At 33.0% G+C, this 72089-nt stretch overlaps 4 protein-coding genes and 1 pseudogene across 5 annotated transcripts; 3 read left to right on the top strand and 2 right to left on the bottom strand.

Annotated features, from left to right (window-relative positions):
* The first annotated feature begins 26 nt into the window (after positions 1 to 26).
* On the top strand, positions 27 to 1191 carry LOC131637722 (probable transcription factor At1g61730). The gene is made up of 3 exons (XM_058908327.1): positions 27 to 485; positions 519 to 909; positions 982 to 1191. Exons 1-3 carry the CDS (start codon positions 27 to 29, stop codon positions 1083 to 1085), a joined length of 954 nt encoding a protein of 317 aa, XP_058764310.1. The 3' UTR covers positions 1086 to 1191.
* A 14128-nt stretch (positions 1192 to 15319) lies between these two features.
* On the bottom strand, positions 15320 to 17838 carry LOC131637721 (uncharacterized; annotated as a pseudogene).
* Positions 17839 to 29335: 11497 nt separating this feature from the next.
* LOC131637729 (glutelin type-D 1-like) lies at positions 29336 to 31150 on the top strand. Its single transcript, XM_058908332.1, has 3 exons — positions 29336 to 29620; positions 29965 to 30685; positions 30811 to 31150. Exons 1-3 carry the CDS (start codon positions 29425 to 29427, stop codon positions 30962 to 30964), a joined length of 1071 nt encoding a protein of 356 aa, XP_058764315.1. The 5' UTR covers positions 29336 to 29424; the 3' UTR covers positions 30965 to 31150.
* Positions 31151 to 47282: 16132 nt separating this feature from the next.
* On the top strand, positions 47283 to 55075 carry LOC131637720 (DNA repair protein RAD51 homolog 4-like). 2 transcript variants are annotated; one of them, XM_058908326.1, is made up of 10 exons: positions 47283 to 47427; positions 47516 to 47595; positions 47688 to 47803; positions 48008 to 48089; positions 49169 to 49303; positions 49392 to 49505; positions 49598 to 49688; positions 50882 to 50952; positions 54384 to 54533; positions 54681 to 55075. In XM_058908326.1, the coding sequence occupies exons 1-10, from the start codon at positions 47340 to 47342 to the stop codon at positions 54720 to 54722; spliced, it is 969 nt and encodes a 322-aa protein (XP_058764309.1). In that variant the 5' UTR covers positions 47283 to 47339; the 3' UTR covers positions 54723 to 55075. The 2 variants fall into 2 exon arrangements, 1 of the variants encoding a protein (XP_058764309.1); XR_009294391.1 differs by lacking the exon at positions 54681 to 55075 and having other exon boundaries at positions 49598 to 49720; positions 54384 to 54448.
* Positions 55076 to 63673: 8598 nt separating this feature from the next.
* On the bottom strand, positions 63674 to 65725 carry LOC131637718 (licodione synthase-like). The gene is made up of 2 exons (XM_058908324.1): positions 64679 to 65725; positions 63674 to 64482 (listed from the first exon to the last, which is right to left on the bottom strand). Exons 1-2 carry the CDS (start codon positions 65552 to 65554, stop codon positions 63832 to 63834), a joined length of 1527 nt encoding a protein of 508 aa, XP_058764307.1. The 5' UTR covers positions 65555 to 65725; the 3' UTR covers positions 63674 to 63831.
* Between the last annotated feature and the right edge of the window lie 6364 nt (positions 65726 to 72089).

The following is a 72089-nucleotide window of genomic DNA, read 5'->3' as shown; positions in this document are numbered from 1 at the left end:
TAACCTTACTCTTCTGAAACTTTTCCATGGCAAAAACAAAACACCTTCCGTCACCCCTCAAAGTACCACCCTCCGCCTCTTCCTCCGAGGAAGATTCTTCCAAAGAAGAAGCTGAGGTACCTCAATCCAAAAACCCTCCACCTCTTGCTTCCAAAAACCCTCCATCAGCTACTTCAAACTCAAACCCTAAACCACCATCATCTTCTGAATCCGAATCTGGCTCAGATTCTGAATCCGAAACCAAAACTGATTCTGATTCGGAACCGGAACCCACTCCACCTGTGAAACCACTTGCATCGAAGCCGCTGAAGATTCTAACCACTCCTTCACCGGCTAAAGCTGGAACCAAGCGTGCTATCGAGTTTCAAACCACTAGAACCAAGCGTGCGACTGATAACAACGGCACTGACTCTGACTCTTCTAAGCATTTGAAGAAGAAAGCAAACAAAACTAAACATCGTGGTTCCGGTGACGAGAAGGAAGCGGCAAGAGACTCTATCAAAAAGATATCGGCTTAGAGACTATTCAGCGAGGAAGACGAACTCGCCATTCTGAAAGGTCTAGCTGATTTCATTTCAACTAAAAATGATCCTTTGAAAAACACACAAGCATTTTACAATTTTGTGAAGAACTCTATTCGAGCTGACGCAAACAAGGGTCAACTTAGGCGTAAAGTTCTTGATCTGAAGAAAAAGTTTGAAAGAAATGATGAAAATTTCACCAAAGAACATGATCAGAAAACTTTTGAACTTTTCAAGAAGATTGGGTTTAAAAAACAGAGAACACCAAAAAAGGGCTTGGGTTCGGATTCTGTTTCTGCAAAAGAAGTATTAGTTGCAAAGAAGGAAGATGTTGTGAAAAATGTTAAAAACAGTTTGGCTTTTAAGGAAATGTCTAAGTTTGGTGATGGTTTAGGGTTGTCTTTGGATGTTATGGAAAAGGGAATGGAATTGATGGGAGAATAAAAAAATGCTATGTTAGAAGAAAAATGGAAGAAGGTTCAGATTGTTGAGATGAAGTTGTTTATGACTCGAGCGGGGCTGGTTAGAGAACAAGCTAGCATGATACTGGAGTCATTAGTTTGACTTTGGATCCATATAAGACATCAAACCTTTTTGTATAGTTTTTTTTGTAGGGTTTTAAAACCTTGGGTGTTTTAGTTAATCTAAGTAACTGGTTCATCTTTTTGATGCTGTCATTTGATCTTTCATGTTTTGAACATGTGTATTGAGAATGTTTTGAACCTCATTTTAGAATATTTTGTATCTGTCTTATTGACAGTATTTCTGATGTATCTGTCTTAGTGACGGTATTTCTAATATATATATCCATATATATATATATATATATATATATATATATATATATATATATATATATATATATATATATATATATATATATAATTGAAGTTTATATCTTGCCTATAGTATTATAAACTCAAAGCAGTTGCTCAATTCTAAATTTATCTCTACTAACAATGTCATTTTAGGCTACCAATTAAACCCATCATTTCTAATTTTAGTTATTTCTATGCCCACCAAAATTTTGATTCATTACAAGAAATACATCTTACAAAAAGAATGAATTTACTTAGAACTAAAGTATTGAAATTTAAGTTATTGATAACTTTATGGCTTATTCATACCAATGCAGCTAATGGCGCAATGCTGGCCCGGTTTCAGCCGAAAACTATTGGAGTTTTGTGTCTCTAGTTGATGAAACCTGGTTTAGTCGACATCCAGTTTTAGAAATTCAGTCTGATGCAGAACCCGTGTTCCAAGCGCATGGTTGATCCGATTCGTGTCGGTTCTATTTTCTGTCATTCTGACATTGTGTTGCGGGAGTGTTCTTTCCATGCAGGTGAGTTCGGAGCGACTGCTGTATCGACTGAGACCGACTTTGAAATTTGGTATTTATCAGTCAGTTTAGATTGTGTCTTGTGCTGCAGCCCAATAAATGTTTGAGGATTCATATTTTGACATATGGTTTCAATAAATGTTAAAATCAAACTATTGTCAGTTGGACCGTATGATAAGGGACCATAGTGTGTACTTGTATTCATTATGGAAGGTTGAATAACAAAAGTTACAGAACCAATGTGATAACGAAAAACAATATCACTGCATCATATAGGAGCAAAGGGCAACATATCTTTAGATGTATTTTACCATACCTGCTTCAGTGTGACAATAGGACAAAGGTCGTCAAACTTGTTGAACTTGTTTGAATAATTTGTGTCAAAATACTCGTATATAGCATTCTTGAGTATCCCAAGAGGGTGTTGATCCCTCCTGTGAAGCTGCATTCCAAGTTTCGAAAATATGTTGTTTGGAACATTATTTGTTGGATCATCCTTCACTACATCTAAAGGACCAAGAAGCAGAAATGATTAGATTTTCATGAACCAACAAATACTTTTCAATAAAAACCTTTGGCATAAAGGAACACTGCATACACAGAGGCACATATTGTACACAGATTTTAGCCAAAGTACCTTGTTTGGTAATCTTGAGTCCGCCAAGCTCCAATGAAGAGAAAATCGGTTGCCTCTATTTCTTGTTGGAAAGCTTGTCAGAAGAGAGAAAAGCAGGTGCAGATGAGAAAGGTAAACAAAATGCTAAGCTTCTGAAGCTATTATTACGTTACCTAAAGTTAAAGAGGGTTCGTCTCTTGTTCCTTCTAAAATGAAATCCAAAAGTCGTGGTAAGAAAACTCAACCTTTTCTTAAGGCCGAGAGATATAAGGAAGCTTACAAAAGAAAAAGTCCGGAAAACAATTGGCTGCCTCCATGTTCTCATTGGAATCTCATTCAAGAGGATCATTTTCATGATCCATGGAGAGTCTTAGTTATTTGTATGCTATTAAACCGAACTACTGGTGCGCATGTACGTTCCTTTATGTTTTATGCCCATGTTTTGCTATTGTATCTTTCTGTTTTCTGATTTGCTTTACAAGGCTTAACTGCTATTGTTTGTTGATTTTTCTTTCTAAACTGTTTGTTAGTATTCCCTTAGACAACATTTCTATAATGTCATCTTTGAAACTTAAGTTCTTGCTTAGGAAGTCATGATTACTAACTTTTTGTCTGAACTGTTGCTTCTATTAATGTTGAAAAAGTGTAAACCTTTCACATCGGTTATGCACTTCCCTTCTCTTAAATTTCTCCAATGTACTCAGAAAAATGTGTCACACGAAATAGCCTTTCCATCCCCGTGAGTCGGATAACGCAAGTTAACTTAGAAACTCTTTTGACAAGAAATATAGTGGTTGTCGCCTTTTTCTGTTTTAAAGATTTAAAATTTGATGCAAACTCAGTTCTGCAGTATTCTGTTTAGACAAGTTTTATTGCATCTGCACATATCGTTGCACTCGACCACAACACAACCTTCCTGTAGTTCTATAGAGAAATAGATAATGATTAATATTTTTTTTGGTGATCTGTTGCTTCTTTTAGAGCAGTGATGTTTTCCATCAAATTAGTCCAATGTTCGTGTGATGTGATGCTGCTAATGTTATTGGAGGGAGTGTCAACGTCTCAATGATCGATCCCATTTCAAGTGTGGAATTTTTTGTTTTTGTTAAAACATATTTTCTGCGGTGTGTGCTAATAACTTTTCTGCTTTTGTATTTTAAGACGAGATAAGCTTGTTTTGCGAAATGCAGACGAAAAAAGTTTTAGACGAGTTTTTCAAGTTATGTTTGAACGCAAAGTCTTGTATGCGAGTATCAAGAGAGGAGATACAAGAGGTAATAAACTTCAATATTTTATAACATCCCACTTCAATTTGAATTTGAATGTCTTAACAATCTATGAATTGAGCTAATTTCCATTTGCAATAATGTTTATTTATGTCAACATATTGCATATTTACTTTTATTTCAATGTCTTAACAACCTAATGAAACAATTCTAATGTTTGAATGAGACTTGTGTTATTCACTCTGATCTATTAAGGAATCAAACCTAACGATGAATGAGTCTGACATTGAAAAATCCTACTATTCAAACATGTTATGAACACCACATATTTACTCTTTCTACAGCCATCTCCTCTTTTACAAACACAACAAATTCCATATTTAATGGTTCAGCATGACAACTATATAAAAGCTAATGATACATGTTTACAATCTAAAGATACATTCCATCAATGTTCCATGTTTACTCTTTCTGCTATCTATCATTCCAACTAATGATACATTCCAACAATCTTCCATGTTTACACTTTATTTTGCATATTTTTGTAATTCCAATTTGAGTAAATACAATTTAGTTGGCTTGGAAGAATATATACTGTAATGAAAGAATATATATACTGAAATATTTATAATTCCACTTTACCATTTGTGTAATATCAAATGGATACATTACTATTTCGGAAAAGGATGCATTTATTTAAACATTACTATGTGTACTCCAAAGAGTTTTCACTTTCTCATTGTTAGAAGAAATCAACTACCTAACTAAGATTATAATATACCTATTAACTCCCTTAATTGCCCTTTTGCTTTTTTTAATTTGCACTAACATATGCCCATATTGGTAATTTGCTAAATCAAACTTCTATTAGACCAATCAAATGTACCCATTATTCCAAGTGGCACCCTTTTCTCAATTTTTCTATTGCTTATTTGTTAACAACAATTGATCCATTATGTAATATTAAAGTTTGATAAAGCCTTTTACACAGTAGACAACAGGTTCACCAATTTAAATATTTCCCTCTCACTCTCGCATTTACATTCATTCTGCATCCATCCTTACGCAACATTTCCATTCGCCGAACCTTTCATCACATCTCTGCGCATTCCACAGCTAAGGTATACCCGTTTAACCCTCCTCTCTTCTTCTTCTTCTTCTTGATGTTTATAGTTCTCTTTCTACTCTTTTGTTGAATGATGTTAAAGTTATGATTTTTATAGTGTTCTTCACAAACACTAAACTCCGTTTCTCCCTTTGCTCTGATTTTGTTGAATGATGTTAAAGTTATGATTGTTATGTAATAAGTTAATTTATTGACTCATTAAATAATGTGCTTTTATCAGTTGATGATATGTTTCTTTTTGTTTTTGATTGTAGCTTGAGTTTCAGCTTTTACAAACATCTGTGTTGGGGCAAGCCATTTCCCGAGAAGACTTAGAGTTTGAAGATTTTGATTTTTTGATTATTGATTCATAAGGGATGTTACTTTTCATGGTTGATTTATGACTGTGTTTTTGGTGTGTCCAAGTTGGTATTGGGTTTGTTATGTGGGTGTGGAACTGCTTTCAAGGAGAACATAAGACAACCATGCTTCACTCTTCGTCCTTTGCGTCTATGTTGTTAAATACTAGATCTGATTGTTCTGGTTTTTAGTGTTTCAGTTTTTTCATTTATAATGTTCGATGTTGGTTTATTGTGTTCTGGTTTTTTATGCTTCACAATATTTTTCTCTCTTGGTTCTTTAATAGTTCTTTGTTACAACAATATATCTTCTAAATTCTGTTTGTTCTTGGTTATAACTTAAACTAGTAAAGGACCCGTGCGAAAGCGTTCGCACGGGTCGCGTAAAATTGATATAAATATCATATAGTTATGGTTAAAAAATGTATATTAATTTATACGAATTAACAGGAAAAAAATTTCAATCTTGATTGTCATACAAATATTAATTTAATTTATCAAGTTGTAGTAGTTATCCGGATATACATAGATTTAGTAATTGCTATTAAACCAAATGTATGGTGGAAAAATATGTTTGGCCTGTCGGGCATGCCTATAATTTTTATAATTGTTTATAATTTTAACTTTACAATTTCTATTAACAAATATTATTAAATAAAATATATTATAGAAAAAAAACATATTGGTTTAGTAATTTGATTAGATTTAATGAATTGAATAATATTATGATTGTTAAATTTGTGTAATAATTTAGAAGTTATATGCTATAGTAATTCAGAAGTAATTAAACATATAATCTTTAATATCGGTTCAATTTAAGTAAATATTTTGTCGGCCCGTCAGAAAAATAGGTTCGGCCCGTCGGGTATGCCTATAATTTTAAAATTCTTTTGTATTGTAAATGTATGGATTCTATTGATATTATATGATTTTATCATCTAATAGAAAATAAATTTAGAAACAGTTAAGTTTTATAACGAATCTTTGACAAATCTTGGACAAATAACAATCGTTGAAAAACTTAAAAGAAAAAGTGTTTGAAAATGGAATGTGATAAGTAAATGGTAAAAAATATCATATGAATATAAGATTCATATATTATAAATTTACATATGCAAAAATATAGTATGAATTTATCCATCTTTCTTATAAATATTTAATACATAATAAAATAAATTAAATAAAAATAATGATAAATTTGGATATTTCATAAGAAAATTGTGTTTTCCATATATCATAATTGTCTCATGTTTTTTTGTTGAAACAATGATATATCTCAACTTTTAGTATAAATGTTATTCCCTCCGTTCCTTTTAAAGTGTCGTCTTCCCTCCGTTCATTTTTAAGTGTGTTTTAGAAGAAATTTTTCGTTACTATTTAAATATTTTTTATAGTTTAATGTTATAATTTGTCAATTATATCTTTATTTTGTCAATTAAAAATATAAATGCGTTATATTTTTAACAGAAATTCAAGTTTTGGTTTATCAAAAGAAAAAAAAGAAATTCAAGTTTTGGAAAATAAAAAGACGATAGTATATTAGGAAGACATGATTTTAATAATTAGAAATTCAAGTTTTGGTTTATCAAAAGAAAAAAAAATTCAAGTTTTGGAAACTAAAAAGATGATAGTACATTAGTAAGACATGATTTTAATAATTAGTACCGTAGGATTTTACACGTGTTAAATTAAGTATTTTATTCTCTTATAATATTTGATTGTTATAACTGAAATAAAATCTCATATAATTTTGAAAATTAAATGAAGATATTATATCAATATTAAATAAATGATATGTTTTAAAATTATTCATAATAAATGTAAGAATGAATTTAATTTAGTTTTTATTTTTTAAATAAAAAATACTTCAAAAGTAATAATCATCACCGTTGCGTAAGAACTATAAATTAAATTTAATAAATGATGATTTAACTAAAATATTTAGGATTTAGGATTTAAAATAAAATATATCATACATATTCAATTTTCAATTTTAAAAATTTTAAAAATTAAATATAATTAATAATAATAATAGTGATATATTATTATTATTATTATTATTATTATTATTATTAAATAATATGGATTAATAGTAATAACTGATTATTATATACCCGGAAAAAAGTTTTTTTTTAATTTTGAGTACAATAATTTAATTTTACATTGTTTGAATTTTCTAATAATTGTATTGGAAATGATTAATATTTAGTATTGAAGTTATAACCAATAATAAAATAAAATCAAGAATTAAGTATTTTAATTTGAATTAATTAAAATTGACTATATCATATTAAGAAGTCGAATAAATAGTATTAAATGATAATTGTAGTTTCTAAATAAATAATTTAAATCATTAATTGTAAATTGTTTATATGCATTTAATTTTTAATTTCATATGAAAAATTTGTATACATTGAAAACTCAAAAAAACTAAAGTAAATATTTAATTTAATTATTTTTAATACTTTAATAATACTTATTATTTTATTATATTTATTTATTGCATATATAAAGGTATTAATAATCCTTATTTAAATAATCTTGATTATAATAATCTCTACTTAAAATATAATACGTTTTATGTTTTTGTGTCGAAATGAAACAAATAATATTTATATAAACCAATTATTAATGTAGTAAGGAGCAATTAGACGTATAAGATAAATATATGGTATTTTTACGAAATTTAAAAATAAAATAAAAATTCTAAATTCGACCCAACCATTATATGGTATTTTTACGAAATTTAAAAATAAAATAAAAATTCTAAATTCGACCCAACCATTATATAATTGTTAGACGAGTAATTTTGATTAGCATGTGTAATAAATGACACACTGATTTCAAAAGTAGAAAACCAATAAATGTATTGCGTGTCTTAGACTTACTACCTTTGATTTTCTGTAAAAATTAAGAATATGGAAATGGATTAGAGTTATAAATCATATGCAAATGGTAAAAACTACGATTTTTTTTATTAATAAAACTTAAAGTATAATAGAAAGACTGATATCAATAACATTTAATATATTTTTTTCTTACACACTTATTTAAGGAAATAATTACATATTTCAATTACAGACAAATAATATGTAATGGAAAGACAATTCTAAATTTTTTTAGAAATTTAATGGACCTGTGACGTACTTTATTGATTTGTTATAACACAGTAGACCAAAATGCAATTCAACTCTTATCAGTATATGAGAAAAACTCAATTTATCTACGCTACAAAAACTAAACAGATCATGATATTTAGATCACAATGGTTGAGGAGGAACACAGGCACACGACTTTTTCAACATTTTTCACCCTGCAAAATTAATGAATTTTTTTTTTTAACAGTTCAATCATACTATATTATAATAAAGTTTTAATAATATAAATTAACTTGTGGATATAATTTACAATATATGTGCATAAAGCTATATATCAATGGAAACCAATGATATTGTGCATCTGTGATGTATTTTAACATAATCATTATAATATAAGTTGAATACCTTGGATAGGGTTTGTTTGCTGGACGACACAGTTTGTTTGCTTGACGGCAAGACTGAATACCTTTGATATGACTTGTATGTTTGACGACACGATACACAACAGAGTGCGACCATTCAATTCTTCTTGGCTGCAGTATAACAAAAACAACGTTTAATCAGAAAACAGAAAAACAAAACGATATCAAACAACAAAGAATAATAAAAAAACAGATACATCATGGTGAAGGAACGTGTAACTGATTTTGAAAAATATAAGTATATCAAAATGGAAGATTGAAAGATGAATATGAAAACAATATCAAATACGAAATCACTCATGCTGCAAACAAAGAACAATGATTAAAAAAATACAATAGATAACATTCACATGAAAAGTATTGTAAAACAAAAGTAATGATTAAAGACGGAAAAGTGGAAGATGAAGCTCAAACGGTACCACACATTGATTCAAGCATTTCAATATCATAAGGTTGCGGGTTTGTTTCAAACTTTAAATATTACTGATTACACGAGTGGGAAGAATAGGTTTAGAGTTGAAGGAGAGATTGAATTTGTAGATGAGAGATGCATTATGCAGTTATTATAAGGATTGAAGAGGCAAACGAAATTGAATGAGGGGAATGAGAAAGGGTTTGCAAATTTAAAATTATGCAAACTTCACTTGGCTCAATGTCTGCATGACCCAATGAAAATGCATCGATGCATTGTTTAAAGGAAAAAGGCAATTAATTTGGTATGTGAATGGTTGCAAAGTTATGATTTCAATGGAATTATTTATTTTAATATTGTGTAATGATTAATTAGCGGAAATGACGATTAAGGGCATAAAGTAAGGGATTTTAAAAGGGTTAATTAGTCTAATGAAGTAATTTTGGTGGTATATAACTTTCTTATATTATTATTAGATATCACAAGTTGAGTCTTTAAAATGCTATGACTTCAAACATGTTATTTTTTCAATTTACATCTATGATCCTGCTCATCATTTCTTGGTTTTTTCTTAAGAGTTTCCTACAAGGTACATAAAAATTGTTGTTTCCAGCAAATGTTAGTATCTGTCTTTTTTGTTTTTTTTTTGTGTTTCCTATATGCTACATTGGTATGCTATTTGCTCTTGATTCTTGAAGTTAAATATCACATGTTAAATCTCTAAAATGTTACAACTTCAAAACTTTATTCTGCATATTAATCTTTACTGGTTCGTGTCATTTTTAACATTGCAGTTGACTTTACCAACATATAAAGACCACTTACTCTCATAAGTGATTTAAAGATGTGTTCGTGTACTTTACCTGTGGATCGTTAAAGACCGCAATGGACAACAACATTTAAAATTGATTATACAAGATAACAATAAACTTTTCTCCTATTTCTAAATTCACGATTTTATTTTTGTGATTTAAATCCACTATCTCAGTCTCCCTATTTATAAAATGTCTTAACATTTTCTCAGCCTATCTAATTTGAGGCTGAATTTTGATGACATAACAAATGAGATGTTTATGTGGACCTCTGTTGATGATATCACAATGTGAAAGCAATTTTTTAATTAATATTCATTTGATCAAGATATACTTTAATTATCATGTCAATTTCTTTTATTTTTTCATTTTTGTGTGCTATTAATTGAACATATATATTTATACTTTCAGGTATTCTATTCACAGGTTGAGTTTTGTATAAGAAAAGTCAGTAACTTTGAGAAAATGGCTCATATTTGCAATAAATCCTCTCTTGCATAACACTTACTCCCATTGACTATATAGTTATAGTACTATAAAGTCTACTATATAGTATATAGTACTATAAAATTTAGTATATGTAAAGCATCTCTCTGTCTTGAATATGCATTTGGACAGGTATGATCTGGAAGGACAATTCTACCGCTTTACGGCGTCACTGTTGAGAATATGGTGTAGCTAAGTTTTGCCCATTTGCGTTCAAGAAGACGTCAAGTTCATCTTTTAGGTCCAATAAGTATTGATTGAACAATAAGTTCTAATTAAGCTGATTATTCAAAGAACTAACAATTTTTATTTCTTAAATAGTTGATCATCATCATAATATTCACCTTGTGTGAGAAAATATGCATGTCTTTTACATGTGTAGAATTAGCATTACTATGCCAATATTTATTTCTTAAATGTTTGATCTTAATGTTCATCTTGTATGGAACATACTAGAATAAATGATTATGAAAGATTGAAACTATCAGTACTATTGTGAGAAGTGGTAAGAACAATGGTGATGTTTTTCAAACTCCTGAGAGTTACCATGAGAAAGTGCGCGAGGGGTTAGGATCAAATGTTGACTGAGGCTTCAAGGAAAGAAAGATGTTTGTAGATCAAGTGAAATTAATGGGGTTGATGATCCTATTCTAAAAGGCATAGATGTTGATGAAAGCACCCTTGGTGAACCATGGGTACAAGGGCTTATGAGGTATTTTCTTTTTAATTTCATGCCTTAATTTCTCATTATTGACTTGTGTTTGTCTTTAGAAATGATTTTGTTTGTCTCTGTATGTGTTGTTTATGAGAAATGTTGCAGGAACGTCTAGAAGCCGCAAATGCTTTAAAGAAGCAGATGTGGACTGAGGCATAAGTTGATAAACGCTATATTAAAGAGGATTCTTTTGTTAAAATGAAACTTTCTCCAATTTGGGAAACAAGAGTGAACCAACTGTTACATTTCCATCAGTAAGGGGTAAAGAGTGCCCAGTGCATACTATTAAAGTTGAAAATGCAAAGGTTTTACTCACTTCCTATGACCAGCATGAACAGATAAATTCAATGCAGGAAAATGAAAAGCTTATTCTGAATTCATTAGAAGCGAATATACAGAAGCAAGATTGTTCCATTGGCTAGATAATCTATTGGTCAATTAGGGGAACAAACTTTCATGCATAGATCACTACCTCTTAGTTTGAATCGAAGACGAAGTCGATACTAGAAGTTCATTGCTTTTGCTTCTCTAAGCGATCTAGGTTGTGGCAGGATTTTTGTGGAATTGCATGATGGCTGTTGGAAGCTGATTGATTATGAAGAGGTATTGCTTCTAGGAGGCTGAACTAATCTTTAATGATCATTAATTTATAATATGATTTCCAAGTGTTATTATTGTCCATTTTCTTATTTGCACCTATTATTTAGCATTCGTTAGCATTAGATATCATGAATGCTAAATACTATTAACATCAGTTGACAATTAGCATGTCTCAATTGGAGGAGTTGATGTCTGTGCTGATGGCTATTGTTTGATTTGTGAGGTCTAATTGTGGGTCTTTGTGAGTCCTGCAATTTTTATTTTAGGATGTGGTCTGGTTGCATTTCAAGTTTCTTATTTTAAATCTAATTCAATGAGCATGAATGAGTGAAGCCTGATTTCTTCTAAATGTTCTGATGTATGCCCACAGGCTCTGTTTATTATGTCAGTATAGGGCTTTGGTTCTGTAATTTTAGTCATGTAATGTTGAGTCATATTAAACTTTTTTGCAAGTTTTTAGGCTAGAACGTGAACTCCAGCCTACTTATCATAACTGATATAACACAACAGATTGTATAATTTCTGAATTAATCCATATACTATTCATAAACTGGTTTTATGATTTCAAAATAAATTAATACGAGGTTTAAAAATTATGCTTTGAAATATATATTTTGGCACCGCAGACTATGCCTCAGCAACACAGTTGCATTTAAAAACTGTTACCTGTGTACGATTCAACATTACTATATGTACCTTCAAAAACCTTAAAAATAATAAATAATAATACGAAAAAAATGAATTACTACTGCTATATTTTATTTGCTCTGGAGTTGAAATTAGGGGTGACAAAACGGGCCGGGGCCCGCCGGGCCGCTCGCGCACCCGCCAAAAAATGGCGGGTTGGGTTGGGATTTTAGGCTCGCCGCTCGCCAAAGCCCGCCCCGCCAAAACCCGCCACCCGCCATACCCGCCCCGCCAAAGCCCGCTGCTCGCCATAGCCCGTTCCTCCTCCAAAACTCACTCTTTTTTTAGTTAATTCTAGTAATTGCAATCTTTGATGGTTTAGTTTATACATTTATTTATAAATATATGTAATATTTTTTAAGTAAATTTGTTAAAAAATTACTTTTATAAAAAATTGTTTTAAAAAATAAGTGAAAAGTTTAATTAAAATGTAAAAAAAGCCTATTAATCTATTTAAAAAAATATAAAGAAAAATAGGCGGGTAAGCCCGCCGCCCGCCAACCCACCATCTTGGCGGGGCGGGCATGAATTTTATGCCCATTTTACTTGGCAGGCATGTCCGCCCCGCTCGTTTTTTGGCGGGCATAAGGCGGGGCGGGCGGCCCGTTTTGCCACCCCTAGTTGAAATAGCACCTTTAGATAGGGGTGGCAAAACGGGCCGTGGCCCGCCGGGCCGGCCCGCCACCCGCCAAAAAATGACGGGTTGGGTTGGGATTTTAGGCCCGCCGCTCGCCAAAGCTCGCCCCACAAAAACCCGCCGCCCGCCATACCCGCCCCGCCAAAGCCCGCCGCCCGCCAAAACCCGCCTCTCCTCCAAAATTCACTCTTTTTTTAGTTAATTCTAGTAATTTTAATTCTTTATGGTTTATTTTATACATTTATTAATAAATATATGTAATATTTTTTTAAGTAAATTTGTTAAAAAGTTGCTTTTATAAAAAATTGTTTTAAAAAATAAGTGAAAAGTTTAATTAAAAGGTAAAAAAAGTCTATTAATCTATTAACAAAATATAAATAAAAATAGGCGGGTAAGCCCGCCGCCCGCCAACCCGCCATCTTGGCGGGGAGGACATGACTTTTATGCCCATTTTACTTCGCGGGCATGCCTGTCCCGCTCATTTTTTGGCGGGCATAAGGCGGGGCGGGCGGCCCGTTTTGCCACCCCTACCTTTAGATACAAATATCACAAGTTTGTACGCATTTGGAAATGACTTTTGCTACATGGACTGTTTGCAAGTCCTTTTTTTACTTTAATAATATTTTCTTCCTCCATCACCTACTTCTTTCTTAGCTTTGAATACATTGTTACCTTTTTTACTGCGAAAGATTCCAGCTATGCATTACACTTAGGGTGTGCTTGTTTTAGATGATTTTGTGAAGAGAGAGTTTAGTGAGAGAGAAGTAGAAGAGAAATGGTCTATTTCTCTTGCTTGGTTGAGAGATGAAATAGAGAAGAGAGATTAATTTTTGTGGGCCCATGCACTTTTTCATTTCTCTCCTGAGATGAGAAGAAAACAACAATTAGCTCATAATTTTTTGTCTTTCCCCAATTACCCTCATGTTATTAGTTAGACTAATATGTAATACAATATTGCCAACAAAAAAATATTCATTCACGTTATAATATCATTAAAATATTTATCAATTCTATCAAAATAATATTATTATTAACAATTTATTTTTTTAAATTAAATTAAAAACTGATATAATTAATTAATTATTTAAATTTAAATACAAGAATTAAATTAACTTTGATAGAAATATTATTTAGTGTATGGGCATTATTGTACTTTTAAAAAAATACTACACTTCTCTCTTCTCTATTTCTCTTTTCTTTCTCTTATACCAATCACTATATCAAATCTACTTTATTTCTTATCTTTTTCTCTCTTCTCACATTCTCTCTTATCTATTTCTCTCTTCACAACTTCTCTTCTAAACCAAACACATCCTTACACTTTTATAGAGTAAATCTATATACCTAGCTAATAGATTTCTAGCACTGCAAAACATCATTCATCTCATCCCAGTCACATGTCTTTTCATTATAGAAATTAAGATCCAACTCAATTGGATCTTAGATAGTTCGATTTCCTTACTATTCCGTTAATTCCGTTAAGACAAACGTTTATATAATATTTGCTTTTTAGGATGCAACAAATAATTTTTATTCAAGGTTCAATTTGATTTTTAAAACAAAACCAAAGAATCCGAATTTTTCATAATGAAAACAAATCTACAATAAGGAGGATGATTTACAATGAGAAAGATAATGTTAAGAGTGAGAAGAAATAGAAAAATCTCAATTTATTATTGTGTTGGATTGTGTGAATGGATTATTAAGAGAGAAAACATTAAGAGAGAAAACATAAAAATCCAACCTTATCTTGTGGTGGTGCGACACTTGGCAACGTGCATACTGTATTAGTGGAGTAAAAAATCATAAGTTTTCAACTTTCAAGCTTATCACTTAGACCATTTACAATGGTTGAAAAACTCAACACCAACTTTTTCAACTCTCAACACTCCACATCATTTTCTCTTTCTTCCACCTAATAACTCAACACCCATTCAACTTTTACCCTCTCCAATGGTTTTTCATTCAACACCCTACCCCACCACTTTTTATTTTCATATTCTTATTTAAATTTTATTTTTATGATTACATAAAATTACAATTATCGATTAAAATTAAATTAAAATAATAAATACTTAATAATTTATTTTTTAATTTTTTGTAATAAAAACAAAATTTATTTAAATAATTGGATACGATACAAATCATCTTAAATTAATTTAAAATACAACACACAATTAACGTAATTAGTACGTTACAAATAATTTAAAATGCAATACAACACACAAGTAACGTAATTAGTACGATACAAATAATTTAAAATGCAATACAACACACAAATAATTCAATCACGGAACATTCCAAACTTTGTCCATATGTGCTTCACTAGATCGGCTTGCAATTCTTTATGAACATTTGGATCACGGAACTCTGATCTAGCACGCACATGATTTGCAAAAGCGGGTAACACCTCGGTCGAGTATGGTTGTGGTGCACTAGATCCACTTTCCCCAGATTGCTCAAAATCGGTCCAACGTTGAGAATATGAATCTCGTTCATCCTCAACAATCATATTATGTAATATGATGCATGACCTCATGATGATACCCAAATCAGCTATGTCCCACAAGCGAGCTGGTTCACGGATGATTTTAAATCGAGCTTGGAGCACTCCAAATGCACGTTCGATGTCCTTCCGACATCCCTCCTGAAATTTTGCAAATAATTTATCGGGTTCACTTTGAGGAAGTCTAATCGATTTGACGAAAGTTAGATAAGAAGGGTAGATACCATCAGCTAGATAGTATGCCATATTATATGGACGTTGATTCACAAAGAAATTCACACTTGGAGCCTTTCCCTGTTCCACGTCATCAAACACTGGTGACCGGTCTAGAACGTTTATATCGTTCAACGTTCCCGGACATCCAAAAAAGGCATGCCAGATCCATAGGTCATGAGATGCAACTGCTTCAAGAATAACTGTGGTGGTTCCCTTATCCCCTCTAGTAAATTGTCCTTCCCATGCTTTAGGACAAATTTTCCACTCCCAATGCATGCAGTCAATACTCCCAATCATCCCTGGGAACCCCCGCATTTCACTAACATGCAGTATTCTTTGCAGGTCATCTTGGGTTGGTGCTCTCAGATACACTTGCTCGTAGAAGCGTATGATTCCTTTACAGAATCTACGTAAGCACTCCAATGCTGTAGTACCTCCTATTTTGATGTACTCATCGACCGCATCTGCTGCAACACCATATGCTAACATTCGCATTGCTGTGGTACATTTTGCTAAGGGTGATATACCTTCTTTATTGGCTGCATCAACTCGATGGGTGAAGTAGTTATCACTACTTGAAAGGTCCCCAACGATTCGAAGGAAAACATTTTTTTCATCCGGTACCGACGACGAAACATTGCATCGCCATATGTAGGCTCATTGGCAAAGTAGTCGTCAATTAGTCTTTGGTTTGCCGCTGCATGATCTCTATTGAGATATTTTCTACAATAATTAAAGCAAACACTACACTGGCATATTGAAACAACAATAATTAAAGCAAACACTACACTGACATATAGATTCGACAATAATTAAAGCAAACACTACACTGACATATTGAAACAACAATAATTAAAGCAAACACTACACTGACATATTGAAACAACAATAATTAAAGCAAACACTACACTGACAAATACTTCATTGAAATTAATTATCAAACAGTTCTGCCTCCAACTTTTTCAACAGCTGGTTCTTCCGGTCATCTAGATGCTCTTCGGAAGTTAGCTTTAGATACATCTTCATTTTCTTGGTTTTAGTCTTTTCCAAGGCTATATTGTTAGCCTGCTGTTGCATCAAGGCTATGTTGTCCAATCGTTCAAGCTCTTTCGTCTTGAATTCTTTGTATTCAGCCCATTCTTTGTCCACCACCTCCGAGGCATATTCCTTGCTTTTCTTTTTACCCTTTTTTTTAGCTGCCTCCCTTCCTATAGGACGAGCACTGGATTCTACAGTGTTTGAGCCACATGCATCACTCTCGCGAGATCTCTTAGATCCACTACTTCCTGAGCCAATATTTCCTCCTACTTGACTAACATAACGTGGTTGATCACGGAGAGCGTGCCATTCTTCCATTAAAGTGAATCTAACATTCTTCCCACATGCATATAATTCCTGCGCTTTTGCCAAAACATCATTCTCCGACCAACCACTTCCTTGCATACGCTTAGCGCCATCATAAGCGCCAATCCATTTACCCAACACTTTGTTCATATAATTAAAACGGTTTCGGCATGCAGGTCCATCACGCGGAGGATCGAATGAGCAATGCTCATTACAATACTCAGCAATTTTACCCCAATATGTTTCACCTTTCTGGTTTCTTCCGACAACACTGCTTGTTCCAAATTTAATCCACCCACTAATTAGCACCAAATTTTGTTCAGTGTTCCATGCTGGTTGCTGAGTTTTCCTGCTCTTAGGAGTTGAATCCTCTGAATTTGGAGCGACTTCATTAGAAACTATCATGCCACCAATAGTTAGTTGTGTTGAAAACTCGGGAAATTCAGGTACACCACCACTTGGAAAATTTGCATTCGCCATTGTCACATAACCATTAAACGGGGGTGTTTGAGATGGATTTCTCGGCATAGATCCATAATATGGTTGAAAGTTTGGAACAGAGGATGACTGGTTGAAATTTGGTGGAAAACCAAAACTAGGTATGTTTTGAGGATGTTGGTTGGAAAATTGATTTGGATTTTGATAATAGTTGGGATTTTGATAATTGTTGGGATTTTGAAAATTGTTGGGATTTTGGTTAAATGGAAAATTAGCAGAATTTTGAGTGTTAAAATGATTATTGGGATCCATTTCACTAAAAAAAGACACTTAACTTAAAAAAAAAACACTAATAGAAAGATAATAATAGAGAAATATAGTGAAAAACTTGGTTTTTTTTTCTGTGTCCAAATCAAATGAACCAAGTCTCTATTTATAGAGAAAAAAAATCATGAATTTTGGTATTAAAAAAAAAAAAAATTAATTTGCAGCGAAATAATTGAGTTCAAAGTATTAAATGGATAAAAATCTGGCCAGCCAATCAGAAACAGCCACGTGGCTGCACTTATCTCCTTTTCCATTCTCTCTCCGCGTGCAGAACTCTCCCACTCTCACTCCAGCGCGTGGCCCACACGCGCCTGCGTTGCTCCACTCACACGCTGCCACGTCAGCTTCTGGGACAGATTACTTGGTGTTGAGTTTTCTCAACATCTCTCTCCTCCAACACACACTCAACACCACATTCAACTCCCCATTGCACATCTTTTCCCCATGTTGACTTTAATTCTACTCCCCATTGCACTTGGTCTTATATATACGATAATCGATATATTAATATTTTTAATATATATTGAACTTTTTTCCAAATGCATTAGTTGTTTATAGAATAATATTGATGATTCCTATTGCTTCGCCGAAGTTTTTCGAAATTAAAATTTTAATAAAATCTTATGTAAAATCAAAATGTCTCAATAAAGATTAAATGGATTAGTTTTATTATCAATTGAAAAAAGAAAATGTTAACTGGAAATTAATTATAATAGTTTAATAAATAATTTTGCTTCTCAAAAAGTTTGAAAAATAAATTTTAGATAAATATTATAATAATTTAATTTTTTTTAATAGAATATAAAAGATCTCAATTTAAAATCTGGGCCGGCTATGTTACGAACTACACATCATATTGTCGACTTTTAACTAAATCACTTAGCTGGTCAAGATTCAACTTTTTAAATGACAAATTGGAATGACTCAATCACCTTCGGCGAGTTTGAGAATTATGATATGATTCTAATTATTATGATTAACACGTATCGATTGAGTATTGATGATCCAGTTATGACTAGCCAAAATGCAAAGAATGCATTTGTGTATATATAGTTTGCTCATAAAAGAATATTATTATTATTTTATTATTATTATTATTATTATTATTATTATTTCTTGCATTTCATGAGTCTATTACTTAGTGGCATTAAAAATGGTGATTGTTTTGTTGCAAATAAAAAGAAAATGCAAAAGAGCAAAATGGAAAGAGGCTTTCAATTTTGAAACGCGAGGAATTGCAAATTGGTTGTTACGAGAGTGATGTTTTCAGGCCATAGTGAAAGTTCTTGGAGTAAAGTATTAACACTCATTTATATGTTAATCAGTATCTGGAGTATTTTCTTAAACAATTTTTCAAAGTGATTACTATTGTATATGCTATAAAATATTTTATTTATACGTTGTTTAGAATTTATTTTTTATTTAATGCAAAACTTTTGACTCATTTTATTATTTCTCTATAAATTTTAATAAAATACGATTCAGTGGTAATGGAATGAGTGACACTGACAACGCCATATCCACGTTACGAATTTCCATTTTGCAGGATTCAGGCAAGCAGGTGTAAAACTGGCATGTGTATAGGTTTGTTTATTTTGGTAGTACTTCCCGTAATCATAACGCTGGATATTTTAAAACGCACTAACTTCATAAATAAATAATTAATTTTACTTGTGTAGAAAATTGTATGGAAATAAATTTAAGAAAGCTTTGAATAATGGTTATGCTTTTAGCTTAGTTTTTACAAAAAAGAAAAATTATATTTAGAATAGTCATCTACAATGGTTGAAAAATACCTAAATCCTTCTTAGAATGTAATGTAATACTTAGAATAGAGTTTTGTTTGTCCTTCTACACACCAACTATATAAAGTAAATAAAAGCATGGTAAAGACATGTGATTGCTTACTAAATTAATGGTCAATTAATTTAGTGGTTGACATTCACTTTTTTTAAGTGAACATACGTGATGATGAAGATTAAACCCCGCACCCGTGTATCAAATGCTCCTACTGTTTATAGTGATTTCTGGTAAATAACTGTTAATCTTTCAAAATTTTATGTATATTTTTGATAACTTACAGGATCGACTATATTGATCCTATGACATATGCCTAAGTGACTTTGTCTTAGTGATTAAATTCATCTTCTTGACTCTATTCTAAAAAAGTACTCGGATTTACAATTGGTGTAAAGGCAATGGAATATGTAACAACAAATTTTAAAGAAAGACTCAAAGAATTTCGACTGTAAATATAAAAGACATAACTTGACGAAAAGTATGTAAATGACTTGCACTAATAAAACGAAAATAATATTAGAATGACAATGGTGTTACACGTACATTCTCTGCAAACTCTTTCTCTCACACTTGATACTTGAGCAATTTTGAGTAACTTTGTACAAAATGAACACCACTTTCAACATAAAAAGACTCCTATTTATACTAATTCGACCATAATGGTCTTTTTCTAACGAAATGTCACGTTGCTTCCATGCGTCCTTTTGGCTAAACGAATTACTTCGAAATTCAAATATTCCCGCTCGAAGCCTTCGAAACGCGATCCACGTGACTTATTTAAAATACGTATACCCTTCGAAATATTTTGCAAATATCTTCAATCCTCGCTTTAAACATCTCGAAGACTTTCTAGTGGAAGCTTCAACTCAATGCAAAGAAAAAGCTCTTATTCGAATGGACTTTAAGAAATATCTTTGCATGACTCTCTCTTATTTTCTCTTCGAAACATACAGTCTAACAACTTTATTTGGTCGTCGAAATCTCCAGCTAACACCTACACAACTGTCAGCTGAGTTTATTGAAAGTGTAATTTTGTGTCAAAGTAGAAATTTGACATAGTCTATATTGACTGTATTCGACAGATGATCGAATAGAATAAGTAGTTGTTGAAATGCATGTAGTAGTCGAAATGTATAAGTTGTTGAAGGAGCTTGCCTTGATAGATTTAAACTTAACATTTTTGTATGTTTTAGCTGAGTTAGTTAGTTAGAGTTTGCTTGGTGAACATGCAAACTCAACTATAAATAAGGACGTATCCTATCATTGTAAAGAGTGAAGAAAAGTTTAATAAAATTTCAGTTTGAAGGCAGAGAGAAACTCATCAGAATCTTCTTCTTCTTCTTCCCCATTTCTCTAAAACCCTAGTTTCTCTTTTCTCCCCCAATTCATCTTTCTTTCTTCTTAAAATTTATGTGCAGCGTGAATCATCCCGCAACCAAGGTGTCGTTGATTCACTCAGGTGAAGAGTGGAGAACAAGCGGCGGAATAAATCAAAAATATTGATTCTTGTTCATTAAGATTGATTTGAATTAGCTACAACATCGGGGTTGAATTCCAACATTTGGTATCTAGAGCACTGGTTGTGTAATTCTTGGGAAGCATAACACAATGAATCATCCGAACAAACATTTTCCAGCAAGTCTTCCAATTCTGAAAGATACGAATTATGAGAATTGGTGTAAATAGATGAAGATTATTTTCTGCTATCAAGATCTTTGGGATCTTCTGAAGGAAGGAGTAACAACAATTGGAGAATATGCTACAAATGAACAAAAGGTTGTACATAAAGAATTGAAGAAGAAAGATCATAAAATCTCTTTATAAATCATCAATGTGTTGATCCATATAAGTTTCTCTTTAGATGTTTTTTTTTTTTTTTTGAAAATTTCACGCAAGAAATTAATTCCCCCATATGGTAAATCGATTCCCCTAACAGATTTTATGCTAGATTTGAAAATTTCGCGATGGAAATCGATTCCCCTATATGGTAAACCGATTTCCTGACTACATAATGCAATTTTTTGCCTTTCTTTGAGCTATTTTGTTTTTTCTCTCCGTCTATTTTCTTTTGATTTATGGTTGTAAGTCTTGATGAATTTATTGTGTAGAGGTTATGATTTTATCATTCTTCTGATGGACAATTGAAGTGAAATCCCATAAGTAATCAAAAGGATTTCATATGGATTTTGGTTTTTGGTTTTAATTTTAATCCATTCCCCTCCCTCTTCATCTCAATCCCCTTCTTGTTTTTTATTGTTATTTTACATGTGTTAAAAGTTTTTGAAGAATGATCTTCTATATCATTTCTCTAACTTGATCTTAAACACATAACTTGTTATTGATCGGCCTCGTGGTAGGGTGACTTCTATATAAGCTACTTGGCGATTGCTTAACATAGCGCTAAATTTGTCCCGTATCAAAAAATGATCATTCGTGGCCTAAACTTATATTTATAAACCCAGGGATGGTTGATTATTTGACAATTGACTCAATACCTTTGAAAACTTGTAGTTAGGAGGTTTTGGTCTTATCAGTCCTCCAGTGAGTTTTCATCAACTTTGACAATTAACTTCTAACCACTAATTATTAACTTCTAACTTTATTTTATGCTTCTTTTACTTGTTTATGCTTTATTATACTATTTCTCATTCATTATCATGTTTTATGTTTATGTTTATTTTTCCTTTGTCCATTTGGATCTATGTTTATGCTTATGCACTTTTTCTTTTGTCTATTTCGACCTATGTTTATGCTTATGCACTTTTTCCTTTGTCCATTTGGACTCTTATTTTGTTCTTAAAACATTAATAATCAACTTGAACCATAAAAAACTTAATGTAGACTTGAACTTTGGTTACTATACCCTAAGCTTGGAGGATGGACTATTGGACTAAGACTTTGATACATTGGCTTTATTATGTGGATATTATGGAGTTCTTGGAGTTTACTCCAAGGCATTGGGTTGTTTTTCTTTGTGTGCATGTTATTTTGAGTTCTATACTTTGTCTGAAGTCCTTGGGGTTTACTCCAGGCATTGAGATTGAGAATTCTTCTGTATGCAGCTGTTACTCTGGCCAATTTTTGTCTTAAGTTCTTATGGTGTATTTCCAAGGATTTGATTGCAAGCTACTCATATAAAGATTTTATATTCATTGAAGACTTTGCTTGATCTATGATTCATCTGAAGCTTATTTCATCTGGTTCTTGGTATTGTGCTTGCTTGGTTGTGTTAATCCTAGGATGTAAAATCTACATTGACTTCTTTATGTCAAGTGTTGGCTTCTTATTTGTTAGATTGTTCTTATCCTTAGCTTTTACTTTATGCTTTAGGGTAATCCCTTCATCTCCTCCCATCTTCTTAAATTTTCAAAACTTCTCCCTCTTTTTACAAAACCTTCTTATGTTTGAAAACTCTTTTAAAACTCTTTTTGATAAAATTTTCTTTCGAATCTTTAGCCCTTTGTGGCTTTCTTTTAAAACCTTTTTTTTTAAAGTTTAGACATGAATGATTATTTTAGTAGATATGTAATTCTCCAAAGTCTTGATATTTATTGATATGATTGATTCTTTTCCACTTGAAAGAGCTAGTGGCATACTTGTTGATTTATCCAAGTTGGAGTCCTTCTTTCATTTGTGATGCAAATGATCCATCTGTTCTCATGTTCAAGTATGGTTGGCTGAGTTTTCTTCCCTATGATAATCAAGTGTCTATCCTATTTTAAACAAAATCTTTTGTTTTATATTTAAGTGGAATTACATTTGCTCTTACTTCTCCATTTAATTGAGGAGGTATGTAGGCATGTCTTGCCGATCATAACTGTAAAATCAAACAAACTTTCTTTTGCACACAATTTTCTTTTAACACAGATTTTCAAAAAGGTTTTTGTGGAATACTACATATGTGAGGGGTGTTATCACCTTCCCCTTGCATAATCAACCCGCGTACCTATGATCACTACTTTTTATTAGTTTTTGATTGAAAAATTTCTTTGGGTTTTATTTCGCTCTTTTCCCTTTTCCTTGGCTTTCACTAAGATAATGAGTCAAGTCAACCAATGGCTTTGATCTCAATTTTTCCCGCTATAGAAAATTGGCGACTTCACTGGGGATACTATATTATATTTAAGTGAGTTAAGCCTATTTTTGTTTATCTGTGTATTTTATATTTGTATAATATTTGTGTGCCTTGTTTGTTTGTATGTTTGTTTTTTTCTTTTTGGCGTTTGGTGGTTCCTCTGTGATGAGATAAATCCTGACCCAGACTTGAGAGCACTATGAGATAAGAGGTGGTTGTTTACGGTGATTTCCGGTAAACAACCGCTAGTCCTCCAAACTATAAATATATACTTTGGTTACTCGCAGGATCGATTAGATTGATCCTAGGACATAGTCAAATAATTGTGTTTCGAGATAATTTGATTCATGTTTGTTGATCTTTTGCTTCGAAACTTGGTTATAGTGTGAACATGGAAGTAACTTGCGAAATAAACTAACAAAGAATGTACACAACAGAAACATAAACTGGTTATAAATGCAAGAAAAAAACTTTGACGAAAAGACAAAGGAATATAATCTTCAGAAATGTAAAGTACAGAAATGTAAAGTGCAATAATGTAAAGTGCAGAAATGTAAAGATCAATCGAAGAACATAAGGAAACTTAAACTACAAGAAAGACTAGGCGGAAAAGTAAAGGAAACTTAAAGATACTTTGATTCTGTAAGTAGAAATACAAACATATTAAATGTGTGGTGTCATACGTACATTTCTCAGCGAACTCTTTCTCTTAACACTTGATACTTGAGTGATTTGTGAGTGATTTGTACAAAATGAACACCCTGGATCCTGATACTAAGACCCTTATTTATACTAATTCGACCCTAACGGTCATACGCTAACGAAATGCCACGTTGCTCACATGCATACGCTTCGAATCCCTGGGGCGCCATCTGTCCTTGTTCGGTTACATAGAATATTTTGAAATTCAAATCCTCCCGCTTGAATCCTCTTTCGATACGTGGCAACGTGGTCTTTAACGAGAATGCAACGAAATACGCTAAGCTTTAGTACTATTGTATTTAGAAAAACGCTTAAGTCTCAAAGACAATCTATCTCGATTTAGCTTCGATTCCAGTCGTCTTCATCATAAATAACATCCTCGGACATAGCCATTTAAAAGCCACTTATTCTCGAGAATGGCCGTCAGAAGCCATTTTTCTTCGAACTCTAACTCTTCAAGAAACATTTTCTTCAATTGAAATCTCCAGCTAACAGTGGTATGACCAATAGTTGCATGTCTAGAGCAGTCCTAAACATGAGCAGCATATGATGGAGCCCCAATCAGTGGAGGCCTCATAGAAGGTAGTACTTGTTTTTACGAGCAATCATAACAACATTATTACTTTCAATTTTGAGTGTCCCGAGAAGCTGAATGGCCATTAGAACCCTTTAACCCATCTTAGCCTTTTAGGATGTAGTGCAAAAACAGTTCAAGTGCATACTTGAACTAGTTGTTATGCGATACTACACTCAGACGAGTTTCTCTTGAGAATATTATTGGTCTGTGAGCAATCACTAAACCGATAATATCCGAAAGATGGATCGTAGACTCAAGAAACTTTGTAGAACCCATTGTACAGGTACAATAAACCCTTAGTAAATACCTTTATGGCCGGTTCTTATTCATTGACTCCATGCTCGTGGTTCCCCATGTGCCTTTTGTTGTTCTTACTTGTGGTTCTTGTTGTGATGTGTTGCGTAACATTGCATTTGCATTGCCTCATGTGCATACTTCATGCATACATCCAGGTTGTCCAGAAAAATCATTTTCAGATTTGTCTGCATGCTGTCAAGCTGTTTCCTCAACACAAGTGTGGAACTAGAGACAACGTCAGAAGAATAATGGAAAACCATGAACAACATAACGCAAAGGTCAGAATGGAAATTGATGAGTTGAAGAATATTGTTTGAAGATTTTAATTAAGGATAAAATAATATAATAACATTGTAAACAAAATTAAAATTTGTAATAAAGAAACTAATTAATTAATTAGATCAAAATCTCCCCCTTTTAACAATCTCTCTTTTATATTATCACTCCCAACTTTTTAATTTATTTACTAATAATATCTATTGACATTTACTCCTAAAATTTAATGATTTCACTAAAACACTCTTAAATATTTTATAATATTACTATTTTTGATTGCGTCTCTTAATATTATTTCACATATAATATACAAAATAAAATAATTTAATACATAACTTTTCAGAATCACTTTCACTCTTTATAAACACGACTCAAACTGTTAGAACAAGATTTAGTTCTCCAATAACACCTCTGAGTTTTAATAATAACAATGAGTATATTTGTATGAACAATTTTGGTACTTTAATGTTTGTTATTTTGAGTATTTAACAAACATGTTCTAAATATGATGAAAGGCGTGGCCAAAACATAAAAAAAAAGAAGACCAAGTTCCGCTTCTACACTACACAAGTTCTCATGAACAGTAACAAATCACTTCATAAGGCTCTGAAGCTGTGACTCTGATACGCAATCAAAGAAACCAAGTTCTGAAGATCTGAAGACAGAAGTTCTGAGGAATAATCCAGATGCTGAAGACTTATGTTTCTGAAGATAAAGGTTACTGAAAACCAAGTGCTGAAGATTCTAAAGACGGAGTTCTGAAGACTCTGAAGACTTGAAGTTCTGATGACCCAAGGCTTATTTTCTTTCTTCTAACTCATGCTCGTCAGAAGCCTATGAAGTCCAGAAGATAAAAAGATAATGTTACATGGTACAAAACGAATGTTTTGCTCCACTACCATGAAAGGACGGACGCGTCGTACGATCTTGTCCCCCACGGGCCACGATGATCAAGCTGCCAGTTTTATGAAATTTCCACAAATACCCTCCAACAGATATATATTATTTTATTGGCTATAAATAGACTTGAAGACCAAAGGAAAATAGTATTCATATGCTTTCCTTAGTCTATTATTCTTGAAATACTGTTTACTATCAGCTTGTGTAGAAGCAAATTTATTGTAAACAAACATTTTTCAAACTATTGTTTGATTGAGCCTTAAGGGACCAGTTGGTAAGAATCCTTGACAAGTCTAAGATTAGTGTGTCTTAGAGTTTGTACGTGAGTCAATTGCAGTTAGCTTCTGCATTGTAATAATCTTGAGATTATTGGATTAAGACCTTGTTTGATAAGGAAAAATCACCTTGGCGGGTGGACTAAATTAGCTTGATAATTTTTAAGTGAACTAGTATAAACATACATTGTTCTTTCCTTCTTGCATCTTTAACTTTATTATCAATAGTGAAGAAGAATTGTTTTATATAGGGGATTTTCTAGAAAAGTTTTTATTTTTAAAATCCAATTCAAACTCCCATTTCTTGTGTTTTTCATACCTTCACACATCTCCATTGTTCACTTATTTTTTAATTGAATATCCCTTATTAATTTTATTTGCTCTCTTAAATTTTACATGTCAGCAATAAGTTAAGATTTAATTTTAAGGTTGCTATTATTATAACTTTAGTTTTATAATGAGTAGATAGGGCGATAAAAGAAGTTAATTTATTAGAATAAAATTAGAGTTGAGTGTAGATTAATATCAAATTGACAGGTTAGCATAAAGTTAGGATTTGATTTTAGAGTTGTTATCATGACAACTTCAAATTTATAATAAGAAGATAAAAGAAATTAATTATTGAGAATAGAATTAGGGTTGGGTCTAGATTAATATCAAATTGACACGTCAACATAAAATTAGAGTTTGATTTTAAGGTTGCTATCGTGACAATCTTAAATTTTTATAATAAGTAGCTTATAAAAAACCGAAAATTTCATGTTAAATAAAATAATTCTATGTCAAATTAAACAATACCTAAGTTGCAAATGAACCTTTATTAATTAAGGGACAAAAGCAGTGTTTTAAAAATCAAAATAGATCGGTTGGTCAAACTGGAAACGAAGATGTCATGAGTCTGATCTGATTGCTAGACTAGGTAAGTTATTAAACCAGTGGAAACCAATTAAAATTGATCAAAATCGGTAAAAATCAAAAAATCAACAGTTTTAAAAAACTGACATATTAAATGATTGCTTTTTTTACTTCATGCAAAACAACTTTATTTTAATAATTCTGTTTAAAAATTTAAAATTAAAATATAAGTAGATTTTGTTGAAAACTTTGAAAAAAGTTTTTCTTATTGAAATTAAATTTATTAAATAATACAATTATTTTGTTATTAAGTTTATGTTTCAATTAGACTTTGTTCAAAATTTATATGGAATTGTATTTTGTATTATTTTGTTATGTTCGATGATTATATTTAGAATATGAATTTAAAGAATGAATTTGTGAAATTATGATATTTTGAAATTTTGTATATGTCGTAATTTTTTTAGAAACAAAGTGATTAAGCTCGACCGGTTTAATAATTATATACTTCTGTTACAGGAATTTGTTTATTCAACCGAATTGTTCGATTTAATCCGGTTTATTCATGCGGATAGACTAGTGACACAATGATTCGACCAATGAATCAATGACTATATGCCTTCACATGACCGATTCAATTTTAAAAATATTTGACAAAAATAAAATTTTAAATTAAATTAAAGGATTAAAAAATGTCAATTTATCATCGTGCACTTTTTTAGGAAAATTAATATTAAACATTAAAATTTCTAAAAAGAAATCATTTTATTTTAAAATATAAAATAATTTTAAAATCCATAATCTTTTATTAAAAAATTTAAATATTAATCGAGTTGATAATGATGTAGGTAAATAAATGAAGTATCAGGATGATATATGACTATGCAATCTACTAGTATTATGAGAATGGTCCCTATCTACTACCTATCTACTAGTATTTCTAATATTTATTGATTCAAACAAAGTTTTTACACTAATTTAATAAATAGTTATTTTAGTCTGAATAATCACTATTTTACTATTTAATCTTTAAATTTTTTTATCAGAGGACTAAATACTTAAATAAAAAATAATTTGGAAGATTTCTTAATTAATTTTAATATCTAAATTAGCTGTTTATTCTTTAATAATTTGTAGACATTTATAAACATTTAATATTAAATAAAGAAACAATTTTTATCCTTTTCCATATTTATATTTATCCATAACTATAACATTTAATAGACATTACTGAATATATTTTATTAAGAACTTGTGAACAAATATATATCTTTAAATATTCATTATTCATTATTTTATAGAATTTTATACTTTGGAACAGATAATCAATTCTATAAATATATATATATATATATATATATATATATATATATATATATATATATATATATATATATATATATATATATATATATATATATATATATATTCATTATTTTGCTTAAAATAAATATATTGAAAATAACAGAAAAAAATTAAATATATTGAAAAAAACAGAAAAAAGATAAGACCAACACGAAGCCATTCTGATCCTAACCATAATTTATATTCTATAAATGCATTTAAATTTTGTTTCTTGTTATTTAATTTTTCCTAAAAAATAGTTTTTTTTGTTATTTAATTTCAATCTATTCTGTAATTACCGGTAACGAGTATTCGTAGCGATAAAAAATAACACTCCTAACTACATTCTGTTACGCATTCAATTGGCTATATAAACACACACATTCTCTCTCAATCATCAAAACTTTCTTTCCTTTTTCTCTCTGATTTTTCGATCTTAAAAATTTCTCTGATTGCTATGGATATTGATCTCACTCCCCAATTGTCCAAGAAAGTGTACGGTGACAATGGTGGATCGTATTACAGTTGGTCACCGTCTGAACTTCCTATGCTCCGTGAAGGTAACATTGGTGCTGCCAAGTTAGCTCTTGAGAAGAACGGTTTTGCCACTCCTCGCTACTCCGATTCTTCAAAAGTTGCATATGTTCTTCAAGGTAAGGGATTCATATATATATATTTAATTTGTTCTTTTTGTTGTTGATTTGATCATGAAATTGATATCATATCACCTTTTCTTTGTTATAAATGATCCTGCATTTTTTTTTTATATTTTTATTTTAATTTTCTTGATCATCGAGATCGTATCCGAAATCGATATGATGGATAGGGATACTTGTTATTATATTTAATTTATTTATTTTATAAAATTATTATAGATGTCGATGTGTCAGGGTCGTGTTTCGACGTGTCAGGGTCGTATTTTTAATGAGATTCACAATATTGATATTATAGTAGAATTGTTTTGAGATGCTTAATTGGTGAAAACATGTTGGAACAGGAAGTGGAGTTGCTGGAATTGTGCAACCTGAATCAGAAGAGAAGGTTCTTGCAATTAAGACTGGTGATGCTTTGGCACTTCCTTTTGGTGTTGTGACATGGTGGTTCAACAAAGAGGACACTGAGTTGGTTATTCTGTTTCTTGGGGATACTTCAAAAGCACACAAAGCTGGTGAGTTTACTGATTTTTTTCTAACTGGTCCTAACGGAATCTTTACTGGATTTTCGACTGAGTTTGTGGGAAGAGCTTGGGACTTGGACGAGACCAATGTGAAGACACTTGTTGGGAAACAAACTGGTAAGGGGATTGTGAAGCTTGACGGAAGCATCAGCCTTCCTGAGCCTAAAGATGGAGACAGGAAAGGCATGGTCTTGAATTGTTTAGAGGCACCATTGGATGTCGATATTAAGAATGGTGGAAGGGTTGTTGTTTTGAACACCAAGAACCTTCCTTTGGTTGGTGAGGTTGGTTTGGGAGCTGACCTTGTGAGGCTTGACGGAAATGCCATGTGCTCTCCTGGATTCTCTTGCGATTCTGCTTTCCAGGTTACTTATGTTGTCAGAGGGAGTGGACGTGTTCAAGTTGTTGGTGTCGATGGCAAGAGGGTTTTGGAGACTACTTTGAAGGCTGGAAATTTGTTCATTGTCCCAAGGTTTTTCGTTGTCTCCAAGATTTGTGACCCCGAGGGAATGGAATGGTTTTCTATCATCACTACTCCTAAGTGAGTTTTTCTTACCTTCTAACCTGATCGCAAATATTGTTATCCTTTTGTTATTTATTGTCATATCTGATGACTGATAAAGATATTTTTGTTATCCTTATGAATTCTTCTTGTTGTTTTTTCAGTCCTATCTTTACACACATGGCTGGAAGTTCTTCGGTGTGGAAGGCATTATCATCTACAGTTCTGCAGGCTGCTTTCAATGTAGATGCTGAAACTGAGAAACTCTTCCGTTCTAAGAGAACCGGCGATGCCATTTTCTTCCCTCCTCCAAATTAAACTAGAATGGATATAAGTGTCTATAACATAAGTCATTATTGACAATAATACCTTCTATGAGCTTAAAATGTATCAGCTGTTTGAATTTGTTTCATGTTTCGTATGAGTACTTTATAATGTTTCTGCGCTCTACTGTGAGTTTATATAAGAGTTGATTGCCTCAATTGTTTTTGGGGCTGAATTCCATTTTGATCTGTCACTTTTTATATTGCTGCCTTAGTTCCTTCCATATAGTTATTTATCTTCCTATACAATTTTTTGTTTTGTTTTATAATGAATGAATCTTTCTAAAGTGTAAAGGCATTAGACAGCTTAAACTTTCAAAAAGTAGAAGTTAGGACGAATGATCTGACATGGGATAGAATTTCAAGCTGGTTTTGGATTCAGATTCTTTGAATTTGCAGTAGCTAACTTATTCTTCATTTAGGCTAATCGTGATTCATTCATGGCAATGCTTTTTATTTTTTCTGATAATTGATTAGCCTAAATGTGGGAAAGTATAGGGAATTCAAATTTAAAGAATCTTATAAATTTCTAATAGTTTATTGTAGATGAGAAAGAATCTTATAAATTTCTAATAGTTTATTGTAGATGAGTTAATAGAAAATAAATAGATTTGTTCGTAATTAATTTTTCTCATAAAATGAATTTCTTATCGTCAACATTGGTTGACTTAGTTATAAGGAGTTAAATCATATTTAAAAAATCGTGGATTTAATTTTTGTTGTTTATGTGATGATCTTTTTAGTGGATAGAGCTTATAAAACTCAAAAATTGTTTTTTTTTTCCTTCAAAAAATTGGAAAGTTTTTTTTTAGTGTGAGTCACTAATTTATCGGTTGAATTATTAGTTATTGGTCCAATCACATGGTTAAATTGAATTAAATTTGATAATTCCGTTGAATAAATCAGTCTTATTAAATCGGTTGAACCAAATGATCTGATCTTTAATTGCACAATTTCAAAATAACCTAAATTTCTATGTTGATTTTTAAATTCAAATTTTAAATATAACCATCACCCACAATAAAATAATATAAAAATACAAATTTAAATAAATTTTGAATCAAATCTAATGGCAAACAAAGAACAGTTGTTCCAAAAAAAGTTTTGAATGAAATCTTATTGTATTTTTTTTATTAAAACGGTTCAGAGATAAAAAAGTATGCATTTGTCTTGTCGATTTTTCAAAACCGCTAATTTACGATTTTTGCCGGTTCCCACTAATTCAATGGCATATGCGATCCAACCATCAAATTAAATAGGTTACCCCTTCAATTTCTAATTCAACCGATCTGACAGGTCAATTCGGTCCGATTTTAAAACAATGAATGATCGTACATTTTCTCATTAGAGCATCTTGACACGAAAATGTCGATAAAAAAACTTATAAATGTTTTGATATTTGATATCGGTATTTTTGGTATAAATATTTAAAATTTAAAATTTATTTTTAAATAAAATATTATTAAAATATGATATTGATTACAAAAATAAACTGTTGATCAATAATTTTATTATAAAAAATAAAATAAAATAAAATACTGTAAAATAGATAAAACTTATATAACTCAAGAGGTTTCACAAATCATTAGTCAACAACTTTGTGTTCTTCTTTCCACTGATAATTTCTATCAAGACTAAACGAAAGCAAAACATCAAATTTTGTGAAGAAAAATTCAAGCAATGCACCCTTAGGCACTGTGTATTCACTATCACCAACAACAACAAAAAATAGACATATGTTAGATATAAAATGAAGAGAGTTAAATAAGTAGTAATAATTTAATAAAAACACTGGCGAGGCCACTAGTAATGTTGTTGTGCTGCTGCAACATATAATAAATTAATAATAATAATAATAATAATAATAATAATAATAATAATAATAATAATAATAATAATAATATATTATGCTAATATACATTTTTAATGCTAAAACTAGTCAGAGATCCGTGCTGTCGTCCGGGTGCATTATTTGTTGTGTAGTATTTTTTGAACAATACGAAAAATGTCTAGTAAAGAAGTTTGACCAAATTACATATGTAAAATGGAAATCAACCATTTAAAAAAATTACTAACAATATTACAATAATGATATTAAAATCAACCATTTAATAATAATATTTGTTATGTAGGTTATAAATTACAATAATGATCCACAAAAAAAGTTTTAAGATAGGTCAACACGTGTAAGTTCATTCATATCTTAGATCATTTGATAAAGTTTGCTTGTTGGTGATATATAATTGTTATTAGAAAATCACTCAAATTGAAAATATTTAAAAATATATAGCAAATTATCAACATGATAAAACCAATATGTCTAATAACTCCAAATATTTACAAATATTTTGTTCATTAAAATAAAAAAGATATTCTGGTGATAATGACCTGTAAAAAAAATGAGTTTCAGTGATAAAATTCTCGAGAGTTGGTAAAAAAACGGACTTGGATCCTCTCATTCAATTTCTTTTCTCCAATTATCTCCTTCACATTTTTCTCTCTATATCTCTCTAATATTTTCTCTCTCTTCTTCTTTTTATCATTTTTTCTTGATGCAATTAATTCTACTACACTTGTTTTTGTGAAGGAGAGAAAAAGAGGGAAGGAGAGGATCCATGATCGTAAAAACACAACTCTTTAATAAATAATTTATTTTATTTTAGGATTTAATTATTTTAAACATGTCTTTCTAAAGAAGTTATGTACATCTTAATAGTTGTAATAGTTGTGACATATATGATTATACAGTAAATTATTTTTAAAGCAATTTATGTGTTCATCATTTGCTTTTGCCTCTTGCTTTTTCATCTAAGTAGTTTATAAAGATTTTTTTTTGAATAATTGATCAATAATCAATTTCTTTTACATATAATTTATGTTTTCAACAGTCACGATAAATTACATAAATTGGAAATAGTTAGCATAATATTATTTCAATTGATTGGATCTTATGGGGAAGGGGGATATTGGACAATTTTATTTAATATATTTCTCAAATGTTAGCAAGCCCATTTAGACATAGGACATATATGGAGATCTATGTCTGCTATACATTTGCATGTTTATTGATCACATATGTATGAGCTTCCATTAAAATACTCATGGGTATTTATATACAAAGTAGGTTAACATCATTATATGGTGCCAGCATAATTGTAGCTAGATATAAAAGTCAGAAAGCATATAAATCTATGAAAACTATAGAAGTGTTAGGCCCAGCAGATTCAAAAAGAAGCCCGTTTGGTTTAAAGATTACAAAATGGAATAGATGCTGCAATATTTTAATTTCAAGTCTATGTTATGTAGGGAACTTATGTTATGTTCTTAAATGAAGTGGCCCACGGCCCAAATCATTAGGGTAGATAGAAACCCTAGTAGTATTTATACTCTATGTTTGTGATTGAATGAAGTAAGAGAAAAGTTGTTATTTTATGTTTTAGTCTTCTTTTGCATTCTAGATCTAATATTAGTTAGAGAGTAGTTTCTATCATTGGTGCTTCATACCTTGATCCAACCCTCCCATGGCTCCCCCAAAACCATCCAACCCAGCCAACAAAGATCTTATAGATGAAGCCATTGCTACGGCAGTTCAGACCTCCCGTATGCATCTCGATTCTGCCATGAATGAGACGCAGCAGCAGATTGATGAGCGCTTCTACAGCACACACGAAGAGCTGCGAGAACTCAAATCCAGAATGAACAGCGATTCCCAACTGGAAACTCAGCGCTATGATTCGCTGGTCTCCCTCCTCCAAACGCTGCAGCTGCAACGTGACCTTCCCCAACCTGCTGGAAGCGCTACCTTCCAAACTTCAGGTATTACCCAATCCATTCCTCCATCCCCAAATATCTCTACTATTCCTATGTCCATGATTTCTACACCTATCCACACTCCTGTTCAGCAAACTACTACCCACCCTTTTATTGCCACTCAAAACGCTACACACAACCCACACCAATATATCACCGTCGCACCACCACCGCCACCATTCCCACCCTATACTAATTTTTCACCTAACCAGTCCCATCAGACCAGCTTTAACCCCCACGCACAAATCCCTAACTTATCACAAATTCCACCTCTACCTACTTTTCGTTCCCCTAAACTTGAGCTGACACCTTTTGATGGATCTAATCCTCTTGAATGGTTATTTCAAGCCGACCAATATTTTAGTTTTTACAATCTTCCACCAGAAAATCGTTTGTCCATGATTTCATTTTTTATGAAGGGTGATGCTTTAGGCTGGTTTAAGTGGATGCACCAGAATCAATTGTTAACTGATTGGTTCTCCTTTACAAAAGCCCTTGAATCACGTTTTGGTCCGTCCACTTTTGAAAATCATCAAGCTGAGTTATTTAAATTAAAACAAGATGGTAGTGTGGTTGATTACCAAACTAAATTTGAGAAACTTGGAAACCAGGTTGTAGGATTACCCCCAGCAGCAATTTTAAATTGTTTTATTTCCGGTTTAACTTCGGAAATTCGTCATGAGCTTGCTATTTTGAAACCGGTAAACATCTCTCAAGCAATTGGACTAGCCAAATTAATAGAGTCCAAACTAAAGGAGTCACGATCCAAATTCTCAAAACCTTTTCCTTCATCCTATGCCAAACCTACCACATATCCCAACACTCAAAAACAAACGACCAGCACCCCATCATCCCTTAACCCCATCATCAAACAACCCCCTTATCCTTTACCCACAAGACTACCTATCAGAAAGTTATCCCAAGCCCAATTACAAGAAAGAAGGGCCCGAGGTTTATGCTTCAATTGTGATGAAAAATTTGTTGTGGGTCACAAGTGCTCTACTTCGAGATTTCTGTTACTGCTGGCTGATGATGATAACTTGGATATAAACATGGAAATAGAATCTGCTGAAGGTGAGAATGAGTCAGCCCTGGTTGACACATATTTTCAATTATCCACTCATGCCCTCACAGGGCAGTTCTCACCCCAAACACTGAAATTTAAAGGAAAAATTGGTGGACTTTCCGTTATGGTCCTAGTGGATACCGGCAGCACACTCAACATTTTACAACCAAGGATCGCTCAACACCTCAATCTTCCAACCACTCCTATATCCCAATTTTCAGTTATGGTTGGTAATGGCTCCCATTTACAATGTCAAGGTATTTGTGAAGATGTTCAAATTGTTCTACAAAACAAACCTTTCAACCTTCCCTTTTACTTACTCCCTATTGAAGGGGCAGATGTTGTCTTAGGCATGGCTTGGCCAAGGACCCTAGGAACTATTCAGGCTGACTTCTCCATCCCTTCCATCACTTTTACCCATTTAGAAAAGCCTATCACACTTAAAGGTGACCCAACACAAAGCCCCACCCAATCAACTTTACACCAATTCCGCCACTTCCTCCATACAGATTCAGTTGCATCGCTGCACTTAATGTTTTGTCAACCTATTCTACCCCAACACCAAACCCCTATACCAAATGACTCACCCTTAACTGCCCTTCCAAAGAATTTACATCCTGACATCATCAAACTCATCCAAACTTACGAACCAATTTTTAACATTCCCACATCCCTCCCACCTACCCGACCCCATGATCACCACATCACATTACTTCCTAACACAACTCCCATAAACGTCAAACCTTATCTCTACCCTCATTCCCAAAAAGACGCTATGACTTCCCTCATCGAAGAAATGTTACAAAGTGGAACCATTGTACCTAGCACTAGCCCTTTCTCTTCCCCAATGATCCTAGTCAAAAAAAAAGATGGAACATGGCGTTTTTGTGTTGACTACCGAGCTTTGAATGCAGTAACAGTTAAAGACAAATTCCCCATACCCACCATTGATGAATTACTTGATGAACTAGGGTCAGCTACTATTTTTTCCAAGATAGATCTACGCTCTGGCTATCACCAGACCCGGGTTGCAAAAGAGGGCACGCATAAAACAACTTTTCGCACTTTCGACGGGCATTATGAATTTCTTGTGATGCCCTTCGGACTTACTAACGCACCCTCAACTTTTCAATCTGCTATGAACGACTTACTACGTCCCTATTTACGACAGTTCGTTTTAGTTTTTTTTGATGATATACTTGTTTACAGCAATAATTTCACAGATCATTTACATCATTTGCAGGTTGTTTTCGAGTTACTTTACCAGAATTCTTTCTTTGCCAAAATTTCAAAATGTGTTTTTGCAGCTCAGAGCATTGATTATTTGGGTCATGTTATTTCAAAAGAAGGCGTAGCACCTGACCCAGAAAAAGTGAGAGCCATTTTGGAATGGCCGCCTCCACGTTCTCTCACGACTCTCAGAGGTTTTTTAGGGCTCACCGGTTTTTATAGAAGATTTGTACGAAATTACGCCACTCTCGCCGCTCCCCTCACCGACCTGTTACGTTCCACTAAATTTTCTTGGAGTACAGAGGCACAGAGGGCCTTTACAGAGCTTAAAAACAAGATGACCGACATGCCGGTCCTTGCTTTACCAGACTTTACAAAGGTTTTCGTAATTGAAACTGATGCTTCCGGAGTTGCCATTGGAGCAGTGTTGTCCCAGGACTCCCATCCGATCGCCTTCTTTAGCAAAAAAATGTGTAGCCGCATGCAATCCGCCTCAGTTTACGTTAGGGAGATGTTTGCCGTGACAGAAGCTGTAAAGAAATGGAGGTAATACATCATTGGTCAGAAGTTCCACATTTACACTGATCAAAAGAGTCTTAAAAATTTGCTGTTACAAAAGATTCAAACTCCGGAACAACAAAAATGGGCTTCCAAATTACAGGGATTTAACTTTGACATCTTTTACAAACCTGGAAGATCCAACGTGGTTGCAGACGCCTTGAGCAGACAGTTCCACGAAACTACCTTCCTTCTGTTATCATTGTCATCACCAGTCCCAAATCTTCTTGCCACTCTCCGCCAGTTTTATGCACACGATACTGTGGGTCAGAATATTGTTAAACACAATATAGAAAACTCTTCAGAAGGCCATTCATATAAGTTTTCACAAGGACTTCTATTCTACAAGGACAGCATTTACTTACCAGATATTCAACAGTTGCGGTCGGACATACTCCAAGAATACCATGCCACTCCCACAGCTGGTCACTCCGGCGTAAAGGCTACACTGGCGCGTCTGAAAACATCCTTCTCTTGGCCAGGAATGCACCTTGCAGTAAAAGAGCTGGTTAAGAAGTGTGATATTTGTCAACATAATAAATATCTAACTCAGAAAAAAAAGGGCCTTCTACAACCTTTACCTGTACCACATAGAGTCTGGGATGAACTCACGATGGACTTTATCACACATCTTCCTCCCTCCTACGGACATACAGTGGTTTGGGTGATCTGTGACAGACTTACAAAATACGTTCACTTCCTCGCACTACCATCAAAATACACTGCAAAAGACCTAGCTTCGCGTTTCGCAGTTGAGATATTCCGCTTGCATGGAATCCCTAAATCCATCATTTCTGATCGTGATCCGTTGTTCCTAAGCCAGTTCTGGAAAGAATTTTTCAAAATCCAAGGAACGACGTTAAAATATAGCTCTTCGTACCACCCAGAAACGGATGGGCAGACAGAAGTTGTGAACAGGTCTTTAGAAACTTACCTCCGTTGCTTAGTGAATGATCACCCTCGTCGTTGGTATAAATTCCTCCATCTTGCAGAGTATTGGTATAACACTTCCTTCCACACGGCCATCAAGATGTCCCCTTTCAAAGCCCTGTACGGTAGAGATCCACCTTCCATCCCGGAGTACACCAAAGGATCGACTTCAAATGACACCTTAAATGACAACCTGCAACTACGGCAAGAAATTTTAACACAGTTAAAAACCAATTTTCAGAAGAGCAAGATACAGATGGAAAAACAAGTCAACCCAAACCGGATGGACGTTACCTTTAACGTTGGAGATCTGGTTCTTTTGAAGCTTCAACCGTATCGCCAAACTACTGTCTCCAAGAGAGTTTCGCAGAAGCTTTCCAAGAGATTCTTTGGCCCATACAGAATCATCAGGAGATTAGGTAACGTTGCTTACTTATTAGATCTCCCTTCTTCTTCGCGTATTCATCCGGTTGTACATGTTTCCTTGCTCCGACCTTATTATGGTAGCCCACCCATGTCCGTTCCTCAGCCATTACCGTTAATGCACACCAAGCCCTTTTTACTTGATGATGATGAGTGTTTAGAAGGAAAGGTGAATGCAGATAGTGTTTCGGCGTGTTCAAAGGATGAAGAGTTTGTTTCTGTGAACTCAAAAGAAGAGGCGTGCAGAGAAAAACAAGAAATAAAGAGTAAGGAAAATGTACTTGTGACTCATAATTCACTCTCCAACTCCCTAAGTACTTCTTCAAATGCTGTTCAGTTTCCAAAACACAAAAACCATCTGATAAGCCCTCGACCCGACACGTCACCCCCTCAAATGCCATCTCCACCGTCCAACATCCCTTACAGCTGTAACCCTCTTCCTGTTGACCAAAAAGCCACGCCTTCCCACGTGAAGGTTTCGAATTCTGCACCGCACAAGGCTCGAGAAACCTTTTCCCTGGATTTCCGCCGAACCTCATCCCCTTATCCCCTATCTCAACCACTCATCCGGATTTCCCCTATCCTCAAAGCGACAACACATCATCACCGCCCCCCAGCCCAACCCTTTTTTGCCACGCGTCCTTCTCTCTCTCCCAAGGACGAAACTCTGGCTCCAACGGTCACATGTTCTACTCCACAGCATTTTGGGCCAGTTACGAATTGGGCCGGTACACCTACACAGAACCTTGAGGACAAGGTTCTCATTGGGCCCGGGAGTATTGTTAGGCCCAGCAGATTCAAAAAGAAGCCCGTTTGGTTTAAAGATTACAAAATGGAATAAATGCTGCAATATTTTAATTTCAAGTCTATGTTATGTAGGGAACTTATGTTATGTTCTTAAATGAAGTGGCCCACGGCCCAAATCATTAGGGTAGATAGAAACCCTGGTAGTATTTATACTCTATGTTTGTGATTGAATGAAGTAAGAGAAAAGTTGTTATTTTATGTTTTAGTCTTCTTTTGCATTCTAGATCTAATATTAGTTAGAGAGTAGTTTCTATCAAGAAGTCTCTTTAAAATCCATTCCAAACTATTCATATTGCAGTAGCTACACCTTACGGCTTAGTAGACACAAAGGCCATTGAGTGGTAACACAAGATTTTAAAAACTCAAAAGACAACAAATCATGTTTTTCACATTTTCATAGAGTGAAGAAATATTAAAAGACAAAATAAATGTATAATAATAAGAGGATAAATTGTACATTAAGTAAATGAAGGGGAGAAAACTCAAGAGGTCAAAATATGTAAAATAATCCACCTAACTACTTTGCCTAAGTTTTTGTTAGCCACAGTAAGTTTCTTTGACTCCTTCAACACAGAAGAAAAGAAACAGAAAAGAAATAGGTTGAATATTGCAAAAGCCATCCAATTTAAGTTCACAAGATTTTTTCAAGCACATTACTCACTTCAAATATGAGTAAACACATCCAATAAGTACTATAAAGACTATTTCATATTGAATTGTCAGTTTCATCATACAAACACTTGTGTGTGTATGTTTCGCTTCGCAATAACGCCAACATTCAATTGAACAGGAAAATCTGCAAAGAAATCAACAACTTCAATTTAATAACTAATGAAAATGAACCAAGGTTCATAAAACATTAACATTTCTATTCTAGCTTACAATGTCTTTAATTTTCTTCCAGTATGGACACGAATAACCCAAGATTACCAAATAACCAAAATAATTAAAAAACAGGAAATTACCTTCGCACATCCAGAAGCAGCTCCATGATACAAATATTTTATGACAAAAGCAGCTCCAGGACAATGAAGATCAACAACTGCATCACCTGTTTTACAAATCCCGATTTGTGTTGTTGACTTAAGGGAAGCTTCCGCATATATAGATTCTGCATCAGTAGCTCTGACAGATCCATCTGCCAATATAGGACAAGAGAGAAATAAGGAACTATAATATTTCAAAGAGTGAATTAGTAAGTACATTATTCCGATTTGCGAGGAATGTATGGGAAACACCTTTCTTATCGGATCCGCCTATTCGCCTAATTCTATGAACATAATCTTATAGAGTTAGAGGAAAACTAAAGTTTAGCATTACTTCAACATCGGGAATATCCAATCCTCATGCAGCCACATCAGTAGCAATCTATCCATTAGTTTGAGAAAACAAATAATTAAACATATAAAGCAGCATAAACAATGAGTGATTATTATCTCTTGCTTAATAAAGAAATGGTTCTTCTTATAGAAGCAATTCATACTCTGCTATAGACATTCAGAGGATCCCTTGCAATGATGTTAAAAACTACACAACACAGTGATAAAGTTAATTTCAAACATATAACAAAGATTTCTCATCTCCATTGTTACCATTCTTCAATTGCATATAACAAAAGTTTCTACATATAACAGAGAATTTCAACATAAAGAACATTTTTAAAGTGTTTGACTTGTATTTTCAAGATAAAATTTAGAACATTGTTAAAGAACTATCCTTAGGGAAATGATTAGCATAAGATACTTCTATTCAAGGGTTTATAAAGCATGTGAATACAATGATGTGGATTGTTATTGTTGCACTTAAAGTAAAATCAGAATTGATAACTTTAAACCCACTTTGGGACCTTGTAGTTGCATTCCCATTTCAAAAAACATAGCAACTGAACTGATTCACTTCAAATTTGAATAGTTGGAGAAATATTATAGACCATATTATTTCAAAATTCATGTAAGGTACAAATGTCACCACAATCTTTGAAAAAATAGAATCTGAAACTAATCAATTGAAGCACCTAAAGTAAAAAAGAAGAAAATAATTTAAGTACCTTGCTAGATCTTAACGATACTGAATACATTCCGCAACATTCTAAGAAGACATAAATTCCAATACCACATGAACACAACACTGTAGGTCAATAATCAAATGGCTATCATATTATCCATACAATTTAAGATGAAGTGACTTACTATCTAGTGATTCCTGCCATTGCATCTTTTGCTTTATCCATGGTTGGCTTCAGCTGCAACATCAACAAAAGAATAACATGAAAGAAATAATTTATGAGCTTATTTGATATTATGAGTACAAATTGTCACAATCAAATTCTTTCAGACATTTAATCAAACATCTAACATTCACCATCAAATGCTTTCCGACAAGTTCACTCATGGCTGCAACTGTCTTCACACCATCTTCACACCAAAAAACTGGATCTGAAAAAATACAACTAAGTAAGCAAAATTTTCACACTAAAAAGATGAAGAGAATCTTAAAAAATTAACATCAAAACGAATCTATCAATGAAAACGAAAAAAATAAGTGAATCGGAACTTATTTCGCCAGAACACTACAAACAATAACAAACTCGTACAAACAACATTCAGTGAAGCAGATGTCGGCAAAAAACAAAGCATGCCACTAATTTTTTCGAATCAAGACAAATATATATTAATATTAATACCTGAAATACCTTGTGCAAGAAAGAAGTAATGGAAATCAAAACCTAAAAAACCAAAACATTGTCATTGTTCTTCTTCAACGCCACATCAACAGAATCAACAAAAATTGCAAAAGTAATTGAAACAAAATAGTAAAAGAGAAGAAGAATGCATACCTAAGATTGTTTTCAAATTTCGGATGCTTGTGAGAGTGAGAAGAAATTGTGATTTCTGTATTGAAGATTGGAGGAGAAAATGACGGCGGCGGAGGTAGGATTTGAAGGAAAAGAGAGAGAAGAAGAGAGGTAGGGTTTGTTGCTCTCTCGGTTGTAGTAGTGTGTTGATGAGAGAGAAGGGCAAAAAGAAATGAGAGGAAGGGTCAAATATATTTTTGAATCAAAGAAGAATTAAGGGTGCCAAATGTCAAAAGCTAATTGTAAATTGAAGAGTTATTTTGTTAATTACCAAATTGTCCATATGATAGTGTAATTGAATTTGAAGGAAAGGGCATTTTGGGTTGTTTGGCCAATTGATTAGTAAAGGCTTGAAAGTAGAAGTAGAAGTAGATAGAAGTAGAGTAGATAATATATTATAAAAGACTAAAGTCCACAAAAAATACAAGAACGAAGGCATAAGATGTACCAAGTCAAGAAACAACTGTCAAAATTGGAGGTGATAAAACGGATCCGATCTGTCAGATATGTCTGTTTTGTCTGCACTTTAATACATGGCACGTTGGAACATAAAGTAACTCTAGGGTTAGAGAGGGAAGATGAAGAGAGTGAATAGTTTTACGTGTAAAAGTGATGATTGAAAAATTCTATTGTTATTCATAAGAGTGTATTACATAAGTATTTACACTCAAAGCTAACTAACGTGTACACAAAGCAAATTTGTCAGTTGCACTTCTGACTTTCAATACTCAAGCTCAATCTTTTCTTTATTTATTTAGTCTCTAAGAAAATCATAGCTGGTATTCTTTCTATGTGGTCACTCCTTCCATGATACATAGGATTATTGTCCAAATCTATGGTTGACTTGTTTACAAACAACTTCATCTTCTTAGATTCCATTACTTTAAGTTTTTCTTGCATCATTTCGATCCATAGAGCTTGACAAGCTGCATGGGATGTTTCTACACACTCAGCTTCACAAGATGATAAGGCCATTACCCCTTGCTTCCTTGAGCTCCAAGAAATTAGTGCTCATCCAATCATGAATATAAAGCCTATATTACTTTTCTTTTCATCTTGGTATCCAATGAAGTCGAAATTTGTATAGCCATACACTTCTGCAATTTCATTGATGAACATATGCATCGGCATTAACACACCATGATCCATCATTTCTTTGATGTATCTCATCACTCTTTTGCCTGCAGTGAGATGACATTCTCCATAAATCTGCTCAAAAGCCCACTTTGATAAATGACAGGTCTTGTATTGCATTGATATTTCAAGGATCCAATAATTTTCTTGTACAATGTTGCATTTACAAACTCATTATTTGTATCCTTCCTCAATTTTCTCTTGTTTCTAATGGTGTGACATCTGCATTACATTATTGACACACACACACACACTTCATACTCTGAGATGCATCTAGTGAATCATGCCTTGAACAAGAAACTATCTATTTTTTGTTACACGCTTTAGGAGCTTGTTTCAAGCCATACAATACTTTCTATGACCTGTAGACTTTCATTTTTTACCCTTTGATCTCAAAACCTGGTGGTTAGCTGACATAAACCTCTTCATCTAATGATTCATTCAAAAATGCTGACTTTACATCCAATTGGTGTATCTTTTATCTTTTGTATACTGTAGTCGACACAACAATCCTAATAATCTCCAACCCCGCAACAAGTGCATAAATTTCATTGAAGTCGATATCAGGTTTTTGTAGAAAACCTCTTGCAACTAGTATTTCCTTATACTTAGCAATTTCACCATTTGGCCTCGCTTTCAACTTGTAGACCCATTTCACGTCAATTGGCTTCTTACTCGACCTGTCCATGAGTTCTTAATTCTTGTTTTTCTCGATTGCTCTTATCTCTTCTTGCATAGTTGCTAGCCAGTTTGAATCCTCTGCCGCTTGTCTCAAGTCGATTGGTTGTGACTTAGCTATCATCACTTCTTCTATTACATCAACTTCTGCATTAATTTCCTGATTTGGAAATATTTCATAATCACCAAGTCTCATTGATTCAGTTCTTGTCCTAGTGGATCATTTGACATGTTGCTCAGGTGCTATACTCTCATGAGGAGATATCTCTTCATTATGTTGATCATCTTTAGGCACAATTCTTATTGCATCTTGTTCATTATGACTTGGCCTTTGAGTCCAATCCCAACTCTTGATTGCATCTATATGAACATCTTGACTAATTACTAGCTTATCATTATCTAGTGTATACAATTTGTAAGCACCAGTTGAGTGATAACCTTATAAAACCTTGGCTTGACTTCGATCATACAATTTTCTTCTTAATTGTTCAGGTACATGCCTGAAACACATTGATCCAAAAACCTTCTAATGAGCACCACTTGGCTTCGATCCTTTCCAGGCCTCATAAGGTGTCTTTATCACTGTCTTCTTAGTTGGACATCTATGCAAAATGTATACTACGGTTGAAACTGCCTCACCCCAAAATCTCTTTGGCATTACTTTAGCTTTTAACATATTTCTGGACATGTTCAATATACTCATGTTCTTTTGTTCAGCTATTCCATTATATTGACGTGTGTATGGTGCAATGATCTTATGCTTTATCCCTTCTTCATTGCATAAATTTGTAAATCATATTGAAGTATACTCATTTCCACCAGTTCTCAATTTCTTAATATTTCACGCACTCTGTTTCTCAATATGCAATTTGAATCTCTTAAATTATACGAGTACTTCGCTCTTTCTTTCAATAAGATAAACCACACATGTCTTATAAATTCATCCATGGAGGTTATAAAATTAACATTACCCTCATTTGACCCCACTTCAAAATTTTCACACACATTCGAGTGAACAAGTTCCAGTTTTTTTTAACTTCATGGGCAAGTCATGCTTGAACTCCTTGCTTGTTTTGGCTCTGCAACACTCATCACATATCTAACTTGACTCATTTATGTATGGTAGACCATGAACCATCTTTTTAATGTTGAGCATACTTAAACTTTTAAAGTTCAAGTGTCCATACATGTGATGCCACAACCAACTCTTATCTTCTACTGCAACAGAAAGCAAAAGATATTGTAAGAAGGACTTATATAACTACTTAAATAATAAATGAATAACAAGAATAAAAGGAAAAAATGTCTTAGCCGCTATGAGTTATTTACAAGCTAAAGCTGATAATGACCAAATGTCCTTTTCGAAGTTTACCATAATAGGCGAAGGACATTTAAAAAACTTATTTTAATCTGATTCAGCTAGTCGATTGACTATGAATATTTTGGAGAGGTGATTGCTTTTGACACAACTTATAAAAATAACATGTATAATAAGTGTGTTGTTATTTTTTTTCTAGATTTAACCATCATGGAGAAACTATAAATTTTGACCATGCTTTGGTTTCTAATGAAAAACGGAGACATACAAGTGGATTTTAAATACTTCCTTAGAAGCAATGTATCATAAACATCCTATAGAAGTTGTTATTTATTGAGATCTTGCAATGAGGGAAGCTATTTGAGATGTATTTTTAAACTCGTTGCACTATCTTTGTTATTGAAATTTACATAAAAATGCTTGTGAGAATGTGAAGAATTCAAAATTCTTGAAAAATTTTAAGTCATTGATTTATGCTACTTATATTGTAGACGAGTTTCAAAATGAATGGAAGAGGAAAGTTGATGATTGCAATTTACCAAACAATAAGAGTTAAAAACACATGAGATGAAGACAATGCGGACTAGTGCATACATGCATGACAATTTTTTGTGCTATAAGAACTACATCGATCTCTGAATCTGTCAACTCTTTTATAAATATGCATGTTCAAAGTAAAAGTAATTTTGTTGATTTCATACACGATTTTAAAAGAGCTATAAAATAATACAAACATAATGAGTCAGTGTATGATTTTGAAACAGTCTATTATGATTTTGTGTTAGCAACCAAATTGGAAGAGTTGAAGCTCAAAGCTTCATAGACCTTTAAACGGGTAGGAATTCCATCTTCTCACATTATTTGTGCCGAGACATGAACACATGGATATATTTCAGATAGTTTGATTTGTTAAAGGTGGACCAAATTAACAAAAGATGATTACATATTGTCAATGCCTTCTAAAGAATGTGATGATGAGAAAATGTTCTCGTTCTCTCGAGAGACTATGTCTTCTACATTCAAAAAATGAAACTTTACCTAACAAACACTTTTCAAAATAAATAAATAAAATTCCAAATAAATCATAAAAGTTATCAAACATGAAAGAAAATAAGGTCTTGCTAACTAGTGCCCTCAGGACAATGATTAAGCATTTCAAAAAAAAGAAAATATTTTATAAAAAATTTACTATTTTAATTTTCAAAGCATTAAATACGCAAATTACCGAAATATATGTACTATTTTAAAGTCTTAACCATTGCCTCAAGGACACTGATTAACATTTAAAAAAAAATTATGACTTAATAGAGATTATTGATTCATTGACGCGTGTATATGATTTTCTTCTTCTTTATTTTTTTAGCGATAATGAAAGAGAATGATTTTTGTTCCCCAGGAAGAAAGAAAATAATCTAAAATAAAAATAAAATATTGAATAAGACATAAGTAACTATAAACAATAATATGAGTTCAAATAAAAATTAATAAATAATTATTGATGACATGACAAATGAAGTAGGATCTTATACACTCTCCCTTGGTATTGGCGGCATTCGAAGAAAATGGCGCCATTGAACTCTCTGGAGAAAGAGTATCCGCTCATCGATCCTAACTTCCAAACCTTTTGCGCTTCCCACGCCATTTACTCTGGTTCTTTTCCTCTTATTCTCTTCCCCAAAATTTTCCTATTTCATTTTCAGTTTCATTCAATCCCATCACTATTCCTTTTTCTCCTCAGTCGAAGATTTCCTCCTTCACGATCTCGACGCATTACTCACTTCCGCGGCCAATCATTCCACTTCCCAGAGATTGAAGCAGGTTAGGGTTACCTATATAATCGATTATTTCATTAATCTGTATTATTAAGTTAATTAAACGCGTGATTCTACTTTGAATGTGTAACTGTTTAGGGTATTCACCAGCTTCTGTCTATTGTCGATGCTCTACATCCGCCATTGCTTAATGGTTTGCAGCTTCTTGAAGACTCTAAACGGAATAAACATGTTTTGTCCACTGGTTGTGACCGGTAATCTCAATACTTGTGTGATTATGTTTAATATATTTTTATTATAAATTATTACCGGTGTTTCTGTGTCGGTGTCGTGTTTGAGATGTCCGTGCTTCATAGTCTAATACTTATGATGCGCATTTGAGTTATGTTTGGTTTTGAATAAGGTGTAAATGTGGCTTGAAAGTAGCACTGATCAGTGCTTGAATCTGTTTAATTTAGGATTGATGCATTTCTCGGAGGTGGATTACGTGAAGGACAATTAACTGAGCTTGTTGGACCATCCTCTTCTGGCAAGACACAGGTTAGAGCTTAATTTATTTTCTGTATAAAATCATATCTTGAGTAGGAGTATTAAATGGGCTTGGGGAACTCTGTCTCATCCTTGTTGGGGATACTCATTTCTAATCATTGGAGAGAGATGCTTATTTAGAGTCGGGGAGGGGATGGGTTATGGGTGTATACGATGCACCGCCCAATTTAGTAGTTTTCTAAAACAAATGTTATGCAGTTGGTTATTTGTGGAAAAAAACTTCATAGTGCTCGTGCTAGGCCCCCATCAATTCGTATTTGTCAATGTTTGGCCTCCCTCACATTGTGTTTATCAATGCATATCTACGGGTATTTAATTACTTAAAGTTTCACAACAAGACATTAACGAATAATGATTTTTTTTGTGTTGAAGTATGCATATGTTGTACTCCAAAAAAGTTGATGCTCCAATATATATGCTCTACTCCAGATACATCAGTTGTACAATGAACCAAAAAAAAAAGTCAATTTTGCTTACGGTGACCGGAGAGAGTATCAATCATGGTTTTTGCTCACGTCACTTGTTTTTTACTTAAACATACCATACTTTTATTGATCATGTATCATACGATTTATTATAAAATTTGATTCACGATTTGGAATATATGTCCTCCTATTCAAAATTTCAATGTTGTTTCAATAATCATGTTACAGACTCATCTGGCAAAAAACAAGAAAAATACAAAAGAATATGAAATTTATATTCTTATTCACTTGAGATAAGAGAAAAAAATATCAATAAAATACAAGTGAAGTACAAAAATGTATTTCTTGGGTAATTGGAATGGCTATGATCTCTTTTCCTACTTCTTGTTTATTTGATTGGAGCTGTCAATATTTCACTTACTCTATCAAGGCATTTATTTCATTTGTAATCCTGGGTGTCTTAAGAAGAAGCCTATCAAACTAAAATGGTTTACTTTGGTTCTGCTGTTAATCTTTCTGCTATAGCATCATTGACATGCACTTGCATCATCTCTTATTGGTTGGCATAAGATAAATTCTTTTATTTTATTTTTTCATATCTGTTATGTTCAAGTATAACTTGGCTTGTTTATGGATAATTATTAGGTTTGCTTGATGTCTGCCTCAACTGTTGCAAAGCATAAGTGTTCAGTTATATATTTAGATACTGGCAATTCCTTTTCACCTCAGCGGATTGCACATTTTGTTGGCCAGTCTTCTGATTATGTCTCAGGCAATCAGGTTACTCTTGATTCAGACTTACTGCCCATTGTTTGGTCCTTGTTTGTTTACTTGTCTTATAATTGTTTTTAAATTATCCATCTTTTAGGCTGATCGTAAACTTCTACAGAACGTATTAGACAGGATAATTTGCTACCCGGTGTTTGATGTATATCAGATGTTTGATCTGCTGCATCAACTGGAGATCAATTTCAGATCTGAGGTTCTCATTAGCATGAATATTTGTAACTGATGCAACATAATTGGTTTTTCATTTTCTTCTATCTAATAATTGACTACTGTATACTGTCACAGATTCACAAATCAGATCGTAATGTACAACTGCTTATTGTTGATTCAATCTCTTCACTGATTACTCCCATCCTTAGGGGAAGTGGTCCTCAGGGTATAGTACATATTTGCATGCAAAATTCCTTGGTATGCTTACCATTTATTCCCTTTGTATACCTTTGGATATTTTTCTATTGTCCCGGCTTTCTTGACAAGCTCAGAACTAAATGATACTGTCGGGTACTTGGTAAATTATATCATCTGTTATTCATAATCATGGATCATCCTTGTTATTCTAGATTCCCAGTCAAATTACATAATCAGTAATCTAGTGTCAATTCTTAAAGATCTGAGCTTGGGTGAACTTGGATCATAAAGGCTGAAGCCTGAAGTGAACAAATGAAGTAGACTCAAAGGTTTTGTTTTGGGACTTTTATGTATGCTGTCATTAGATTTGCCGACTTAGTAATTCGTGAGTGGAGTGGGGGTATAAAGTTGACTTGATGGTTAGAGTGAGAGAGTCAAGGAGTAGAGTGATAAAGAGGTTGAGAGTTCTATCCCCACCCAAAACATAACAATAATATATAGTAGCATTTTTCATTCAAAAAATATAGTGAGTTTTGAGCTAGTTTACCCGAGTATACCCCAAAGCAAGTTTGTTGGGAGTTAACCAGTGTCTGATACCTAGACATGTAAAATTTTGAGTTAACTTGTGCGTTAGAAAACCATATGGTTTTGAGGTATGTCTTGTTTACTTACTATACCAAAACAACAGTCTTGAATACCAGACTTCAGTTATTATGCTCTGGTATGTATTATATTCAAGCATGCATACCCATGTTAGTCGTCTGTTATATGGTATCCACATATATCACTTGACAAGCATGCATCAAGTCAAGTATTTCATCATAGTTTCAAAGTTGAATCACTAGTTGCTATTTCTCTTTCTTTGAAAAACGTAAAAAGAAGAGATTAGATATTCCCTAATAAAGTGTGTGTATATATATATATATATATATATATTCCATCAATGTAGATAAATTGATTGGACTGTTTCGTAATGAGGAGTCTGGTTATATGGATCATAAGCCATTCGGAAAATTATTGAGGTTTAGGTCTTGCCTGTTATGTCTTACTAGAACATTTTTCGTTTTGTTCTGATCAATTTTTATGTTAAGTTTTCCTAACATGGGTAATCATGCTTTTCCTTATTATTTTTTGGTTAAGGCTTATATGCCATGATAACAGTTTGGATAATTATTTAAATGTATAGAAACTTAGAAATGTGCATTTTATGGGTGATTTCAGGATACGCTTTAATGATATCTGTTGGGTTTCTATTGAAGAAACTAGCACATGAGCATAATATTGCAGTGTTGGTAAGTCTTACTTTTGTTTTGCCTTCATCTTTCTTTCTTGCCAATGATAGTCCTTCCAATGATTGTGAGAAAATTCTTTTAGTTCAAAGGAATTTTTCTTGGCTCATCTTATCTAACTATAATTGACATGGAAATATAAATATAAATTGTTTTATTTTTTCAATCTAATCTTAGTTGTCTCTCACCTCCAGTATGTTGATGAAACCCTTATTTTAGATGAAGCATTGAAAAAATAAAACAATTGATATAGAATCTTATCTAAAGAGGTTACTCAAGGAATCTTATCTAACTCTAATTGATATGTAATTATAAATATAAATTGTTTTATTCTGGGTGAAAGGGGAAATTAAGATTCATTGGGTTTGTTGGTCTGATGTTTGTAAACCAAAGAGATTCGAAGGTTCGGGATTTTCGCCCGGTTAATTTAGCCTTGCTAGGTAAATCTCAAGCTACTGGGCTTTGGAGGGACATCTTAGGAGCTAGATAGGATTCCCTTGTGATCTCTTCGTTGAGGGAAGGAAGGTCATCTACTCTCCGTTTAACCTTGTCCTGGTGGAAGGGGGTCTCTTTCTTAGACTCTAAAGCCAGTGATTCTTCTGACTGGTTTGTGGAGGGGATCAGTAGAAGACTAGGGGATGGTCTTAAATAACACTACTTTTTGGAATGATACTTGGTAGGATCTAGTCCTCTTAGATAGAGGTTTCACAGAACTTATCTTACTGAAAATAATCAAGGTAGGTTAGAAGGAGAATTGACAGTTTCAGTGGAAAAGATCTTTCCTTGTTTGGGAGTATGACTTAGTGGATGAGTTTTTCCTGCTTCTGCAAGGGTCATCCTTTCACCTGGTAGTGATTGTTGGTGGTGGCAGGTAGGGAAGAATGGGGTCTATTCCTTCTGCAAGGGTCTCCCTTTCACTTGGTAGTGATTGTTGGCGGTGGCAAGTAGGGAATAATGAGGTCTATTTAATTTCTTCTGCAAAGAGATGTATCAAAGAGAGGGTGGCAAGTAGGGAATAATGAGGTCTATTTAATTTCTTCTGCGAAGAGATGTATCAAAGAGAGGGTGGCAAGTAGGGAATAATGAGGTCTATTTAATTCCTTCTGCAAAGAGATGTATCAAAGAGAGAAGACTTATATTCTTATCTCACACCAGGTCAGATATTGCTTATGCAGTCAGTTCGGTCAACCAGTTTATGCATAACCCAAAGGAGAATCATTTGCAAGTTGCACTCAGAATTGTTCAATACCTTAAAGGAACCCCAGGAAGGGGAATTCTATTAAAAAATAATGGAAATGTTAGGCTTGAAGTCTATACAGATGCTGACTATGTAGGGTCAATTGTGGATAGAAGGTCAACAAGGTATTGTACCCTTCATGGAGAAAATCTTGTAACTTGGAAAAGTAAAAAGCAAAGTGTGGTAGAAGGTCAAGTGCTGAAGGAGAAATTTGAGCCTTGGCACAAGGTATACTTGAGCCCCTTTGGTTGAAAATCATCCTAAAAGATTGAAAGATCAAGTGGGAAGAGCTAATGAAGCTTTATTGTGACAATAACTCAGCAATTAGTATAACTCATAACCCAGAGCAACACGATAGAACCAAATATATTGAAGTTGACATACACTTCTTCAAAGAAAAGTTTGATAGTGGCTTGATATGCACCCCATGTGTCTTCTCATAATCAACTTGTAGATGTTCTAACTAAAGGACTCAACAACCACAATTTTGAATGAATTTTGTCCAAGTTGGAAATGGATAACACCTATTCACCTATTCACCAGATTAAGGGGGAGTGTGGGAAATCTCTCAGCATTTAAAAAAAATTGATTTAGGTTTTGTTTTGGAGTTTGGAGGGGAGGGTAAAGGGAGGATTTTTGAAAAATGTTTTTTAAAAAAATGTAGAGAAATGTTTAACATTTTTAAATTTTTTTTTTGTATAGAATGATAAAAGAGTGTTTATTATTAACATATTTTTAATTTTTTGAAATAATATAACAATATAAATTATGTTTGAACAATTTGTGTAACCCCTCCAAACTCCTTCCCCCAATACAACTTTTTAGTTCCCTTAAATTAGGGTGTTTTTTGTTTGTGAATAAAAATAAATCTTCAAAACTCTTCCCACCTAAATCCTTCTATTCTAACCAATCGTTAGTTGGTCCAGTGGTGATTGGCGCTGGACTTGGTAGGGAGAACCACGGTTCGATCCCCCGCAACTGCGATCGGGAGGGGGCTTGACCCACTTGATGCCAGAGCTGTACCCCCGAACCGGACTAAACCGGTGGTTATAAACCAAAAAAAAAAAAAAAATCCTTCTATTCTTTTCATTAAATTCTTTCCTTTTTTTTTCAAATTCCTCTTTTCCCCTCCAAACTCCCCAACAAAGTGTAATATCTCTTATTTATGTACACATTGATATGATTAGTAAAATCTCATTAATTCTAGAGATATGCAATTAGAACATAAATTACTATTTCCTTGATTAATGTACCTTTCAATATTTAATATATGAGAAATAATTTACTTATTCATAGATTCCACATCATTGGAGACTCCACTCCATTGGAATGGTTTACTTACAAGACTCCAAAAACTCAAATAAGCAGAGGCTCTTAACTTCTTAGAAGGCTTTTACCATAATAGAGAATATACATTTTACCAAGGGCTAATGACCTTTCAATAGGGGGAGTTTAGAGAATGCGAGGTTTCGAGATGGTTATGGTTGTTTGCATTTTGATACGATTCGTGGATCACCGTTTGATTGTAATTAGAGGGTACTGATTTGATCAGAAAGGTTTATCTGTTGTGTTGGAGGAACACATATTTGAGTCAGTTTAGAACAAAGATGAAGAAATTTTGTAAAATTTTAACTATATATCAAAGTCCTATTTGAGATGTGCGACTTTCACAAAAGTTGTACATGGGTAAGTGACTTTGCATGAAGTTGTATGTGGGATGTGAAACTTTGCCTAAAGTCTTTTGTGAGGAGTGTGGCTTCTATTGATTCAGACTAATAATTAAAAAAAACCTAAGTTGTACATGCCAAGTATGATTTCTATATAAGAGAATGGATTCCCAGCCCCACATGTCTCACATGCGACTTAAACCATCCAGGTAAATACTTCTTTTTTTTTTGGCTTTCGCACTCTGGTTCTTAGGGGAAAGGGGCCCTAGTAATTCAGAACTCGTGCCGAGAGGTATGGGCACTGGTCAAGCATTGTTCCCACCTAGGAATCGAATCCGGTATTCCCCGGATTACGTCCTTAGCAGGAGCTCCTAGGCAAATACTTTTTCAACTATACTATATTGGTAACCTTGATATGCTAGAATCATATCTAAATAATGATGCGGGTTCAATATATATTTGGAAAGAACATAATTGCAATGATCTGTCTTGACATAGCAGGTTTACCAAGGTTATGACAAATTTTGCAGGTGACAAATCATGTGGTGGGTGGGGAAGACGGTAATTCTAAACCAGCACTTGGAGAGAGTTGGAAGAGTGTCCCTCATGTAAGGCTTTTGCTCTCACGTGAATGTGGAGGCAATGTCTGCAACTTTTCAATAATCAAACATCCAGCTATGGTATGGGCTTGATAAGACATTTCTTTTGGGACACATTAGGATTCTAATTTTCTCTTATGTCTTTCATTATCTTTGTCATTAAAGAAAGATTTGAATCAGCTTTTGCAAATGGAAATTAATCAGTCTCAACTTGCTGTGCTGTTTCAGGCTTCTGGTAAGACTGCAACTTCCACCCGTCTGTTTGTTTGAAGTGATTCTCACTGCAAGAATGTTACTTTTCATAGAAGTGTTTTGAGAAACTTATTTTGTTAGTGTTGTTTGGTAGAAAATATGGACCAAAGCATACTTATTAGTATATGTTTTTTGTAACCATTTTTAAAGATTTAATCGATATCATTTATGATCTAGGCACTTATGTTAAAAACAAAAGCGTGCCAATTTATAGGGACGAAAAGACTATTTAATCCAAAATTCTGGATTAGTGTTCATATCTTCGTCCCAACCTTTTTTCAAATCAAAAACCAAAAACTATTCCTTGTTTTCCCTTTTATTTTTGATGTTTAGATTGCCTATTTGAATGACAATTATCACACATGCTATTATTATTTGCTTTAATCCACCACTGTACAATAAAAATCCACCACCAATAAGAAACTTGCAAACTCTTCTCCCATAATCAGAAACAACAACATAATTAAATGAAATGGGGTAAAATTACCAACTGAGAATTTAGAACAGAGTAAAGTTATTAACTGAAGGTGTATCCATGGATGAAGGTGCAGAGGAAGAAGAATACATAGAGGAGGGGAAGAAGTTCAAATTACAAAATCATTTTATTTTTGGATTTAGTCCTTCTAATCTATTATGTAATATATACATATTCATTGCAACCATTAAACAAGAAACATAAGTAGCTTAGTGGTGAGGTGTATTTGCTTTAACCAAAAGATCACTATTTAAGCCTTAATTATCAATATAGGATAATTTAAACATTTCTTAGGAGAAGAAGTCTTAATTATTAATATAGGATAATTTAAATATTTCTTAGGAGAAGGAGAAATAAGTATATTTTTGTGTATAAGTTTGAGCATCACAATCACTCATATGCCATACTTATGATCAATTAATAGTATAAATTAATTTGACACATGATCAATTAATAGTATAAATTAATTTGACACTGTCAATACATTTTAATATAAAAATAAAGAAAAATATAATTCAAATTCCTCTTAAAAAATAAGTGTAATTTATCCTAAATCAATTTATTTAATTCCAAACTTATTAGATGTTAGTATTTAATTGAATCAATATGGATTGGTTAGAAGATGTTGTCCTTCCATCCAGAATCATGTTAATCTTTAGATTTTTTTATAAATCTGATATGTTTTGTAATTTTCCAAAAAATCGATAGTTCATATCTGATAGATCAATAATAAAAGCGAAGTTAACAATACTGAATTTTTCAATTTTTTTCATTTTTTTTGGATATTTGAAAAAATAGTTACAAAATCATGATTTGTGTTTAAAAAATCAATGAATTTATACTGAATATTTGAAAAATCGGATATAAAAATATGAATTTATACCGGATTTAAAACTGGTATAAAATCATATACTTTTAAAAGCAAATTATAATTTTACACGTTTTTAAAAAACAAGTGTAAAATCTTTGGATTTATATTTGTTTAAAAAATCCGTTAAATATTAAAAAAAATCTAAGAAAAACTAAAAATACTAGAAACCAATGAATTTCTAAAAATTCGGTATATTATTATTTTTTTTTAAAACCATCAAAATTTGTAAAAAATTCAAATTTTTATTAAGGACATTTTAGTAAAATTGTACATAGTGGCGGCGACATGTATAACGGGGATGGCAGGGCAAAATTAGTGTTAGTAGGAACATGTTATTTCTTGGCGCATGTCCACTGGGTAACTTTATCACTGAGAGATATTTTGATATTGAGAAACATAGTAAGAACAAGAAAGGGTGAATCTTGAAGGACAGAAGTTGGATACTCATCAATCGTCGGGAAATCACAATTGATGCACATTCATCTTCATTCTTCTCATTTGTATCAAGCTACAATGAGTAGCTAAATCCCTTTTTGTTGGGATTAAATGTATTTCACTGTAAGATTATGTATGTTTATTGATCATGTCGTTGTATACAATCTATTTATGAATTAATATCGATGTTATCATTGTTTCAGTATTTAAATTTATAGATTGGAATTGATGTTGAGAAATACGGTTCGAATCTTGATCTAAGATAACCATATGTTAAATTCTAAATGCTAGACATAGATTTAGGTTTATGGGGTTTTGAGAGTGTTCATGGGGGGTTTGGCCTAAGGAAGGTGAATGCGGAGGTAAATCCATCTTGGAGTTTTTTCGGCTATGGATCTTACTAAGAAAATACATGGTTTAGGAAAATATATTAACATCTTATCACATATCAAAGTAGGATGACATGTTCTTAGATATATTTCTTTCTTATTAGAAAGTCAGATAGGAAAATTTTCCTGGACTGTAAAGTTATTCTAGGAGATAGCTTGACTACCCAACATAGAGTTTTGGTTATGGATGTAAGAATTAAGGGGAGAGCAAAGAGAAGAAGTCATATGGTAGCGCCATATATCAAATGGTGGCATTTGAAGGGTGAAAATAAGGAATCTTCCAACACAAGATCTTAGAGAGAGGGTTTGGACAAACACAAAGAAATGCAAATGATATGTGGAATAAGATGGACCAAGATATTAGAAAAGTGGCTAAAGATACATTGGGTGAATCAATAGGATTTTGACCTAGGGGCAAAAAATCACGATGATGGAGTGAAAGTGTCCAAAGTAAAGTTATAGTAAAAAAGATTGTTTTAAAGAGTGGTATAGGTTTAAAAATGCCAAAACTTGGAAAAAGTACAAGAAAGTTAAGAATGAGACCAAGAAGGCGGTGAGTGAAGCAAGAACCTATACCAATCTCTAGGAACAAAGGAGAGATAATTATCTATATACAAGCTTGCTAAGGGGAGAGAAAGAAAGACTAAAGATTTAGATCAAGTGAGGTGTGTTAAAGATGAAGGAGACAAAGTCTTAGTTCAGGAGAAAGATGCAAAGGATAAGTAGAATACATATTTATATAATTTATTTAATGAAGGATATAGTATCTCATCGGACTCTAGAAACTTGACATTAGATAAGAGGATCAGAACTATAATTACTACCGTCAGATTCAAAAAATAAGAGGTAAAGGAAGCGTCGAAAAGAACGAGTAACAGTAAGTCGGTTGAGCTAGAAAATATACCTATTGAAGTGTAGAAAATTATTGGAGATAGAAGTATTGAGTGTCTCACCAAACTCTTTAATGAAATTGTAACACCCTGGATTTCCGCTTACCCCGCAGGGCTTCCGGCCTACCAAGCATGTCACCAGCTTAATCAATAATCCCCCCAGGGTACAGGGTTCGATTCCCACGAAAGGCAAAAACTCTACTAGTGAGGGGGGTAGAGAAGATCATGAGGTGACAGTGCCGGGAACGCCGAAGGCTCGGGCTGTTACAGAAATCATGAGGTAAAAATGCATGTCGGATGAATGAAGAAGAAATACTTTAGTTCCAATCTATAATAACAAGGGAGATATACAAAATTATGCATATTATAGGGGAATTAAACTTATGAGTCATACCATGAAGTTATGAGAAATAGTGATTGAACAAAGACTAAGAAAAGAGATTCAAGTCACTGAGAATCAACTTGGTTTTATGTCGGGAAGGTCCACCATGGAAGCGATTTATCTATTACGACGTGTGATGGAGCAGTATCGGATGGACCGACATGACTTGCACTTAATTTTTATTGACTTGAAGAAGGCGTATGATATACTGCCTATAGAGATTTTATGGAATTCCCTAGAGAAGAAAGGGGTTAGTATTTCATATATTCGAGCTATCCAAGATATGTATGAAGGGGTATCAACTAGGATACAGGGTAGATAAACATACGATTTTCCCATTAGAATTGGTTTGCATTAAGGATCAACTCTAAGCCCTTACCTTTTTACCTTAATTTTGGATGTACTCACGAAACTCATCCCAGAGCTAGCACTACGATACATGCTTTTTTCAGATGATATAGTCCTTCTTGGAGAATCAAAGCAGGATTTAAATGAGAGGTTGAAAACTTGGGGATGAGCTTTATAAATGCATGGTTTTTGCCTAAGTAGAAGTAAGACGGAGTATATGGAATATAAGTTCAACAAAAAAAAGCATTTCTAACCTAAAGGTAAAAGTTGGAGACCATATTATCCCTCAAGCCATACTATTTAAATATCTTGGGTCCGTAATACAAAATGATGGAGAAATAAAAGGGGATGTAAACCATCGGATTTAACCTGGGTGGTTGAAATGGAGAAAGGCATCAGGTATTTTATGTTATGCAAAGGTACCACTCAAGCTGAAGGGAAAGTTTTATCAGAATATGGTAAGACCTGCAATTTTGTAAGAGATATAATGTATGGCGGTTAAGAATTAACACAAGAATAAATTAAGTGTATCAAAGATGAGGATGTTGTGGAGGATGTGTGGTATGACTCGACAAAATAAAATTAGAAATGAAAATATTAGAGAGAGTGTCGGGATAGCGCCTATAGTAGAGAATATAGTGGAAAATGGACTTAGGTGGTCCAAACATGTAGAGAGAAGACTTGTAGATTATTTAGTAAGGAGAGTATACCAAAGGAGAGAAGGTAACTAATTCGAGGAAGAGGAAGTCCTAGAAAAACTATAAGAGAAATTATTAAAAAAGATCTTAAGATTAATGATTTAGATAGAAGCATGGTCATTGATTGAATACTATGACAAAAATTGATCCATGTAGCCAACCCTACCTAGTATGATACAACTTAGTTGTTGTTTTTTCAAAGTTTTTACTGCTCAAAGTTCCTCAAAAATGCAGAGTATAAAATGTTCTTAACATTAATGCAAATCAAGGTTCCCGCACTTTTAAAATAATCTGAAATATTCGAAACACATGTTTTTTCTACACCTTTAAAATATAGAGTAATTTCTCCACTTTTGAAATATTTTCATTAATCTAAAATATGCATAATGCTAACAAAATTTTCTCTTTTTCTGTTGTTCAAGTTATTGAAGATGATAATATTGAAATGCATGAAGAATATGAAATTTCTATGGATTTTATTTATATGATCATTATTGGTATGCTATGTTTAAGATTGATATTTTGTTAATTGCTAATCAATAAACATTTTTTTTTTTAAAATTTTCTTCGTAGATTTTTCCAACACAAAAAGAAGTATTATTGTAGACGGAGACTATTGGAGGGATGATGTCATAAAATTATTATATTTATCATTCATTCTGATATAATTATAAAAAAAAATCCAATAAAGAACAGATAATACTTGATTGTGGAAGAGAAAAATATTATAAAAGCAACAAAAGTTCAAATTCAACTCTTACATGTTCCACAAGAATCAAAAGTACGTTCAATATGAGATCAATACATAATATAAACGGTATCTAATGGATGGTTAGGGTTCAATATGGTAATCACAAACATATTTTAATAAATACATTATAATATCATGACTTCCTTGTCCATTTAAAAGCGGAGGAAAAACACTTTGTGAATGAGAATAAAAAGTCCAACATGACCCCAAGGCTCATAATAAACGCGTTGAATGGTCTAAATACATACAATTTAACATGTGCCATGCCAAAGATAAAGAGCGTGCTACATACTAATATTCTTTGAGATGTTCATACAAAGAAATGCAATAACTATTGAATTTGATTCAAAATTAAAAGTATGTGTATTTGACAAACAAGTCACACATTTAGGGAATACAACAACAAACAACTATTTTTTATCATATTTAAATTTATTATGTGAATAAAAGTGCAAGTTTAAAAATAATGTTTGTACTTCTTTTTGAAGGTCGAGTCCGTTCATTGAAGACCAAAAACATGTTGTAGAATAAAAGATGGAATATATGTAAAAGCTGGTATGGTATAAACAACATGTTAAAGCTGAAACTAATTAGAATTAAAGAAACATTTCAGAAGATCATCATCAACATAAAATTCAACATAATGCTCCCTTATGTGGAAGATTTCATGATTTTGTATCAAGAAGAGGCATATAACACTATGAAAAAGATTTAATGAGTGAAAAGAATATGCATTGATAAGGTATCATATGGATTCTATATTAAGACAAACCATGGTCTCCCTTATGTTTGTGAACTTTCAACTCTTAAAAAAAGCTACTAGTATTCCATTGGAAATAGTTGAATTTGATTGAGGAATGAGAAAAATTGTTAAATTTTTTTAATTTCTTAGATATTATTATTTATAAAATGTTGTATACTAAGGTGTGTGAATTTTCATTTTTTTATAGAACTTCCACCTGATAACGTTAAAACCAAAGGAGGAGTTAAAAGGACTAGAAAGGATTTTTTTTTTTATGTGCAACACATACCCTATTATTGGAATCATGTTGATGCTTCTTAAGGATATGGAAATAAACCATCTCATAAATATTCTAGTCAATCCATTGCATGGATATCCAAAAAAGAAATCCCATGGATCTACAAGATAAACATACATGCTCTAGTTTTCTCAATTTTGTTATGACTACATCAAAGATATGTTTGATGTTGAGGAAGTTGATAATTATGGTTTTAGTGGATTTGAATGTTTTCTAGGCGAAGTGAAGAATCTTGGCCATTGATCCTTCAACACTTCCACAAAGGGGTTTATAATAACTATGATGTTTCTTCCAAATTGTTCTATCATAATGTTGAAGAAGTAAGAAATTTATGAAAGATAACTAGGTTGAATGTTATTAGGAGTGAGAAGTGGATGAGCATTTCCAACACGGGCTATTCGATTGTGTCAAGGTACAATGTCATACTTGTGACAATAACAAAAATTTGAACAACACCTTATTTTCCAAGTGTTTGTCATAGTGTTTTTCTTCTTCTCGTCATAAGGTAATTGTAGTTGGCTTTGTTAACAATTGTTAGGATGGAGTAAAGATCATTGCAAAGCAAAGATTTAGGAGGAGGTTTTCAAAAGTGGAAGACTCAACAACGATTTCCCATGAAGATTTCACAAAGAGTTTAGTTCGTAGACTGTGTGCAAGTCAAAGATACAGAAAGAATATTTTTATATTTTCAGTATTAATTTTGGATATTATGATTGTACTAAACTTGTATAATTTTTTCACAAATATTATTGGAAGACTAAAATTTTTTCAATTGAAAAGCATTGGAGACTAGAGTAGGCGCAAAGCAAGGACGAACACACCGAATTAATATAAATCCCGGTGTACACTTCTCTCTCTTTCTCCTCTCTCTCTCTCTCTCTCTCTCTCTCTCTCTCTCTCTCTCTCTCTCTCTCTCTCTCTCTCTCTCTCTCTCTCCATTCTTTTAATTTTCTAGACATTACATGCATGACTAAGTCGTTCTTTATTGCTTTCTAGAATTGCATGCCATTAGGATTTCAAATGGTAGTGATTTAATTGTACAAGCGTAGGGTTTGTTAGCATTGGAACTTTGATTTTGTGTTGTTGAAGATCAAACTGAAATTTTTTGTTGTAGAATCTAAACAACGTTGGTGATGTAAACTCACACTTCTAATGTAATTTGACAATTATTCAATACAGTCATTAGTGTGTCAATCTTGCTTGTACTATGAACTACATAAATCATTACACACCAATTAAAATCTATAAGCATAATCACTCTATTCGCTAAGAATTGTTTCCACTACGCAAAATCAATTTTGCTTTAAAACTGATAAAACAATTTCAAACTATTTTCAACAAAAATTTTCATTGGGAGGTCTATTCACCCCCTCTAGATTATTAAATACTCTATATTCTTGTCCAATAGAAAAGGCATATGAAGTAGCATATTCAGGCAGTCTAATGCATTACGAACATGAAGCCAGACTAGATTCTCCAAGAGGCCACCGTCACTTCTGTATGGTTGAGATTTCACTGCCATATGCAGGCAGTCTAATAGATTTTGATTGACTTAGTATGGTAGAGATTGCACCGTCACTTCTGCATAGTTGAGATTTCACTGACATTTTGTATAGTCGATATTGCTTGGTTGTTTAATAAATATAATTATGTTGTTCAAGAAAAATTATAACAAATATCATATAAAAAAATGAATTTGTTGTCATATCTTGCCTTTGTTTACTTTGACCATGCACACCCTATATCTGATTTTACTGTTAATGAGTATCAAACTCAAAGATTTGAAGTGCAAGGTTGAAATCATCCTAGACCATGGAGATAATCAAATGGAGGTTAAGATTAAATATCTTTCTCCATCAATCCATTTGACGACTCTTTTAAGTTCACCAATCTTTATTGTAAGACAAATGACGATATAAAATAATATTTACAACATTTTATCGCTACGAGATCAACGAATCTATCAAGTTGGATGCCACAATAGTTAGATCTACAATGATATTTTTAAGATAATGAAACATCTCATACTTACGGTTGAAATCGTAGAAAGATGAAAATATAATTAGCAGGTATACGTTTTCTATTTTACGTCTATGTTTTTAATTTTATAAGTTGTCCGTGTTATATCTAAGTTGAGTATGTCCATAAAAAGTTATTTTTTAAATAATATTTGCTTAGCTAATACAACAAATCATAAAAGGAAAAAAATCATTTCTCTCATGCTTTAAGAAAGAAAGTCTCCTCCTATACGCGTTTCTAAGAAAGAAAATCTTTCACTAACTTTCTAGCCCTAACCATGATATCTTCTATAAAGGTCTCAATCACAAAATCAAAAAAGACATTCACTAATTTCACAAAAATCAAACAAACATAGTCTCTTGCAATCCTTACCTTCTTATCTATAGGCACTTTCTTTTGTACTTGAGATGATTAATTGCAATTCCTTAATTTTGTCTTTTTATTTTATTTTGACCCTTCTATTTTAAAAATAACTATTTTAGTTATCTTTTAAAGTTTTTTATGCAATTTTTATCTTTTTATTTTGTTTTTTCTGCAAAATTTGTTTCTGTTTTTACCCATTTTTTAAGTAAAACTCTAAAGGAACCAAAATCATAAGGGAATTATAATAGAAGAAAGACAAAATAGGATCAAATTAAGCCTGCATATTATACAGCAAAATCACTCTTTTATTGAATAGAAAAACACACATACTAAAACACCCTTATATAATTTGACAAAACACGTCAAAATTATTCTTAAACTACAAAAAGACACGTGTCACCTATGAAACAACAAGAATAAAAATACATTCACACAAATTATTCAAAGTAACATGCATTAAATAATTTTAATTGGCCTTAAATTTGATCCTTTCAACAGGAACACACAGAAGATCATGAGCCCTCGGAGCAGTCAATCCTGGCCGTTCATCAACATCAATATCACCAACATCATTCAAAATCTCACCACTGGCATGATCCACAACCTTAAAATCAAAACACTGAATAACAGCACCAAGCAACGCTGGAACTTCCTGCATGGCTAATGAAACACCAGGACACATTCTTCTTCCTGATCCAAACGGCAGAAGCTGAAAATGCTGCCCCCTAACATCAACAGAATCTCCTTCACCATTCTTCAAGAACCTCTCCGGACGAAACTCCAACGGTTTTTTCCAAATTTCTGGATTTCTTCCCATAGACCAAACATTAACAAAGAGTAATGTGTTTTCCGGAATCACATAGTTTTCGACTTTGCACTCGGTTACACAGCTTCTCGTAACCATAGCCACCGGCGGGTGAAGACGATAGGTTTCTTTTATGATTGCTTGGAGATATGGAAGATTCGGAATGTCAGACTCTTCAACCACCCGATTTTTTCCTACTATCTTGTAAATTTCTTCACGAGCTTTTAGTAGTAAAGATGGATTTTTTATGAGTTCCACTAACGCCCATTCGGTTGATATCGCTGTTGTGTCTGTCCCTGCCGTGAAGAAATCCTGCAATATCATGCCATCCAAAAGAATTTGCAGTCACTTCAAAAGAAATTAGAAATTCTGAAATATGTATATGCATGCAATGTACCCGCATTGTTTCATCGACCAGATATATTTATTATTCAATGAATATAAAAAGTCAATTTTCTCTTATAAATAATACGCAAGAGAGTAATAAGAATATTAATAATGGATTTACCATAATCAAGGCCTTGATATGCACCTTTTGAATTTTCACGTCGGAACTTTGATTCTCAACAAAATCAAGCAAGATATCAAGAAAATCTCTAGCTTGACCGTTGGAATTCTCTCCTTTGTTCTTCTTCCTCGTCTCTTCTCTTTTGCAAATAATTCTTTCCACCAATGTATCAAATTTATGAAACAAATCCTCTACCCTCTTCCCGAATCCTTGGAAGTCAACTTTCTTAAACAACCAGATAAAATCTGAAACGTTAAACTCTCCGAAAATCTCTGTCACGCCACGGACAACCTCCCTAGCTTCCTCGACTTCACCTAACATCATCTTAGAAATGACATTGTTCGTCAACTTCAACAATTCCTCGGTTATGTTCACGGTTTCGGATGTTTTGGCTTTGTTAGCCAGAAGTGTCATGAAACTTTGTGTTTCCTGTGCCCTCAAGTGTTGGAAGTTGTTTATGCTACGAGAGCCTAAGAGTTCGTTCATGCTAAGTTTTTTAATGAACCTCCAGTAATCGCCATAAGGCGCGAAAGCTAGAGAGGAATCGTAAGTCAGGCGTTTGATCGCGGTGGTTTGGATGCGAGAGTTAAAGGATAGTTCATTGTTTTGGAGGAGTTGTTTGGCGAAATGAGGGGAGGAAGCGACGACGCAGATGACGGAACCGAAGTTAAGAGAGATTAATGCACCATATTTGAGGGAGAAATTGTGGAGGGTTTGATGGAGGAGAGGTCCTAAGAGATGCATGTGGCCAATGATTGGAAGTTTGAAAGGTGGTGAAGGAGGGAGGTTTTTGTGACGGTTTGAGTATTGTTGGAAAAGTAAGTAGCAAAATAGAGATGAAAGGAAGAATGAGAGTGCTAGAAACTGAATTTCCATTGCTTATTCTCTTTGATTTTCACTATGAGAAGATGAGTGAATCCAAGTCCTTATGTAGAGGAAAATAATTGAGGGGAAGTTGAGTATGTACCATTTTAGGCGATAAAATTTATTGTGATCGAAGGTTTGCTACAAATGGATACCAAGACATGTGATTGGAAAACTCAGAAATTATCTTAGTAAACTACATTTAATTAAATGATGTTTAGTAACCATTCATTTAGCATCATCATAATGTACCTCCATATATAGCTTCGGTGTTATAAATGATCACTAGTATGCTTTATTTGATCAAATCAAGGGTTTAATGAGTAGACAATTTGAAATTTGAATTTACTATTTCAGTTAAAGTAACTTAAGTTTAGGAGAGATGAGTCAAGATGAATTGTCTACATTCAATTAAGAGCTATCACATACGTGTGAGATACTACTTCTAACTTACATTATGTCAAAACAATGAATGTCAAAGGTCAAATTTTGATTCAAATAATACTTTGTTAGACTTTTCTTATTTTTTGGTTAAACTCCACATTATCATCTGATTCTATTCTTTTGGAGGCAAGATTGTTCTGGACAACTTTAGTTTTGGATAGCATCCTCTGAGCGGATGATAGAGCTTTATCCTTCTACTATTAGCACCAAATGTTAAGATAGTCGATATCCTGCACGCTTGGTATACCATTCCCTCCAACTCCTTCGGACAGACGACCTCAACGATGTTAAAAAAGTATGTATAATCTTTTTTAGAAATAAAAGACTGAACTCCCCGATTGTCCGAGGACCAGGGTGGATCAGAAGTGTAGGAGATGGGTAGGCGACGTCGATGTTGAATCAGAATCAGAATCAAACATTCCTTAGTCTCGCCTAACTATATGAGGCTTCTTTGCGATGGTCCACAAATATGAGGAATCTTAACAATAGGACCAATGGAAGGAATTCTCCAACCACATGCAATACAAAGTGTAAAACACCTCTCGCCGTGAGCTGGCTAGAAGACCCCCAAACCTTTGTTTGAACTACAATAGGAGGATTGAGTATGGACGGACTGGCGGAGGATCCTGTAATTGGAACTCCCTTACTGGATAACATATTAATGGCCCCTACAAATAGAAAACATTTAAGTGATCCTAAACTTTTAAGGTAACCCCTCTTTTATTCGATAAATCCCTAGCAGAGTCGCCAGTTCTGTAATACGGTGAACTGACTTTATTGAAAATGTTGCGAATAGCAAGAGTCGCCACCGACTTTTATTTTATCCAGTTTAATAGAAAGGCTAAAAGAACAGGAAAAAACTTTTAAAAGAAATTTTGAGTTCGGGGGGTAAGTTATACAAAGGGAAGGAGTAAAGCACCCTTTGTATCCATGGTCATCCATGGGCTCTTAATTGCTTAGCTCACTTTTGAAATGTTTGAGTTGTTTGAAAAGATTTTGAATAAGGACTTTAGCTTGTAAATAAGCGTAGCCTTTTTGAAGTTTTTTAAGAAAAGGATAGAAAAATAATTTAAACCAAAGCAAGCAATTAAGGGCAAATTACCTTGACATTGTAAAAAAGTTCTTTTAGCCTTTCAGGGCTATCCATACCATAGGAGGGTAGGAAGTCTTTTTATTGGAGGTTGAAGGGTCATCGAGAGTTCGTTCGCCATAAGACTGTCCCTTGCCATAGAGAAGACAAGTAGTCTAGGGGAAGGAGAAGAATAGTCATTATTAGGCAACCAAGAGTACACCTCAGCAATAATCGAAAGAGACTATCACATCATTTATAGGCAACTTCGAGGGACGGGATCATATAACCGAACCGAAGGCAGCATCATTGGGACTTATGTTCTTTTTGTGATCCTTTTATGATATGAATGAACTGAGGGTAACATTTGCTGAGGCGTCCCCGTATCCGAGGGACTTGACTATTCTGCACTGAAAAGGCAACAAGGCAACAGGCAACGGAAGGATTACCATAAAAGGTGTGTGGGTGCACAATCACATGATTCAATTCAGATAATATTATCTTATAAATTAGTTATTCTAAATTCAGTTTGAGGTTGCACTCCCTAGAAGTACTAACCACGCAGTCATAATAGCAGTTTAAGTGCCTTCAAGATCAAACAATACAACCAGGTGTAGTTACAAAATAAGCCATGGGGAAGGGAAAAAAAGCAATTAAAATAAACCTCAACAAAGCAATAGGTTTAACACAAGTAATAATTAAAGAAGAAATTAAAAAGGAACGAATTTTAGGGTTACCGAAGGTTCGAGCTTTGACTGGTTGGTTAACCCTGAAAATTGGCAAAGGAAGAATAAACAAAAGGGTGAGTGTAGGAGAAATTCATTAACAGATGAAGTAAACCCTAGTTTAACCTATGAGGCAAAAGTTAAAAATAAAATGATATTTAAATGAAAAGAGTTAGAACTTAGCTTTTCGATTGGTATGGCGCGTAATCGGAGGATCCTGTGAGTAACCCTGAAAATCTATACAAAGAAAAGAAATTTTTTTTAGTGTATGCATGATCTGATGACAAACCTCGCAAACCCTGATTTAGGGCACAAGCTAACCATGATTAATAAAATAAATAAAAAAACAAATTAATTAATTATTGGTTTTCAACCTAATTAATTAAATCGGTAAAAATAGGTTTTCGATTAAATTGTCTAGCCCTAACAAGTATTTTAATCAATTAATAAAAATATTGATAGTTAATTAAGTAATTAAACAATTAAATTTATTTAAACATTTAATCATAAAAAATTGTTATTAATAATTAAATTAAATTAATATTTTTATTTTTAATGTTTTATAAAAAAAGGAATTTTAGAACAAATTTTATTAAAAAGAATATTTAAAAGAGTTTTTTAAATAGATACAAATAAATAAACAAGATATGTATAAATAAATAAAGAAAATAAGTTATATAATTAAAAGTAAAAAAAATGGAAAATCTTAGCTGTAATCCAGTGTGGCAGGCTGGTGGAGACGCATGGTAGACTACATCTTCAAGGGCGTTGGATCTGAAGCTGGAATAATCCAATGGATGAGCGCTGAAGGACCATAGCATCCACGTAGGTCTTAATGCACCGAATCCCCAAGCTTGCTCTCTTACTGCGCGCGCTTCCTGGATTTGAATAGACCAATGGTGGCGTGACATGTAACACCCTGGATTTCCGCTTACCCCGCAGGGCTTCCGGCCTACCAAGCATGTCACCAGCTTAATCAATAATCCCCCTAGGTCCGCTTATCGGCTGCCCAAGAAATATTGTTTTTGCCTCCCGCAGGAATCGAACCATGTACCTAGGGGTTAAGTACATATTCATAGCAATTCCTGCTACCACTTGAGCTAGTAGCTTTAAGAGATTTTGGGTTCGGGGGTAGGTTATACAAAGGGAAGGTATTAGCACCTCTTTGTATCCATGGTTATCCATGGGCTCTTAATTGCTTAGCTCACTTGTTTGAATCATTTGTCTTGCTTTGAAATGCTTGTATGTGGTTTTAAATACTTTTGTAAATTAACTTTGTAATGATCCTTGTACGGATGTATACAAAGTGTTTTATCTTTCGAAAGATGTTTTGATGGTTCAAAAAAGATTTTTAACTTTGTAATGATCCTTGTTCGGATATATACAAAGTGTTGTCTTTTTGAAAGTTTTGTTTTGGAAAAACAGTGATATGTGAGACATTTGTTATTTTGTTTTATTTGAGCAAGCAATTAGGAGATCTACCCTAAGTTTGTAAGGTCCTTTCCTATTTTCTTTTAGAAAATTTTCTTTGACTGGATACAGAAAGAAATTATTTGAATTGCATTTGAAACAGTAGAATTGATTTTGAAAAGAGTAACAGAGGGATTACCCTAAGAGGTGCAAGTGTGATTGTGTTTTATTTTCAGATATTTTTGTCTTTGAAATTAGTGATCTAGCGCTTCAGTTATTTTTTCTTGACATACACGCAGTTTTATATGTACATAAATTAAAGTGCGGGAATGTAAAATGCGGAAAATAAATCTACGCTATTACATCAATTGTGCGAGAAATGTAAACTACGCTATTTACATGAATTTGACAACCTTTACACTTATCTATGAAATTAAATTGCGATAAGATAAAAGGAAAATATTTTTGGATTTTTGAATGGTTGATTTTAATTGAGATTAATGCATAATTAATTTAATTAAAAGGTTAGGAATTATAAATAAAATTTAAACCTAAAAAATTAAGTCTAAAATAGGTCCAAATTGTGTGTCAATTAATTTTAAAATAAAATTAATTTTTTGGGATTTTTTGAAATTGTTTTGGAGATTATTAAATTAATTAACATATAATTATACAAATAATTATACACATAAATTAAACTTAAAGAGAAAAATATTCTAAATATGTACAAAATTAGTTTATAATATATAAACTTGATTTAGTAAAAAGAAAATATTTTTTTCTGATTTTTTGATAGGTTAGAAATAATTAAAAGATGAATATAACAATATTATCTAATTAATCAAACAAAATATTTCAATTATGAAGAAAAATAAAATATTTTTGTGTCAAAAAATAATATATTATTTTATCAACCTAAAAATATTTTTATTATATTTTTTTGATTTTTAAAACTATTTTTAAATAATTTTGCAAAGAAAACTAAATAAAATAGAAAATATATTAAATATATTAAATATGGATCATGTGTGGCTGGCTGGAAGGTCTATAGTATGGTCTAGCGTGTCATGGGCGTTGGATTGAGTGGTCAGATTGATCTGATGGCTCAGATGTTGAGGGCACATGGCATATGCGTGGATGGCAAGCACAGAGTATGACTGGATTTAAAAATCCACACGCGCGTTTTCCAACCAATGAGAGGCTGCCACGACTTCGTCTTTAACCTCTCATCCGTTGCTAAAAGTTCTACAACTGTAGGTAAATGTTTTACCTACGGTTTTGTCCGTGGCCATAGCTTCTGCAAATTCAAAAATCTCACACAAGCATGATAAATTTAATATGAGACCATGGTTGAGCTCGTATGGACCTCACGAACTCATTAGAACCATTAGTTTCCTGATATTTTGTCTAAAACGAAAACCCCTCTTTTTGAACTTAAAAACCCTAAAATGGTGTATGCTTCGTTTTGCACTCAAACTTAAATTAAACCACCCAGAAAGCATCTATACTTCATCCTAAGCACAAATACAAGGTTAAATTCAATTAAATAAGCATGTAAGTATGTGTTAGAACTTGGTTTAGTTCTTGACAAACCGTGGCTTGTATGGCTCGATTTGTGAGGCTTTGAGGCTTGAAATTGATTTGGATAGGTTCAATGATGTTCAGGGATCGTGTCTGAGTGTTTAGTTTGGATTAAAATTAGCTTAAACTCAAAATTCGAAATTTAGCTTTCTTTGAAAATTTCAAGTTCATACAAGAAGGATACAAGCATGCTATTGATTCTGAATTTATGTCCTCCTTCTTACTGAAGTATCCTAAGCTATTTATGAGCAATAAGAGTGCTTCATTCTTAAGCTAACAATTATTGATTGCTTTTGAACTTTTGAATTTTTTAATATATAAAGCTTTGAATTCTTTGGCCATGGCTTCATTTTCTTCACCCTCTTGCTCTAGGCCTGTTGTACAATCTCTATGCTGCAGAAGTTAAGCTATCTTGGTGACTCAAGCTAAAGACAAAAGCTTTGGATAATTGTCTTGAATCATTTCTTTTTTTAATTTAATTTTAAATATAATAAAATTAAATTAAAAAAGAAACAAAAATGTCATGGGCCTAATTTTGGTCATTAGAAACATGTTTGGATCATGAATACTTGGCCTTTTTTGAAAAAAAAAACATTTTTGATCAATGCTAGTTTCATGCATTTTCCCAAAAAATAGCCAACTTCAACAAGGCATAACTCCCTCAATTTCGATCATATGAAGGAGTTCTTGTACTTTTTAGAAACCTCAAGATGTCCTTTACAAGCTACTTTGGAAACTTTTTTGCATTTGGAGAAGTTATCTTGATGTTATGGGCTTTGACAAAAAACCACTTTTTGTTGACTTTGAAAATGACCTGTAATGTCCTGGCTCATATTTTCAAAATGGTAAATCCAATGACCATGGGATCTATTTCATTTGAAAGATAATTGAATTTCCTTCAAAACAAGCTTTGATTGGAATTTTTTGAATGAACGATGAGAGAGTTATGGCCGGTCAAAGTTCAGTTGACTTTTTAGGAGAAAACCCTAATTTTGAAACTTAGGGTTTTGTTGATTTCTGAACTTTTCTCGTTGAATTATGATCAACCATTAATCAAATGATGAATCTTTTGACAAAATATGGATGTTGACAAAAAAAATTATTTTTGACTGTCTGTTGACTTTTCGGTCAAACTGGTCGTCTATTGACTGTTTGAGCTGCTGACTGTGCGTCCGAGCGAATTGAAGTTTGAAAATTTGTCTGGTGGTACTTTGAGACATATGGAGGTCCATGAAATCCATTTGAGGTCTCAAAAAACTTGTTCTCCTGAAAAAACAAAAACCCTAGTTAGGGACTGTTTGTGTAGGAGACAGTTAAG

This window comes from Vicia villosa, unplaced genomic scaffold (genome assembly GCF_029867415.1).
Source record: "Vicia villosa cultivar HV-30 ecotype Madison, WI unplaced genomic scaffold, Vvil1.0 ctg.002076F_1_1, whole genome shotgun sequence".
Taxonomy (NCBI): domain Eukaryota; kingdom Viridiplantae; phylum Streptophyta; class Magnoliopsida; order Fabales; family Fabaceae; genus Vicia; species Vicia villosa.
Note: the sequence above shows the minus strand (reverse complement) of the source record. Positions and strands in the feature narration are given on the sequence as shown.

Bases quoted from the DNA above. Each gene is read 5' to 3' on its own strand.
- LOC131637722 (XM_058908327.1), top strand. From the start codon at position 27: ATGGCAAAAACAAAACACCTTCCGTCACCCCTCAAAGTACCACCCTCC. The intron at 486-518 runs GCAAGAGACTCT...ATATCGGCTTAG, and splicing joins CCGGTGACGAGAAGGAAGCG to AGACTATTCAGCGAGGAAGA. The intron at 910-981 runs GTTTAGGGTTGT...ATGCTATGTTAG, and splicing joins AATGTCTAAGTTTGGTGATG to AAGAAAAATGGAAGAAGGTT.
- LOC131637729 (XM_058908332.1), top strand. From the start codon at position 29,425: ATGGATATTGATCTCACTCCCCAATTGTCCAAGAAAGTGTACGGTGAC. The intron at 29,621-29,964 runs GTAAGGGATTCA...ATGTTGGAACAG, and splicing joins AGTTGCATATGTTCTTCAAG to GAAGTGGAGTTGCTGGAATT. The intron at 30,686-30,810 runs GTGAGTTTTTCT...TTGTTTTTTCAG, and splicing joins TCTATCATCACTACTCCTAA to TCCTATCTTTACACACATGG.
- LOC131637720 (XM_058908326.1), top strand. From the start codon at position 47,340: ATGGCGCCATTGAACTCTCTGGAGAAAGAGTATCCGCTCATCGATCCT. The intron at 49,304-49,391 runs GTTACTCTTGAT...TCCATCTTTTAG, and splicing joins ATTATGTCTCAGGCAATCAG to GCTGATCGTAAACTTCTACA. The intron at 50,953-54,383 runs GTAAGTCTTACT...CAAATTTTGCAG, and splicing joins AGCATAATATTGCAGTGTTG to GTGACAAATCATGTGGTGGG.
- LOC131637718 (XM_058908324.1), bottom strand. From the start codon at position 65,554: ATGGAAATTCAGTTTCTAGCACTCTCATTCTTCCTTTCATCTCTATTT. The intron at 64,483-64,678 runs GTAAATCCATTA...ATGATATTGCAG, and splicing joins ATATCAAGGCCTTGATTATG to GATTTCTTCACGGCAGGGAC.